The sequence below is a fragment of the Cibotium barometz genome, chromosome 17 (genome assembly GCF_041138505.1).
Source record: "Cibotium barometz isolate CiBa-2024 chromosome 17, ASM4113850v1, whole genome shotgun sequence".
NCBI lineage: Eukaryota > Viridiplantae > Streptophyta > Polypodiopsida > Cyatheales > Cibotiaceae > Cibotium > Cibotium barometz.
Genome location: NC_141062.1, coordinates 797,319 through 867,746, shown reverse-complemented (window position 1 = coordinate 867,746; position 70,428 = coordinate 797,319). Strand labels below are relative to the sequence as shown.

General features: G+C 42.1%; 1 protein-coding gene across 1 annotated transcript; it reads right to left on the bottom strand.

The window, feature by feature from the left end:
* Window positions 1-16,065: 16,065 nt before the first annotated feature.
* On the bottom strand, window positions 16,066-39,228 carry LOC147629561 (cysteine-rich receptor-like protein kinase 43). Its single transcript, XM_086811932.1, has 3 exons — window positions 38,830-39,228; window positions 16,709-16,943; window positions 16,066-16,618 (listed from the first exon to the last, which is right to left on the bottom strand). Exons 1-3 carry the CDS (start codon window positions 38,978-38,980, stop codon window positions 16,510-16,512), a joined length of 495 nt encoding a protein of 164 aa, XP_086668058.1. The 5' UTR covers window positions 38,981-39,228; the 3' UTR covers window positions 16,066-16,509.
* Window positions 39,229-70,428: the final 31,200 nt, after the last annotated feature.

The window sequence follows — 70,428 nt, the reverse complement described above, 5'->3', positions numbered from 1 at the left end:
TATTAACATCTCCAAAAGACTCAAAGAGTCTATGAGAGAGAGAGAGGTATATTAACATCTTCAAAAGACCCAAAGGGTCTATGAGACCAAAATGATGTATACAAAGTGTCCATGAGATCTCGTCATGGATGAGACTAAAATGATATATCATTTTGGTCTGAGATCCAAAGGGTCTATGAGACCAAAATTATTATATACAAAATGTCCATGAAATCTCGTCACGGATGAAAAAAAAAAGTAAACTACAGCTAAAAACTGAAAGCTAAGCTCTCAAACTTTGAGATTTGCCATTATTTAAATGCTCATACAAGGGATTGTTTCTATGTATATGAACTGATTTTCATGTGCAACATTCAGATGCCATGATTTCAAAGCTATTTTAAAATTGAGAGTTTACAAGTGCATTTTTTTTAAAGTGTCTCATTTTCATAACTATTTTAGAATCATATTTTTGTTTTTTTATAGATCCTACTATGCCTAGAATAGGGTACAATAAGTGATGGGATATGGGAGAGCTGAATGAAAACAGTCAATCAACCCTATATATCGGGCAAAGGCCTTTCTAGGATGTCCATCATGGGTGAAACAAGAAGGCTAAAGATGTCGATGGTCTAATGTGAGGATGAGGCTACTCGATGGTGCTCCTAAATATGAGGGGTTGTTGGGGTCCAATGAAACAAGGTTGTCTAGCTCTTTGGAGTGTGAGTGGCCAATTTGATGAGCACTGTGGTATAGGCTCCTGTATCCACTTTGGTGGGTTGTGAAGCCTCCTTATCACTCCTCTAGGCTAGAAAAAATTAGTGATGGTAAAGCTAAGAGGAGGGGTGTTGGGGCAAGGATGATTGAGTAGGGACTCTCTGTGTCAATAAGTAGAGTCCAAGGCACCTCTGATCTGGGTACCCACGATTTGAGATAATGCTTCCAAATATCTCTTTGATAATAGACAATGAAACATTTCTCTGATCTATTAGTAGATTGGGCACTAGCAACATAGTTCTTCTTTAACAAAACTCCCATCTCTAACTGAGTGTACATGTATTTTCCTCTCTCAGTATTTGTTCAACTCTACCAATATCTATCCTCAGTCTATGGGATGATATCCTAAGCTAGCCAATGGCTATCCTCATAGAATGAGGCATGAAGAAATCGAGATAACCTGGTCTATGTATTAAACCATCTACTATGTATCTCAGGAAATGGTCTCTATAGTACTACATCTTGGTAGACAATGGGCCTATGGTGTGATCCAAGTGTTACATGAGAGAGAGAGAGAGAGAGAGAGAGAGAGAGAGAGAGAGAGAAATAAGGTTTTTTTAACGTCGTAGGAACAATCCCAAGAGACCAAGTATGATCTATCCGACAGGAGTGAGATTCAAAGACAAGACGTGTTGAATAACAACTCCATGAGCTAACCAATCTACTACACTTGAGAGAGAGAGAGAGAGAGAGAGAGAGAGAGAGAGTAATATTAATGTCTTCAAAATACCCAACAGATTTATGAGATCAAAAGTAGTACAACAAGTCCATGAAAATACTTAAAAACTTAGAAATGACTAGTTGCCTATCTTTCTCAGCATTATAAAAATCATGTGGATACATGTGAGTATAGGAAAAGGTAGAGATCATGTTAGTATGAGTCAAATTGATAGCATTGAGAGGAAAGACATCCTCCTCATTCATCCAAAATATCTAAAATAGAGGGGTCTATAATTGCAAAGAGGGTGAATGTGTGTCAACCTCTTTGCAAAGAGGTTGACCGTGTGTTAACTACTACTTTGAGGGGAATCCTTATGTCATTGTAGAATCTCCCTAATGTAAGTAGTAGTTGATCGTGTGTCAACGACTACTTAGAGGGGAATCCTCATGTCATTGAAGAATCTCCCTCATGCATGTGTCAACTATGACTTAGGGGGGAATCCTTTTATCATTGAAGAATCTCCCTGATGTAAAGTTTTCATCCAACTTTTGATGCACTATAGATGGTGGGCTCTTTGCAAGATGACTCCAAGCATCGTTGCAAGGCCTTGGCCTCACATTAGTACTACCATAAATATCTAACAAACCCCTTTGTAGTATAAATGAGGTTTACAGAGATTGAAAATTAGTCTCTAAAAGAGATGAGTCCAAAATCTTTGCAGAAGGTCTCAAAATTTTCATGTGATAAGGCTTTTGTCATGTGTACTACAATAGATTGATCTCACATACATGGAGCAAGCAGCTAAACATACCTTTAGATACTTACAAGGCACTCAAGACCTTGGATTATTCTATGCTAAGAGGGGTGATTTAAAATTGCAAGACTTTTCTGATTCTGATTGGGGAAGTGATTATGTTACATGACATTCCATATCTAGAAACTGCTTCTTTCTTGGCAACTCATGTATCTCTTGGCTAAGCAAGAAGTAACCAACTATGGCAACCTCGTCCTTTGAAGTTGAATACAGAGTAATATTCACTATAATAGTTGAATGTTTATGGTTGAGAAGATTGATGGAGGATCTTTGTGTCCCTTTAGACACCCCTAATACAATTCTCACTGATAGTCAAAGTGCAATGGCAAGTAGCCAGGAATCCTATCCTTCATGTCAAGCCCAAGCAAATTAAAATGCACAACCACTATGTTAAAGAGAAACTGCCAATTTTTAGTACATAGGTAATACATGAACTCTGAAAGCTATGACACACCAAACTGCTACCTTATGAGTTTCACAAATATATAAGGCATCCAACAATAGCTTGATCATCATAAGTGATTAATTTGAATAGCTCTTCGGGATCTTGCAGACTGAGCTTTATACCAGGTTCTATTGGTATAGAGATTGATTTGTAACTTTCTATATTGAACCTTTTAAGTAGTGCCTTGATGTACTTGAATTGCTTAATGACTATACTATCATCTTTTTGTATAAATTGCATACTCAAGTAGTAGTATAAAAGACCAAGATTAGAAATCTCAAAATTTGAGGCAAGGTCAACCTTGAAAGTTGTAATCAAATCCTCAATGGTTCATGTCAATAGCGTGTAATCAACATAGAGAATGACAACAAGAAAATCTTGCTTGTCCTTTTTGACATAAAAGTGATTTCTGTAGGATTATTTTGAAATCTTTGTCCCATCGAATAAGCATGAATCTTCTCGTACCAAGCCCTAGGGATTTGTTTCAAACCATATAAAGCTTTCTTAAGCTTGCATAACTTCTGTTCTTGACCGGGTTGGGCAAATCTAGCTGGTTGACTCACTTGAACTTCTTTTACCAAGTGGAAGATTCACTAAATCCCAAGTACCATTTTTCTTAATGGCTTGAATTTCATCCTACATGGCTTTAACCCTATTTAGATCTTCTTGAGCCTCTTCAAAATACTGAAGTTCATCTACATCATGTAGAGAATAAAGAAATGAAAACTAATTAATATGTGCTGAAGAGAGTTTTAACACCAAATCTAGTTCTATTTTGCAAAGGAGAAGACAATCTGATATCCTTCAAGGTGCTTCTAACCTATGTAGACATAAGCCTAGGCTCATTGATTGTTGCCGATATTTCAAAATTTAGTGCATCTTCCAGAGTAGAAGATGGTAAATTAGTTTCTTGAGAATTCTCTCCTTGCAACAACAAATGAGGATCAATAGTAGGCAAAATTTATTGAGTATCAATACACTAGCACTGGAAAAACAAACCATCAAACATGTTCGGGGAATCAACATAAATATGTTTATTGAATTCCATCATAGGATAGATAGAATCCTCAATAAAAGAACATCCTACTGACAATAATAGTCAAAGGATTATAGAGATAGTAGCCATTGCTTTCTGTACTATAGCCAATAAAAATGCACTTCATAATCTTATTATCAAACTTAGTCCAGATCTAAGATGGCACATGTGCATATGCCAAATAACCAAAACATGCATGTGTTCAACCTTAGTTTTTTGGATGAATTAAGCTTCATAAGAAGTGATGGTTTTCAAAGCTTTAGCAGGACACCTTTTCAACACATACATAGCACAAAAAACTACTTCCATCCAAAACTTATGTGGAAGCTGTTGATCTTCAACCATGCATTTATCCATCTCTATGAGAGTCTCGTTTCTTCTCTCATCAATACGATTTTTTTTTTGTGATATATAAGGAGACGCACATTCATGCTTAATGCCTTCTTGTGCCAAAAAGTCTTTGAAAGCATTAAACAAATATTTATCCCCTCTGTCCGTACGGAGGGTTTGGATTTTAAAGCCAGTTTCATTCCCAACCACAAAAAGAAAGTGTTGAAAAGGAGAAAATACCTTTTATTTTTCTTTCATGGAGTAGGACCAGTGAAATTTGTTGTAATCATCAATGAAGGTTACAAAGTAAAGATTTCCTCTAAAAAATGGAGTGCACATTAGATCTCACACATCATTGTGTTTGAGCTATAGCTCTATCTGTTCCATTCTTTAGAGAAGATTAGTAGGAGAGTTTGCCAAGGATACATCCTTAACAAACATACTTGGGTCCCATGTTTTTTCAGAATTATTAATCCACTAATTGATGTATGGCCACACCTAGCATGCCTCAGCTGGCCATCTTTCATTGCATGTGAAGCGTCTACCAGTAGACAAGCATCATCACACTTGTCATACATGTCCAATTAAATGTACAAACCTTAGCTTAGAGTTCCAGTAAGCACAATTTTCTTGTCTTATTCTCTATTAGGGATAATGCATTTATTATCAGCAAATTCAACATTAAGACCCCCCTTGCTAGAGTAGGCACTGAAAGCAGCTTCTTCTTTTTACCTAGAAAAAAAAAGTACATTTTGAAGATAAAGATCCTTACCACTAGTAGAAGTAAGGCAAATCTCACCAATACCTTTAACTAGATAGGAGGTATTGGTGGCACATATAACAATGTGATCATCACGCACATATTCCATATTATTGACTAAACTTCTTTGAGAAGTGATGTACTTAGAAGCTCTATGTCAAAATACCAACTATCTGAAGCAGTTGCATTAAGACATTATGGTTAAGATTAAAGCTGCAAATAGCCATAAGTGAGAAGTCTTCAAGGACAACATTCATAGAGTCCTCTTTCTTGGAATAGTAAAAAAAAAACCAAAAATAAGATGCTAAAGTAGTAAAAAGACACGATATCCAAGTTGTTCGTATGCAGAGAAGTTACCTTTCCAATTTTGTCACTTTACTTTCTAGTCAATTCATCCATTTCCTTATTCTCTACCTTTCTCAACTCTTCCTTAGATAAAGAAGACTCATTGGTTATAACTTCTTATGTAAATCTTTGAAGAACTGAACCTATGGAAACCACATTATGCTCTCACCAACACAAAATATCCAATTCATAGACACTTGATACTCGTTGCTTATGTCCTTGTCTTATTGTAAATGAAAATGTCTTAAATGCTAAAGTTACACATGTTAAAACATCTTATTAAACATTAAATAACTTACATTATATACCAATCTGCCTAAGTATCTTTGTGTCAATGGAAACCAAGGCTCAGTTGCCTTTGTGTACTTCTTCTGAATTTTTACAAAATGAGCTTGACATCCTCATTGTTGGGGAACTCTTTCAAATAATCTTCTGGATTTGCCAAAAAATGTTGGCTGTATTCAAGCACTTCTTGTGTAGGGCAGAGCCTCTCACTTGGGGCCTCACCGGATATCCGGACAAGATTCATCCCTCAAAGAGGTGGCGACCAATGCATGCATGTTAAGGCTACATCAATCCATAAACACCAACACTTTAAAAGTTTTTCATCAATACTTCAATCAAAACATAAAAAGTTCTTCATCAATACTTTAATCAACATAAAAAAGTAAGTACTCTCAAGTTTAAACAACAAAGAAAAAGGTAAGGACTTACAAGTTCATTCTTTGTAAGCCATGAAAGAAGCTCAATCTTGCTAACTCGTGAAGGATCAATAATGGTGGATAATACTCGGACATGCTTGTGTCTTTTGTTAGCAAATCTTTCCCATATTGCCTCCATCCATGCCACTATTCTGTGGGGTTTCCCTCCCATACATAAAACATACGCCCTACAAGAATCTGAAGATTAGGCTGGGTTGCTATCACTTCCTCAAAATCCCTATTCATGTCATGCCGTATAGGATCCCATCTTGCCATAATGTCCTCACTAACTAAAGCTTCACCTCTGTCACATATTAACACTGAAATAATGAAGACACATTTTTCTAACACATAACCCTCTCTCCCAAAAGAGATCTTCAAACCAAAAATATCATCTCTCAAGCCTCTGACTTTAGCATATGGAATCATCTGACAAAGCGGAATTGAAGGACATTCGAAGCAACTCAATATTCTGACCTTCTTGAGGATGTCTTCACCTTGGAACATGGAAATGCTATTCTCATCCTTGACTGTATCTTCTTTCAATATCTTTGGACAGCAGTATTTGCAAGCTTGCCTCTTGCTCATTTAAACGCTCCTATTTTTTATTGTTCTCTGTGGCATCATCTTCTCCCATGCCCACATCAACCCTTTCATTATTTTCGAGCCTTCCATGTTATCCTCCTGAGAATTTGAAATCAAATCTACCATGCTTGATCTTGGCCCTCTTCTACCCCTTCTATCTCTCCCTCTCTATGAAGACTCAGCAACACATTTGCTCCAAAAAAACACCATGATAATCTAATCAATTAGCAAAACATAGAGGCTTCAATGTCAAAAGGAGAGGGTTCCCATGGTATGTTAATTTTATTCGTTTTTAGCAAAAATACAGCAGAGCTCCATCAAAATGTAAAAAAGAAAGGGTTTATCAAAAAGGAAAAACAAAGTCTCTTCGATAGCCCGTGTCGGCACGGTCCATATTGGCAATGTAATTTTATTTTACTTTTTAATTTTTTATTTTTGTTGTTGTTGTTGGTATCTTAGTTTCAAAAGGCACATACAACCAGATGGGATAACTGTTGATATCCAAGTGCTGTAAGCGCCGGTGCGGGTTACGCAAGCTATAGGTGTTATTGAATAAAATTGTGAAGTAGCTCTCTTTAAAAAATTATTGAGTCACGCAGGCAACAAACCAAACAAAGCAACACATGTTTTCTCTCAGCGGCATGGAATGGGCGGGAACTTACGAGCGTACTAGGCTTGAGCTATGCAATAATTTCAAATCAAGCGTACTAGGCTTGAGCGGCATGGAATGGGGGGAAGTTACAAGCGTACTAGGCTTGAGCTATGCAATAATTTCAAATCGAATGAAATGGGCACGGAATGCCTTTATTCATAAAAATCTCTCTCTCATGAAATATTTCAAATTGACTGCAAGTTAGAAAGTATTGAGTAATACAAGTACCGCAGGCTAAACTACATTTTCTCAATAGCATGGAGAGCTCTACAAGTAGTCAGTCCACTTCCACCACTTGACCTTCCCTCGTCTATAGCAAAAAGCAATGGAATGCTGGGGTTCATGAAAGAGCTTTTCCAAGGGTTTAAACCTTGGGCAAGTAAAGGGTTTGGGGTGGTGGACAACCCAAAAAAAAATGGATTGGGTACCCAAACTGTTTTGTTTAGATAACCACTACTAAAAATTTAAAGTGTAAAATTTATTTTGATTAGATTACCACTATTAAAAATTTAATATGTAAAACTTCTCTTTTCTCTCTCTCACTCTCTGTTTGTGTCTGTGCGTGTGTCTCTTTCTCTTTCTATTAATTTACCTCTCTCTGTCTCCTTCTCTTCACTTGGTTCATCACCCTCTCTTCCCTCCTCTTCAAAGAATAAATTTCTTGGTGAGAAGCCTTTCAAATTTTGTGGTGAGAAGCCTTTCAAATTTCCTAAATTTTATTTATTTACTTACATCTACATCCCATCTCTCTAAGAATAAATTGGGCTATCATGATGATTAAAGGGCCATCGCTCTAAGAATAAATTAGGCCATCATGATGATTTAAAAAAATAGTACTCAAATGCCATCACTCAAAGAATAAATTGGAACATCTAAGAATAAATTGGACCGTACAAGAGTTGCTTTTCTTGAATACAAACCCAATTACACTTGTTTTCTAAAATGTTGTGTGTTGCTCGTCTGGAAAGTTCTTTGTATGTGCTTATATCCTCAATTTCTTCATGTTGTTGTTGGCATTTTAGGAGTAGAATGGTTCATGCTTGAGATCTATTTGGTTCTTTTGCTTTTCTCTCTGTGTCCATATCAAACACTCACTAACGCCTTGTTGTGTCATAATATATGTTCCTACCAGAAGAACAAAACTTGTCCTTTGTTCTGATCATCGATATTGCGAGGTATCCATTTTGGACCTACAAGAGCATTTTAAAATCAGAGAAATCCAGACATTCTCAATGTATCAATTGACACTAGGTGGGGAGAAAGTAAAGATTGAGATGCAAACTCTCAAATTCTCAGAAGAAGGACATGTTCTAGATGCATATATGCATTCTTTTTACAAACTCCTCCTTGCATCAGGTCATGTTGTCTCTTCGATCATTATGGATGATGATGTGGCTATGGATGAACAAAAACCAATGAGCAATGAGGAGAAGAGAAAAATTACACGTGAGTTTGACATGATTAAAGTTCTCCCACTTTATTTGTAGCTTGCATGCTGCATTTGGCAATGTGCAAGATAGACGAGTAGTGCAAGAGTTCCCATCTCTACATAGGATGGTTATATTTCCTTTGAGCTTTCACCGTGCTTAAGGGACTCCTCACACAATGGTGGGGATGGAACAAAAAAATAATGACCATATTTGGGTAGATTATGTATCAGGTAGCTTTGACTGCTTTCCAGGTATTGTGTGATTGAGTAGATGCATACGTCATTTACGGTGCTACAATTTGGATTGCCCTAACTTATCATGATGTTCTGTTGTGAATGAAATACATTGGTTGGGAAAGGCAAGAAAGGTGCCCCTGGTGGGGGAGGTGAAGGATGAATTTGGATCTTTGGTGTGTTCTCATTGTCCTCTACCACTAGAATGTGTGAAACATTGCCCTGTAGTTATGTATTACTACATACCAAGAGATCATGTGAATTGCAGTAGATGTGCTATTCACTTCGGTCACCATGACCATACATTTGTAGATGGTTCACCTAGAGTACAAAAAAGAGTTGTCGAAGAAAAGGTAATGACCCATGTAAGAGCTACTCCTTATGCGCGCGACACCGAAGCATGTTGAGATTGTTGTGGCCCAAGACATGGTATTGCATTTGTTGCTTAAAGAATCACAGAATGCATGTGGTGAGTTCAGTGACAAGGAGATGAGTGAGCTATTGAAAATGGTTACTTCGTTTTCTGATAAGAAAAGAATCCAAATATGTTTAGAAGAGGCAAGAAAAGACTCCACTTATGGGGCCAAGGGGCTGGAGGCAATTCTAGATCTTAAGAACAGAATCAAGTACCCATTCATTCATAGTATTTTGTTCCTGGGTTAGTTGGATACAAAACTTCAACCTCATGTTTTCAAGATATCAACACTTGGATCGGGAAGTGACTTGGATTTGGTGAATATGATGAGACCTAGAGAAAATTTGTAAGAAATGTGGGTACAATTTGACCATGTGCATAGAGTACAAGGTTGGTCCACAATGGTTGATCATGTCTATGATCCATACCTCCATGAATTATTGAAAATTTCTACTTGTGAGTTCAAAGTTGAGGATAGATATGCCCAAATAGAATTTTGGAAGATGTTGAATGCCATTGTGAAGAAGTGTGGATATGAAGTCCCTCAGTTCAGAGGATTTATGAGATAGATGAGGCTAGTCCAAATTGGATTGCAGTACGCAAAGTATACTTCAAAGGGAAAGAAATGACTGCCGATAAGGAGCGGTCATGTTCATTTCATTGGGAGCAGAGTGTGATACAACACATGAAAAAATGTATTGGGTCTTCTTCTCATGAGACGAACACAAGGTTCTTTGTAGAAAATGGAAAAACGCAACCACGGAGATAGCTATGAAGAATTGTATTCAAGACTTGCAGTAATGGTGGAGAAAGGAACATGCCTTTAAGAGTGAGTTGCCATCCTTGGAGACATGGATTGCATGGTGGGAAGTGTGTGCATTCCATTGGAGTGCCTGGTTTTTAAAGCAAGAAGATGATGGGCCTTTTTTGAAGTAAGAAGATGATGGGCCTTTTTTCCCTACCACTAATTTGGCAGAGAGCACTCTAGTATGAGAGCACTCTAGTATGAGAGCGGTTGTTGGGTATAGGAAGCACCTGACATTATTTGAGGCCACAGTCATTGCCCTCTCATGAAGATGATCCTTCAAATTGCACACTATAATTCCCATCTCACTGGTGGGTATACAAGAACAAGCCTAGGGTTGGAAGAAATCATGGAACGCTTTTACTCTAAGAAGAGTGGTGCCTCCTCTAGTAAGAAATTGGCAGACTTGACAAACTCGACCATGGAGGAGGCTGGTTTTAACAGTCTAGAATACAACATGTTCACCATGAACAAAGAAGTGTCCGACGAAAGTGAAATATATGGACCAACCCAAGTGCTATACTAGAAAATGATAGTTGTAGACTAGAATATGTGATAATGACTGTGAACCAGAGAAAGGCAACATGTAGCATGGAGAGGACTCTCAATCTGTGGCTAGAGAAAGACAATTGAATCAGAGCTTCTGGGCCATTTGTTGAATTGAGCCGCAGAGTAAAGCTACATATTTTGGGCTTCTGGAAGAGACTGGTGGGCGATGTTGTGCTTTTATTAACCCCATGGGTGGGTCTAACCAGGAGGGAGTGCCAACCCCTTGTTTTTGGGGACGTTGCATTTACCCTGATGGTATCAGAGAGGGCTTTATTTAGTTCTATAGTTCCAGTAACACACACTCTTGGAAAGTAGACACTACTATATGTCATTGGGCCACCAGGGCCTGCTCCTGGGGTTTGGCATGTGGCCTAGGGAACTAACCTAAGTATTGATGAAATAGTAAGTTTGCAGTCTACAGGATTTATATTAGAGATGTGTAGTTGTCCCGATGGCTCTGATAGCTACTGGGGGGCCACTACTATCGCACCAAGAGTAACTTGGATGCTACTACTCATGATTTCATATATCAATAAGCACTCACAAAAGTTGAATTGTGTTCGACTCCTTCTAAAACTCAAACAAGCTTGGTCCCTTTCAGCCTTCACCAAGTTATATCTCTCGATCCATTTCTCCATAGCATGTGAGTTTAAGATGCAAAATTTATTGACCTTCTCATGCAATACTACATCCATTGTTCTCACAAGGCCTTTCCCTTGTGGCTCTTCCCTAACTAGTCAATCATCTTCTTCTTGTGTCCATAATCTTGGCATATTGGGATGAGACGTACTGAGAAATTCAGTTATATATACAAGTGATTCTTGAACAAGCCATCCCGCTGCCATACTACCTTTAGGACGAGCTTTTTGACGAACAAATCCTTTAAGTGTCTTCATAAATCTCTCCATAAATCTCTCCAAGGAAAACAGCCATTGGCTATGGACAAACCTAGCCACAGTAACTTCATTAACCACATAAACTAGCAAGTGCAATCGAATGGTTAAAATACTTGTTGGAAAGTATTTCTCAGCCATTGTAACAGCCTCGATGGAGTTTAACCGTGCTGCTTGCAATGTGTCTCTACTAATCTCTTTCCTTGATATCCAATGTACCACTGCACCAATTTTATAAATTGTTGCTCTAATGTCATCATTGAGGCAATCCTTGATGGTGGCTATAGGAAGCACGAATTGCAAGAATTTGTGCCAATCATGACTCTTCAAGCCACTAAGCTCATCGTCCTTTGTAAATGCTCCCTTCAAGCAATGCATGCATCCTGTAGGGGTACGAAACTCACTAATGCACTTCTTTACACGCCGACGCCATTGCTCATCCTTTGTCATGACCCAAGGTGCTTGGTAGCTTCACCTTGGGTCATCGTCCTTTGTAAATGCTCCCTAAGCTCATCGTTCTTTTTAAATGCTCCCTTCAAGCAATGCATGCATCCTGTAGGGGTACGAAACTCACTAATGCACTTCTTTACACACCGTTGCTCATCCTTTGTCATGACCCAAGGTGCTTTTGGTAGCTTCACCTTTCCATCTGCTCTATTTTGGGCCCATAAGTGGTGCATGCATTGAACCTCTTGTAAATCATCTCATTGTGCCTTGCTCTCCTTTGCTCTTGTGATGGTTTTCCAAAGCACCTCGGCTATATTCTTGAAAATGTGCATTGGGTCAAGAAGATGGTTCACTAGAAGGTCATTCCAGTATGGAAGTTGATGAAAAATGGATAGACGCTTCATTCCTGGAGGTGTACAGGTTGGATCTAGCTCCCATAAGGTCCTCCAATCACTGCTCTTCCATATGCAAGGAGACCTCCCTAGAAATCCCTCACGCAAAGGATGGTCCACTGGGAGATACTTCTTGTGGCCCTCGTATACTATCTTCTTCATAGACTTTGAGTATCGAGCCTCAAGTTGCGGCCCACATAATGGACATCCATTATATACCGACACTGAAAGCCCTGTAAAATATCAAAAAAGATTGTAGCAGGTAAGTTTGGATGACAATCATGACTTAACATAATATGTTAACAAGCTATAGTATTACCTAAGCACTCTTCATAGCCAGGCCAATCATGCATAGTCTACATAAGTATTCCTCTCAATGTTAGCGCACGTTGTCCAAACCTCTTGGAAATAGCATGAACTTCAATGCCCTCCCATAGAACACGAAGCTCCTCAACTAAAGGGACTAAATACACATCCATGTTCTTTACCTTGTACTTTCCAGGAAGTATCAAAGATAAAAAAAAAATGCTCTTTTTTTATCGCTAGCCATGGTGGAAGATTATGGTTAACTAGACAAATTGGCCATGTACTCCCATGATGAACTTCGTAGACCAAATGGATTCACTCTATCCATCGCTAGTCCGAGTCGAATATGGCGAGCCTCATCTTGAAAGGCTACCCACTTCTCTTCAATGTGCTTCCATACAGGGGAATCTGCGGGCACACGCATAACACCATCCGTGGACCTAGTGTTACGGTGCCAAGTCATAAATCCTGCAATGGATTTGCACTTGAACATTGTTTTAATCCGAGGGATGATGGGAAAGTGTCGTAAAACTATTGCTAGTACCCTTTCTCCTTGCACATCTTGTCTATATCTTGATGTACCACAATGTGGACATTGTACTGCGTTGTTATATTCTTGTCGATAAAGAATACAATCATTTGGACAAGCATGGTGTGTGTTGAAGTCCATGCCAATCGAGTGCAACATTGCTTTTGCTCGACTATGGTCCACTGGCATCTCATTATCTTCTAGCAATATTTGATGTTTCAATAAGCTGTTACACAAAATAGTCAGGCTAAGAAAATGCAAATAAAGGTACATAACTCACTAATTGCATATGATATTATCACTTACGCGCAAAAAGTTTTGATACGCTCGTATCAGACCATCCAAAAATTGATTGCAAGTTCAATATGGATAGGCAAGCGCGTAAAACAGACACATGTACTCCACGATATAGTGAAAGACGAGCAAGCTTGTGTAGCTGTTTCTCTTCTTGGGAAGCGTATTCCACACGACATCGTGTGTTTTCTTCTACCCCTTCGTGTTCCAAACCTCGATCTTCTGTTCCATCGTGTAAGGCATTTATCATGTCATCCATGTCATGTTCTAGTATTTGCTCCGAATCCACCTCAAGTTCCTCGGGTTGTTGGATCACCTCGTTTGTGGCTACTATTGTTGGTCTCCATCGTCCCCCCTCGTGCCGTGCGGTGCCGTCATGCCCCGCAGCCCCCCCTCCGGGGCCGTGCCGTCATGCCCGCAAGGTCTAATGATCTGTTTGCAGAGTGAAATCAACCCCAACCAGATAGTGTTTTCATGTAGAAAGTGCATGAATTACAGCCCAACATCTCTTTCTCATAGGCTATCACATGTCCTTCCTACATGAGAACTATCCCAATGGCGTTCCCACATGCATCACACCGGACAGCAAAAGCCTTTCGGAGATCTGGTAGTACCAATATGGGATCCGAAGTAAGCTTTTCTTTAAGCTTCTTAAAGGCTGCAATTTCTCGATTAGCCCATCGAAACGCAATTCCCTTCTTTGTCAAAGCATGAAGGGGCAAAGCAATCTCAGCAAAATACCGTATTTACCGCCTGTGATAGGAACACAATCCCAAAAAGCTATGTACATCATGCACGGTCTTTAAATCTAGCCATTGAGAATTGCTTCTACTTTCGAAGGATCCATACGGACTTCATCTTTAGACACAATGTGCTTCAAGAAGTGTATTTCTTCCAAGAAGAACTCACTCTTCTTGCCATTTATGACCAACCTATGCTTCCAGAGTTCTTCAAACACTGTGGCCAAATGCTCCCTATGCTCCTCTGAGCGTGAATGCGCAATCATGTCATCAAAGAATGTACCCACAAACGCTCTATGAGACTGGAAAATCCTATCCATAATCATGTTAAAGGTGGCGGGAGCATTTGTGAAGCCAAAGGGCATGACCAAGAACTCATATAGCCCAAAGGTGGTTCGAAATGCTGTCTTATGCACATCCTCGGGTCTAATGCTGATGATACCCGCTTTTCAAGTGTACTCGACTAAAGACTGTGGAGCCCTGTAAGCGGTCGAATATGTCATCGATTCTCGGAATAGGAAATCGATTCTTGATGGTGTTCTTGTTTAGCGCCCTATAATCTATACACCTGCACCAAGAACCATCTTTCTTTTGCACTAAGAGCATAGGTGAGCGAAAGGGTGATGAGCTTGGCTGAATCAACCCCTTTTTCAACAACTCCTGTACCTGGCTCATAATTTCCTCTTGTTGGTCTACACTAACACGGTACGGCTGTCTATGTGGTGGGGTACTGAAACCGACCTTTGGTAAAAACCAAAGTGCGGTAGACTAGCAGTCACCCAAACATAGTTGTAATCCAGCAAATAAGAGTCAAGACAGATAAAAAGGGAGCTAGAGTGCTCCTACACAAAAAAGAACATTGACACCTGTTGGCCCCAAAGCTTGGCGTCCCTTTCCGTATTTCTTTATTCAAATTCAATGGAAGAGTTCAATTGAATACATCATGGGCTTATACATGTGCATGTCCAAACTGCCAGTCCTCTGGACCTCTCTGTGCTTAAAACACCACACTGTTTTGCACCTCTACTCTGCCAATAAAGTACATCCACGAGGCCCTGATTGGCCCATGGACATAGCCAAAAACACAGCCATACATAAGCCCGTAGACTCTTCCAAAACAGCCCAAAAGCTTGCCTTGTTTCCACCCTCTGAACTGCCAAACTCTTCCTCTCACAAAGGGCCAGAGGTGCACCTCCGAGACAGTCACGAGCCAGCGAAAAGAGAGACTGTCATACCCTATTCAATCCTGTGTATTTATGCAATTCTGCACCTCCGTCTCGCACCGTTTTCCACGGGAGAAATGGAGAGAAGAAAGGCTTGCTTGGCTGTGTGTCGCCTTCCACAGGAGAGAGAGAGAGAGAGAGAGAGAGCACGTCTAACTGTTGTCCGCAGCCACCTGCAAGAGACCTTGCTGACCAGTCTGCCTCTTGCAGTCCAGCCCGTCTCTTGCAGTCGTACCTGCTCGCCTGTTTTTCCACCAAAGAGAGAAGCATGTGTCTGCTCTGCCCGCCGGACTAGCTTGTCAGCCTTTCCACGCATCCAGTTGCAGTCAACGACTACTCCAAAAAGAGAGTCCCCGCAAGTAATAGTGTAAACTCCCCATGGGTTATGAAAGGGACTTTAATACTTTAATAATTCATAATGTCACCCTTGCCCCACGTGTGAACATTCAATAAATATCCTGCACACTTGTGTCCTGCATACTGACCACCATGCCCATACGCTTGTACAAATTCATAGGGTCGTGACATACCCCCCTCTTGAAAAATCGCAAGCGTCCTCGATTCCATTCTGGTGATACAGTAAGACATCCAAAGTGGAACCATACTGATAACGAAGGCTGCCCAATACAGTAAGATATCAGCCATGTGATCCAACTAAAAATGAAAAGTACAAAATGGCAAGATCAACGTCATAATCTCTCTGAGCCATGCATATGTAGCTACGTTCATTGCAAGCCAATGGTGTAGTAATAGTCCAAGTTGTATACCACTATGAACCATACATAACCCCAATATCCAATGTGACTAGTACACGTATATCATAGAAGTCCCATAAGCAGATGTACTATCAACTGTCAGTACCTTTGGGTGAGACAAAAGCTACACCAAGCGACCTCTAGATGACATCTGAGCCTGTTTGTATCAAGGGAGCGGAGGTGCTACCCCCCTCTTGAGCATCAGGCAATGCTCCAGACCTATGCTCTACTGAACCTGAATGAGCCAAGCAAGAGTCGGCTCCAACTCAAAGGCATCAAGATAAAGTTGCAAAACCTGTGGTGAATATGCTAAGTCACCCTCCTCCATCCACTTCGCATCCATGGTGAATAGTTCTTGAACTTCACAAGATAGTGACGGGAAACTTTACCTCGTACCTTTCTTTCCTTATGTGCTAGTTTTTCCTTCCACTAACGACCTCAAGGACGACCATGCCAAAGCTATACACATCAGCTTTTACTGTAAGCTGTCCACGAAATGCATACTCCGGTGCCATGTAGCCCCTGCAAATATAGGTTTGCATAGAATCGTATAACCAGTCAAAATAAACCTACAATTGACTCAGTGATGTTAATGCATGCCAAAGAGCTTACCAAGTTCCTGCAACACGTGTAGTGACATGACTCGTATCCTCAACGAAAAGTTTAGCTAGTCCAAAGTCAGCGATTTTAGGCTGGAACTTGTTGTCAAGAAGAATATTGCTTGCTTTGATATCTCTATGAATTATTCGAGCTTGAGATTCTTCATGAAGGTAGGCGAGACCCCGAGCTACTCCGACAATGATATTGAACCGAGTTGGCCAGTCAAGAACCATGCTTTCACAAGGCTCTATAAAATCCACAAACATCAACCAAAACAAGCTTCAAGGACAAATTTTCAAAAAGGTAGATAGGTTTCAACCCCTCTTTCCTCAAGACTGAATCTCCACCCTCCACATGTTTTAATTTCCACCCTCATCCACTTGTTTTTCATCTTGGTCCTCCAGGAAATTTTTATCTCATCCACACACTTGATTTTTATCTCCATCCAACATTTATATTATACGGAGTCTTATACCTGTAGTTTATCCTTGTTAATAATCTCCACCCTTCATGTGTTGTTTATGTCCACTTACAAGTGGCAAAGATTTCAGCTATCCACTTGTGAACATCTCACACATCCAATCTTCCAGAGCTAAAAAGTCAAAATCAATGACTCAAATGGACATGCAGTAAGAGCAAAGATGGAAAAGATTGAAACACGACCTAGTGCAAGCCTAGGCTGTGCTGGTAAGAAAAGAAGACATCCACTCATGAACAGATTACAAGCCTCCATAGAGGTAAGACCCACCACCCTACATGTTTGCCAGGTCTCGGAGAAAGACCACATCCACGGGGATGGGGAAGAGAGCCAAACTTGGCGTCTACAGTGCCAGAACATCCTGCATGCGCCTCAGGAAAAAAAGCGCCTCGGCTCCAGGAGAGCTGTGCAACGCTGTTGCATAATCTCCGAATCTCCCCATCAGTGTTCCCACCAGCCTGGATGGTGTGGTGGATCTGTCCAAATAGAGCGGATGGCCTCTGCCAAGGATATGACAGGCTGCTTTGCTGCTCTGATCAGTGTGGGTCAAAAGAGTCCATGAGGCCGTTGGCACCTCAGTGGCAGTGATGGCTGTAATCCAGTAGTGTGAAACTCTCAATGCATGACCCCACACCATCCTCCTCGAAGAGCAGCACTGGCCCTGCATCCAGCCCAGGCTATTGTGCACCAACTAGGAAAACGAACCGCACCTTTGACCATTGTGAAAATGCAAAGAATACACGACCAAATCTGCTGTGCCTGCAGGCAGTCCCAAAGGCAATGTTGCTGGAACTCCTGAGGGTGCCACATCTGCCAAAAGGTGGCGGAGCCATAGACACGAGAGACATTATGAGGCTTTTTTCATTTCAAAATTTCTAAGGTTTTGTCTCGACTCTTTCACCCAATTAAAAAAAACCAAAAAGTTGCGAAAAAACATACAAAAATGCCTTTTTCCCAGGAAAAGAGACTTCTATTAAGTACGAAAAAAATATACAAGTGGGTGATTTCAAACCAAACAAGGTGGAAATCTCACCAATCCAGTACCTTGTGCTAGCAACAAGGTCCCATATGAGTGGGAGTGAAAAAGATGCCATAATCCCACTCTCTCATAAATTGGCCGTGCTTTCTCTTCACATCCTGGATTTTGGCCCTAGAGGCCATGAGTGTGTGGATGATATCACTCCAAATCTAGAAAATGCACTGTGACTCAGAAACCAAATTGCCATCAATGGACTCAGTGCATCTGGCCTTCCAAATGTTCCTGGCTGTAGTATTGGCAATAATCTCCCATGCACTGTCCAGCCTCTGTGCTAGGGGGGATGTATCCTGAATCTGGCATGTCTTGAAGATGGCACTGCTGAGCAATACCATCCATTCTCTACAGAGAAAAAGACTGGTGCATCATCCTCCCCGGACTGGGGAGGCCCATAACCTGAAGAGGTGCATCTGTCTCGCAGAGAAAAATCGAAACCACGAGTGATGAAGGCCTTCCAAGAAGGTCCCTATGATGCAATGGTTGGGTATGGCAACATCAATCTGCACAATCCTCTGACTAGTGCCCCTCAAATGATGCTTTTAAGGCTCTTCCAATCCAGCACTGTGGGGAAGAGAGTCTCCTAGCCAGCCCACTTAATATGCATTACTGCCCCAAGAGGTCTACCATAATCAATCCAAGATTAAGTCATTCCACACAATGGGTTGTCTATTAGCTGCCTCAGCTGACTACGGAGGTATGTGAACAAAGAACTCCTCATGCAATCCCAAGCCCGAAGAAGGGATCTAACCAAGCGGCACGATGGGAGCGGATGCTCTAAAACGCGGGCTGTATATCCAGTCACCTCCCCTAACCGGAGTACACCTCGTAACCTGATCCATAAGAAATTCTTTCCATGGCCTATAACAATCATCTTACAAAGCAATGCCTTACATTGCACCTCTGGGTCTAGGATGTACAACCCCCCCGCTTGCTTGGGTAGGACAATGCTTTCCCCAAGCAACTTGGCCCCTCATGTGTACTGTGCCATCTAATCCTGAGCAAAGAAAATTCCGAATGAGGCAATGTAACTGGCCAATGCATCCCCTATTAAGAACCCAACAAGAAGTGATAAATGAAGCATTGGCCAGCAACACACTTGGTTAATGACCAAGGCTCTAGATGCCAAATCAAGCTTCTTGCTACACCAATGCTGAAGTTTGCTTTTAATGCTCATGTGAGTAGGCGCAAAAGTGTTGTGTTGGGGAGATGTCAATGCCAACTTGGCAGCCAAGGTATCTAGCAGTTCATCCTCTCTCAAGTGAACCCCACATCCAAACCCCAATCTGCCTGCAGAGAATCACTGATCCAAAATCCCCCAGTCTTGTGCCAATTAATGGTGGCTCTTGCTACCAAACAAAACACCTCCTAGGCTTTCCACAAGAGGCACAAAGACATGCATGTGAGGCCTTCAAAAACATCACGGTGTCATCTGTTAGCTCCAAGTCCAATAACTCTTCCTCTGTATGTAGAGGCAAACTGAGGCCCGAGACCCCTGGGGTAGCTTGAATGAACCTCGTCATAGCCTCCACTACTATGAGGTATGGTCAAGGAGCTAGGGGGCATCCTGGCCGAACCAAGAGGCATATTTGAAAATGCTCACCATGTCCCCTGCATACTAAAACTGTGCTATGGGCCTCCCTATACAAGCATGAGACTCCTCTAATCATGTCCTGGGAAAACCCCATACGTGCCATTGTGCCTTCCAAGAAGTCCCAATGGTGAGCATTATAAGGAGCATAAGAAACGGACCATCAAGTAGTAAGAGGGAAACTTGGTATAGGGTCCAGGTGTGCTAGGAGTATTCACTTGAGGGGAGGTGTTGAAATATACAAGTGAATAGGGTGTGTGCGGGAACAAGCCCTTGGCTAGAGGCTGTAAAAGAGAATCTGTAAATGTGAGAGAACCTGTGAAAAGGTGAGAAGAATCTACTAGGAGAGAATAAAGGGTAGCATGAGAAGATTTAGGAAGTGTGGAGATATTTTGGGAGAGGTGGAGAGAATCAAGCAAAAGAGGTGGAGTGAATCAAGAAGAAATCAGTGGGATTAGATGCTTGGATGTAAACTCTATAAATTGAGGCATTGGCCTAATGAGAACTTGCTGGTTTTTGATTATCCATGCCTACATTAAGCTATTAGTTAATTACTCACTAATCATGTCTTAATTATCATCTAATCACTTTGTTAATGATGTTGATTCTAGCATTTGATCCACCATAGCTCATCACATTGCTGTAATTTTAACATCAAAGAACGAGGCAAAGATGTAATGAAATCCATTATGATACTTTCCCAATGTTCATTTGGTACTTGAAGTGGTTGTAGAAGACCAGTTGGAGCTTGTCATTGGCTTTCATTTGCTAACAAGAGAAACACGTTGTAACAAACTTTATAACATTTTGCTTCATTTGAGGCCAATAATAAGAAGCTGTCAGCAAAACCGATATGTCTTGTTAATACCAGGGTGAGCTGCATAAGGAACCTCACAATGTTCCTTCACAAACTTTATAACATTTTGCTTCATTTGAGGCCAATAATAAGAAGCTGTCAGCAAACCGATATGTCTTGTTGATACCAGGGTGAGCTGCATAAGGAACCTCACAATGTTCCTTCACCAAGATTTTACGCATACTTGTGTTATGAGGAACACAGATGCGATCCTGATAATATATATATATACCTAGATGAATCCAGGAACATGCCCAAATTCACCAAAATAAGAAGGACTAGACTGTGGAGTCGTAATCATTCGAAAAGCATTTGCAAAATCTCGATCGTCTGCATAATGATCCACAAAAGTTACTGGAATGTCGACTTGGACTGTAGAAATTGCCATTGTTGAGGCCTGAGGCATTCTGCTAAGAGCATCGGCCACCACATTAGAAAGACCAGGAACATATTCAATAGTCATATGGAAGTTTGCCAAATACTCCACCCCTGCCTTGTCGTGCATTCATAACCGGTTGTGTTAAAATATACTTCAAGGAATGATGATCTGTCTTCACAACATAATCTGCTCCTAAAAGATAATGTTTCCAAGTTCGATAAGCATGGACAATTGCCAAGAACTCCTTATCATACACTGGGTAACGTGTTTGAATTGTTGAATGCCTATGACTGTCAAAGGCGATGTCTCGGCCTTGTTGCATGAGAACTGTGCCAGTTGCAATATCAGAAGCATCCGTCATGACTTCAAAAGGAAGATTGGGATCTGCGATTGCCATTACTAGGGTTGTTGTTAAAGCAACCTTTAACTTATCAAAGGCGTGAGAAGCATCATATGCCATCGGAAAGCAGGTGCTGATTTTAAAACCTCTGTCAAAGGTGCTGCAATTTCTAAAAACTTAAAGACCTTCGTATGATAAAAATTGGCAAGACACAAGAACGATCTGACATCATGAATATCTTGCAGTGTCGGCCAATCCTGAATAACTTGTATCTTCTTAGGATCAACGGAATGCCATCAGCTGAAATGATGTGTCCAAGGTACTCCAGTGATGTCTTGAAAAATTCATTTTTCTCTAGATTGACAAAAAGCGCATTCTCGTAAAACCTGAAAAACTTGATGCAAGTGCTTTTTGTGCTCATCGATTGAAGCACTAATCGTCTGGATAAATAATCACGAACTTGTCCAAAAATGGTCAAAAAAGGCCATTCATGAGACTCATAAAAGTTGCGGGAACATTGGTTAACCCGAAAGGCATGACCAAATACTCATAATGTCCGTACTTCATGCGGAAGGCAGTCTTGTGTTCATCACCTTCATGAATCTGATGATATCCTGACTTTAGATCAATCTTGGAAAATACCTTGGCGTGAAGCAACTGATCAAAGAATTCATCAATCCGAGGAAGAGGATATTTATTCTCAATAGTGAGTTTGTTGAGGGCACGATAATCAATGCAAAGTCACATTGACTTATCTTTCTTTTTTACGAGCAAACTGGTGCACCAAAAGGACTCTTACTATTGGGACGAATATGACCTTTGTCCAAGAGGTCCATTAACTGGCATTGAATTTCTTGGGATTCTATAGAAGAGACTCGATATGGAGCATGAGTCCGTGGAATTGCCAGGAAGTAAATCAATTGAATGATCTACTAGGCGTCGAGAAGGTAAAACTAGGGGTAGTTCCGTAGGAAACAGATCTAAATGTGGGGCAAAGGAGGGTTGGGCCAAATATGCCACCTTGGAATTTTGGTCAGGCACCATCTCCTTTGTAGAATAAACCATTAAGAGTGTCGAAGAACGACCGGCCTTTTGAACCCACCGCTTTGCCTATAGTGCGGACAAGGTTGGTGTGGAGGGTTGATCGCGAGCACCTCGGAGATTTATGTCCCTACCATCTTTGACAAACTGTAAGGTGTGGCTGCGAAAACTGATGAGCGGATCATACTGATGTAGCCGTTGCTAACCCAAGATCGTATCGTATCGAGATGAAGGCATAACCTCAAATTCCATCTTATCGCAATATTGGTGAATGCAGAAGGAAAGTCAAGGAGCCATAGTGTTGCAATTAAAACCCGATCCGTTTGCCAACTCGATCTCATAAGTGTGGGGGCTGCGAATAGTGTGTATCTTCAATAGTTGCACCATCGTGGTAGCCACAAAATTTTGAGAACAGCCGCTATCAATTAGAACTGTGATGATAGGATAGTCGGAAATTGAGCCAGGCAATGTCAACACTTAAGTGGACACGGAGGCTGGAATTTTAGAGGCATCTTGTGTTTTTGCCACTGAAGTAATTACGCAAGCTTGTGCATGTTGGGATATAACCATAACATGTTTGCCTTTAGAATTATCTGAAGGCTAAACCTGAGACTTGTCTTCCGAGGTCCACATTGGAGTTCTGCCGAATACTGGAATGTTTAGGGTACTCAAACCAACGGTGGCTTCATGAACAAATGGTGCATAGGCCTGTCTTCTGTTGGCCTATAGAGGAAGACTGCTTTGGGTTGTGGGTTTGGTCGCATCCAGAGTCTCATCCACGGTCTGATCCGCGTGGTTGATAAGACTGTTGGTGCCATGGGCCGGTCTGGGGATGACCCATCTTGTTGTCGAGGCTTCTGGAATGACTGCTTGCTGAGAATTGGGTTGAGGTTAAGAACCGCCAAATGAAGATTTGGAACCCTCACGAAAAAATTTACCATTTCCGAGAGTAGAAGAGACTGGGCAACCTTGTGATGAAGATCCCCGAGGAGTGAATGTGACATCGGCTATGCGTTCGGCATAGCGAATTGCAACTGCTAGATCAACTAGATCGTATTTGTGAAGGTCCATGCGCAACGTGGGGGTAAGTCCCTCGACAAAAGCATGTAGCTTGGCTTATGGGGACAATGTTGAAATCTCCAGTACCAAGCTAGTAAAATGCGAGATATAAGAGGCCAATGAGCCGGTTTGGGTCAAATGGCATACGCATGATCGTGCTTAAAAATCCACATTGGCAGGTATGACTTGTTTACGGATGACACGCTCGAATTTCTCCCATGCTGACGGTCTTCCCATGAGACAGTCATCGTTGCCACCATAAAAATGCATTGTCTTTCAGCAAAGATGCAGCGAAGGTAATTTTTTTTGCATCTATGAGGTCCATGGAGTCAAAGTACAAGCAGAGTTTGTACAACCCTTGGTCAAGGATTTGCTTATTGCAATGACCAGAAAAGGACTCAGGGGGTTTAATGTCTAATTTCTTAGTTTTTGATGCTTGTAATAAACGATAAATAACCTTTAAGTCATCGGCTTCCACCTCTAGGAGTAAAATGTCAGCGTCTGGAACTGGTCCGTCGATTGAAGCCGTCGAACTTGCAGGTTGACTCATGTCTAGACTACATCTGCTGCATCTGCGATGTGAGAGTCTCCAAAGTCTTCTGGAATTGACTCTGCATAGCTGCTATCTAGGTCTGCATCTCTTGCTGCCATCGAGTAAGAACGGGCTCGTCTTCCAGGATCGGTTCATCTGCCATGGTAGGAGATGGGCCTTGGTTGCTCTGCTGCAACCCTTGTTGGCACTGATGTGCCCTAGTAAGAACCATCTATTGTAACACAGCTCCGATCACGATGTTACTCATATCGGTGATTACTAAAACAGCTCGTCCCACGAGGCAAGCGGTAGGCAAGGCGCTTCTGACAAAGCCACCTTGAGATTCTTGAATGCCTCCAATGCTCGTGGAGTCATTCAGATCCCCTACCTCATAGTCACAAGGGACGGGGGACGATGACGGGGGACGGGGGCGGGGACGGCCATAAGTAGGGAACAGGGAGGACGGGGGAGGGAACGGCACTCAAAAAATACTTTTTTTTTAATTTTTCTACTCTACACTTTGGAAGTACATTAAAATGAGCACAAATTTACACTAAAATGGTAAGCTTTTGAGCCATATTAATAATTAAGTAGATACAAAATGAGTCATGACTCAAGAGTCAGGACTAAGCCTTAAGGAGGCAGAATACATGGACGGACTCAAATGAGTCAATGACAAAAAAGTGCTGTGAAGACTAGAGGCTAGAGGCTAGAGCTAAGTAGTAAGGCCCATGAATCATGATCCATGAATGATCATCCACGTGAAGTGCTCGCCTCATGGCAGCTTGTGCCAAAGAAGCATCAAGCTCATCCTCAGTCTCATCCTCACTGGCATGATCATCCACGTGAAGTGCTCGCCTCATGGCAGCTTGTGCCAAAGAAGCATCAAGCTCATCCTCAGTCTCATCCTCACTGGCATGCTGCTCTTGCACCTCATCCTCTTGTTGCTCTTCTTGTTGACTCATCTCCCACTCGATGAAGGAATCTGCCTTCTTGGTCACGCTCTTGCAAAGCATTCGCAAGTTCGCGCTGACGAAGACAAGGTCATTGGCACGCTCTACCCCGAGTCGGTTCCTCTTCCTAGAGGCAATGTGGCTGTAGGTACTCCAAAGTTGCTCCAAGCAAGAGGAGCTGACAGCCTCGCTAAGTATGCGGATGGCAAGCTGCTGCAACTCCGGTCCATCCAAACCAAAGTCCTCCCACCATAGAGCAGCACCAACTTTGGAGCAGTCAACCTCTGCATCATGACAGCCATAGGAGCCATGAAATGACCTGTACATCGAAAGCTGGTCCCTGATCTTGCGCCTAACCGATGCATCAGGCACAAGATGATCCAAGATGATCCTCCATCCACCAGCGCTCACCTCCCAGTTGCTCTCCTGCTTGTTGCCTTGGAATTCTGGGTCCACCACAGAAGCTGTTGCATGCAATGGAGAGTAGTAGGAAGTCCACCTTCCTAGACACAAGGCATGGATCTCCTCGTATCTGTCTTCGTCAGGCACGAAGTCGTTCAACTTCTCTATCATGCGATCCATGGCCTCGTAGACCTTGCCTATGCATGGTTGCATAGCGTCTACAATCCTCAATAGGTGGACTATGGGCCTCACCATAGCATCTGTGGTCTTCACACACTCCCACCAAGAGGCGTCATCCACCCGTAGCCTACACTCTTGGTGGCCAGTGTTTATATGGGACTCTTGGCCAGTGTTTATATGGGACTCTTGCATGGTGACAAACTCGTCGCTAAGGAAAAGGCCCCTCAAAGCACCGCTACAATCCTTCAACCGGCCCAACATGAGAAAGTTGTAGGCAAACTGGGTGTCGGAATATTTGAGGAGAGAGAGACAGGACCTCTTGTTGAACTCATGCCGAAGTCTTTGGTGGTTGAGGACAAAGGAGACCATGGTGTTGGCCTCCTCAATGAGCGGGCTGATCCATGGTAACGCCCCGATGTCCTTGAGGAGGTTGTTTAGGCAATGAGCCATACAAAAGGACATTGTGACATGTCCATACATACCTTGAGAATAGCTCCCGCCGCCCTATTGGAAGGCTCCCCATCCGCAACAAAGCCCACTACATGCTCGGGGCCAACTATCTCCATGGTGGTAGTGTTAGAAGTTATCTCCTGTCTATATTTATACACCAGGGCCTCTGTTGTGGGTGTGCCCGCCCTGTATAGGCGTTTTATCATTTTTCCTCACTCCCCGTATTTTTTTCCTATTTTTCTTCATTTTTTCAGTGGTGTGGATGGATGCCAGATGTTGGCAGGAGCTTCTGGTGGCTGGCCGACTGTCCATTCAGCCAAGCGTGGAGTATTTACTCCTGGCCGACTGCCCAATCAGCAAGCGTGGAGTATTTACTGCTGGCCGACTTGCTTTATGCAATCGTGGAGGTGTTTACTACTGGCCGACTGCTTCATGCAGTCGTGGAGAGCCACCAGCGCTGGCCGACTGCATGCATAGGGCATATAAATAGGCCCCATGCCCCCCACCACTTATTCATTCAGTATTTTACGGGATCTTGTGTATAGAGAAGAGTTTACACACCTATTTCTCTATGTCTCTTGTGCTGTCTATTTTCTGCATTCTAATTGCTCTTGTCAACCCAAGTTTGGTTATCATTTCCGCTGCATATTCTGACATAGTATCAGAGCCCTAGGCTCGTGATAGATCTTGGGAGTTTTCTGAGCAAGAGGGGGATCGTTAGGTTGCTGATCGGTGGACTGTTGTGGACTGTTCGGGAAGAGAAGTTGCAAGAGGAAGGCGGGCTAAGCTGCTGGATAGCCATTTGCAGGTTTTAGAGTTTTTTTTCCCCACCCACCCACCCTTTTCAGTTTAATCCCCGCGATGGCAGATTTACTAGAGATGGCTAAGAAGCACGTGAAGATTCGGACTCTCCCCAATTTCCCAGTGGACCGTCAGTTGGACGGGTCCAATTACGACATCTAGAAGGTCATGATGGAGTCTGTGCTGCAGTCATATGACCTTGTTGATTTCATCATCATCGGGGTTCCACGGCCGGAAGCAGAGGAAGGGGAGTTACTGTCGATGAGGAAGGACCGAGAGGCACAGGCACACATGTGGGATCATGTCAACACCAAGGTCCGATCATTTATTTTCCTCAACTGCACACCACAAGTGATCAATCATGTAAAGCACATGACGCTGGCGAGAGGCATATGGGAGCACTTGGCTTCTCTTTATAACAGGGTATCACCCATGAAACGGATCTCCTTGGAAGTGCAGATGCGGGTTATGAACCCTGCAAAGTCATTGACGATGCGGGAACACATTAACAAGTTGCAGGCCCTTCAGCAGGAAGTCCTCCAAGCTAGGAAAGAGATATCATCTGAAGACATGGCCATCACTTTGCTGTCCCACTTGCCTACTCAGTATTCTGCTTTCTACTCCTCGTTGATTACGAGTGGCAAGCTCAGCACCATTACCTGGGAGGAGCTTGTGCCAATGGTCTTGGACCAGGAGGAACGTTTCACGAACCCTCCTCACAACGGCGGTTCGGAGGCCTTAACTGGCCAACGTTTGAAAGGCCGGAATAACAACAAGGGCAAAGGGAGAAGTCTTCTGAGAAGAAGCCTGGCTCAGAATGAGAGAAGCTGAAGGCCGAAAGATTCTGCAATGATTGTGGCAAGAAAGACCACTATTGGAGAAAGTGTCCTACGCAGACAGGAAAGAGTGCTGATTCCTCAGCCTCAGCTGCAAAGACTCCGGCATTTGTGCACTTAGAGATGATGGATTCCGACGCTTCATCACCTTCGAGTGAGGAGGCAGTTGGCTTCACCGCAAAGGATACCCGGGAATGGATTCTTGATAGTGGTGCTTCCAGGCACATGACTCCATCCCGTGACTTCTTTCTGGATCTGAAACGACAGTCAGGTCGCATCTTTATTTGGCGACAACTCCACTATTCCGATACATAGTGAGGGCTGGTGGATGGAGATTATTCTCGAACGGAAAGGGGGGCAAGCATGCGTCCCGTGTTCTTTATGTCCCTCCTTTGGGTTTTCATCTTCTGTCAGTGCATGAAGTATGCAAGACTGGCTTTCGGGTGGAATTTGAGGAGCATTCAGTTGCTCTACGGGACCATAAGACTGGCCAGGTTGTTTGGGAAGGCGGTGTGGAGAATGGTATCTACAAGCTCTCTGCACTCTCCTCGTTGACAGGTTCTCAGGTCGGAGATTTGTGGCACTTTTGTTTTGGCCACTTAAATGTGGATGCATTGAGGCGAGCTTTTCGAGCAGACCAAATGGTGGTTGGCTTGCCAGATGTTGGTAGTAGGCAAGGGCACTGCAGTTCTTGCATATGTGGTAAGCAGCACAGGGAATCCTTTCCGAAGCAGGCTTCTAGGCGGGCTTTGAAACCATTGGAGTTGATTCACACTGACTTGTGTGGACCTCAGCAAACACCATCTTTGGGAGGATCTCTCTACTTTATGCTGCTTGTTGATGATTGTACTAGATTCACGTGGGTCTACTTTCTTTCCCAGAAGGACCAAGCTTTTGCACGGTTCAAGGATTGGCACGTGATGGTGGAGAAAGAGTCTCGATTTCAAGTCAAGACTCTCAGTGCTGATAAAGGAGGCGAATTCTCCTCGACTGTATTTCTCAGATTTTGTGTAGATCATGGCATACAGGATCGCCTTCGGAGAATGGAGTTGTCGAACGCAAGAACAGGACTTTGGTGGAGATGGCGAGGACCATGCTGGAGCATCGTGATCTTCCTCGTCCACTTTGGGGAGAGGCTGTGGCAACGGCTGTCCATACCCTCAACCGATCTCCGACGACTTCAGTACCCCATATGACTCCATTTGAGGCATACTTTGGTAGGAAACCTGATGTCTCGCACTTCCATGTCTTTGGGAGTGACATGTATGTACATATTCCGAAGAAGCAGAGGGGGAAGCTTGACTCCAAGTCTCGCAAGCTTGTATTTGTGGGGTATAATTCTCTTTCCAAGGGATATTGTATGATCCAGACAAGAACGAGATTGTTGTCAGTCGCGATGTGGTTTTTGACGAGCATGTTCCATCGAGGAGCCGCCACTTCTTGGAGATCCAGAGGAGTTTGATGATGATTCCCAGACCATCATTCTGGTTGATCAACCTCAGTCAGTACAAGAGGTTGAGCCCGCAGCTAGAGTAGAGCCCCCGCGACCACAGGAGGCTCCACGATCTGTTCAAGTACCTAGGTGGTTGTTAGACACCCTTCGGGAGTCAGGTGTCACGGAGTTACCCTCCGAGTGGACCACAGAGGACGGCCCTCGAAGATCACACAGAGTCTGAGATAAAAGCAATACAGCGGAGCATCTTCAGGTGAACTATGCTTTGATGTCTCGTATTATGTGGGACAAAGAGCCCACTTCCGTAAAGGAAGCCCTTTCACAGGATACTTGGAGGAAAGCCATGCAGGTGGAACTTGATGCCATCAAGAAGAACAACACTTGGGAGTTGGTACCGAGACCGTCGAAGCGGTCAGTCATTGGTGTCAAATGGGTCTTTAAGACCAAATATGCGTCTAATGGGTCGGTGGACAAACACAAAGCCAGACTTGTGGCTAAAGGTTATGCTAAGCCGGCCAGGCATCGACTACGAGGATACCTTTGCACCGACATCACGGATGTCCACGATTCGGACTGTTCTTGCCCTTGCCCGTGTATCAAATGGATGTAAAATCTGCGTTCCTTAATGGTGACCTGCAGGAGGAGGTGTATGTTGAGCAGCCTCCACACTTTATTGTTCCAAGATCTGAAGGGATGGTTTACAGGTTACGTAAGGCCTTGTATGGTCGTAAAGTAGGCTCCCAGGGCTTGGAATCAGAAGATTGATTCCTTCTTTGTTCAGATTGGATTTCAAAGATCGGTTGCAGATCCAAACCTGTCTCTTTCGGGAATGCGGCATGGTCACGATTATCATCCTTTATGTGGATGATCTCATTCTCACTGGCGGTCATGTGGAGCACATTGGAGTGACGAAGGCTGCCCTGTCAAAGGAGTTTGAGATGACCAACTTAGGATTACTCCACTTCTTTTTGGGATTGGAGATCTGGAAGACCCAGTGGGGGTTTTTCGTCTCTCAGCAGCGGTATGTTCATGAGTTGCTTGAGGCCTTTGGGATGGAGAACTGCAAGCCTGTTACTTCGCCGATGGACCCGAACACAAAGTTAACCATTACTGATCCTTATGAGCCAGTTGATGCCTTGGGTTGGTTCATTGATCTGGTGCTGAACACCAGATTGGACTTGAGCTTCTCCGTGTGGGGCTGTTGAGCTCTTTTATGCAAATGCCATTAAAGTCTCATTGGGACGCAGGATTTCGGATCTTGCGGTATCTGCAGAGTACGAAGGATCTAGGACTCTTTTACACAAGAGGGGATGGAGTCAGGGCTCCAAGGTTGGAGTGACTCAGATTGGGGAGGAGATCCAAACACGAGGAGATCTACTTCAAGATACAGTTTTACCCTCGGCTCAGGAGCAGTTTCTTGGAGCAGCAAGAGGCAGCCAACTATTGCCCTCTCTTTGACAGAGGCAGAGTACCGAGCTGCTTGTGGTGCTGTTTGTGAGGTTGTGTGGCTGCGAAGGCTGCTAGGCGAGATTGGGTTTCCACAGAAGGAACCCACAGTCATACAGTGCGATAACCAGAGTTGTATAGCTATTGCTCGGAACCCGGGCTTCCATGCCCGGACCAAGCACATAGAGATACAGTATCACTTTGTACGTGAGAAGATCTTGGCTGGTGGCATCTTGCTACTTTATTGTTCGACGGAGGACAATGCGGCGGACCTCTTCACGAAGTCTCTACCTCAGGCTATGCTCAGGCGGCACTCCAGCTCCCTTGGGTTGATTTCATAGCCAGGAGCTAAGAAGGGGTGTTATAAGTCATCTCTTGTCTATATTTATACACCAGGGCCTCTGTTGTGGGTGTGCCTGCCCTGTATAGGTGTTTTATCATTTTTCCTCACTCCCCGTATTTTTTTCCTATTTTTCTCCATTTTTTCGGTGGTGTGGATGGATGCCAGATGTTGGCAGGAGCTTCTGGTGGCTGGCCAACTGTCCATTCAGCAGTCGTGTGGCTGGCCGACTGCCCAATCAGCAAGCGTGGAGTATTTACAGCTGGCCGACTTGCTTTATGCAGTCGTGGAGGTGTTTACTGCTAGCCGACTGCTTCATGCAGTCGTGGAGAGCCACCAGCGCTGGCCGACTCCATGCATGGGGCATATAAATAGGCCCCATGTCCCCCACCACTTATTCATTCAGTATTTTGTGAAATCTTGTGTATAGAGAAGAGTTTACACACCTATTTCTCTGTGTCTCTTGTGCTATCTATTTTCTGCATTCTACTTGCTCTTGTCAACCCAAGTTTGGTTATCATTTCCGCTGCATATTCTGACATGGTAGCCCACTCTGCCGCAAGCACATCCGCGCTCTTCCCAGTACCGGATGCATCATGAGATGAGATGAAGTACATCTCTCTGCTAGAATATGCAACCACGCCGTGAATACTCCTCTTGCGGGTGTCACTCCATCCATCCACAATGAGGGAGACTCCGTTCCTCTCCCATTGCCGCTTTGTGTTGTCGGCCCCGCTTGCTCTACAATGCGCTTCTCCTTCTCGAGCAATGTAGTGCACAAGCTCTCGGATGAGGGGGGCGTATAGGTTGAGCCATACTCCCCAATCTTCTTAACCATGACCTTGAAGTATTCCGACCTATTCAAGAAAGTAATTTACTAATGAGAAGGGAACTAGGATGTTGAAAACATTAATGATGAATTGGCAATGATCGATTGCACTTACCTAGCCGCTTGTTGAAAGGCAATGTGGTCGTGGAAGAAGAAGCGGGCCACCGCCATATCCACCTCCTCCTTCAACTTGGGGTTCCAATTCTCCCCAAGTGTAGATTGTCATCATGGGCCACGTAATGGTTGAGAGGCCGTGGAGATGGAGGGTGCCGACGTTGTGGATGGAGTAACATTCCGACTTGATGGTGAAGGTGATGGTGTGATGATCCCGATCCACCACATGACTCCGTTGTAGAGGCTTGAGTTTCTCTCCCCATCGTCACGGGATCTACGGCCACTCATGGTGTCCTTGTCGCTTCGACCGCCTCGTAGAGACGCTAAGCTTGTCAAGAAGTTCCCGTCTCTTCTCGGGCGTGACATTCGTGCAAAACCTCACCTCATGCCCACTCTCATGCAAGAGGTGGGCTCGCACTTTGTCGGCGCCACCCGTTCGCCGGTACGGGCAAAGCTTGCATACCCATGGCTGAGAACCGCCTCCGTGAGCGGATGGGGTGTAGTTAACCTCCTCCCACCATGTCCATCCCGTTGTCCTTCTACGGGAAGCCCCGACACGTGAGGAGGATGCCATGGTTGAAGATGGCTCAACTCTGAGCCTTGAGGAATGAGAGAGAGAGAGAGAGAGGCCTAGAGCCTAGAGGCTTGGAAGTTGGAAGACTCAAGACTCAAGAGGCTTGAGGGAGAAAGAAAGAAAGAAAGAAAGATTTTATTAACGTCTTCCAAAAGACCGAACTCGGCCTATGAGACAAATCGGTGTACCTGTATGGGGTATCCTCTGTCATCCCAACAAAATGAAAAAGTACTGAACTAAAAAAAAAGCTGAATCTAGGTGTGCAATAAGTACAATGAGCGGGGCGGGGGGGGATGGAGCTCTACTACTAGGAGAATGCAAAGCTATATGCATGGAGTATACAATCATGATATGCAACCTAGCTAGCTCCATCCTGTACCATAGTGGGGGTATAAAATGGCATACATCAATGAAGGGGGTGTCCACAGCTCCCTGAAGAGCATGCCTGGGTGTGCTCGCGAGCTAGTCGCTCCGCACCCTCTCTGTGAAACTGAGCTCTGATCTCTGTCATCTCTCTCTGATATAGGCGTGGTGTCCGAAAGCCAGGTGTCCTCTGTCTCCTGCGGGCTCTGAGTGTCTCTGCTCTCTGGAGAGTAATGCCGTGTAGGGACTGGGAGTGGGATGGATCTCTAAAAAAATGTAGTAATCTGTGTCTGTCGTCCCCCCTCTGGAGCTGTCTGAGCCTGTAATGATGTCTCTCTGTGGCGCTGTATGTCTAGACTGAATCTCCCCAGTATGCGCTGGTCTACTACCTCAAAGATTTGGTGTAGGGAATGTGGCTCTCTGAATAAAATGGGATATCTCTCTCTGATGGCTGTATATGCTCTGCATCTGCATACATAATGAGAGGAGAGAGAGAGAGAGAGAGAGAGAGAGAGAGAGAGAGAGAGTCTAGATAGTAGGGCGGTGGCCCGCGGGCCTTGTGTGAGAGGCTTGGAACTTGGAAGTTGGAAGTTGGAAGCTAGAAGAAGCTTGAAAGCTTGAAAGTTGTGTGTGCTTGTAGCCTTGTAGAGGCTTGTTCTTATATAGATAGGCAAGAGAGAGGCAATCCTCAAGGGCAAGAGAGAGAGAGAGAGGGCCAAGCCTCAAAGGCTCAAGGGCCAAGGCCCAAGGCCAAGGCCCAAGCCATAAACGGCCAAGCGGTGACTACAACGGCTAGAAACGGCGACTGCAACAGCTAGAAACGACGAGTGCAATGACAGAAAAACACGCAACAGCTCCTTGCCGTCCCCCCCCGGTGTCCCTGTTCCTGGGGCGTCCCCGTCCTCGTCCCCTGTGAGTGACGCTTCTTAGGGGATGTCCGTCCGTCCCCGTCCCGTTTCGGCATCCTCCGTTCCAAGCACTCGTCTCTTCTGTCCCCTGTGACTATGCCCTACCTTCTAGCCTTGACACCCTTTAGCAGATCGATGAGATCCACTGAGAGGTCAAAGAATCTGTCTATGTGAGTGGATTATGCCTAGCATATACCCACAAAGGATCAGATGTCGTATGCGGTCTGTGGTATCTCCCAATTGACAATCTCGGCCACGGCCAGATCAAGTCCCTCAGCATTGATTATGTATCCAAGGTGTGTGAAAATATGCCAAGAATGGCATTTAACCAACTCAAAAAGGGTATTTTTTAGATATTTTATGTCTTGTGGTGCTGGCCGACAACCTTATCTGGGCCGACTAGAGCCCAACATATATATATATATATATAGAGCACAGTATTATTGACCACTTGCGTACACAGTTCTGAGCGCACCATTCAGCTCACTTTGTCACTAGATGTTGATTCTCCTTACTTAGATCAAGACCACATGATAAATGGGACTTCTTACTCATTGGAGAACCCCGTTCGAGGTCTTACATTGGGAGTCGACCAGCCTGTCTACACCTACTAGCCCTCTACACCTTTGACATCACGACCTTTCTCTCGGAACTTCGCTTCTAGAGGGGGATAAATGCCTTCTGCCAGTGTGCTAGTGTGGGACCCTGGTATCCTTTGCCTTCAACTCATCTTCATTCATGGTCCCTTTTTGGCTTGAGAGGGGATGTGTGAACCCAAAAAAGATACTTTTTAGATATTTTATGCCGTGCTGATGGCTGACAGCCTTATCTAGGCCGACCAACAGCCCAACATATATATATAGAGCACACTATTATTGACCACTTGCGTACACAGTTCTGAGCGCACCATTCAGCTCTTGCACACACCAGATTGAGAGCAGTTTCAGGGCGCACCTTAGCAGAGTCATCAGCGCACATCACCTTCCATTCTGAGCGCCACATCTCCTGCAAATTACTTGGCAGTGCCCAGTTCTCTGCTGTGTGTACCTGCACCTTGTTAATCGCCTACAGCTCTGATCCCTATACATGAAGCACACCTCAGGAAGGATAGTAGCCCATTCTCTGCTCATTCGAAATCGACTTGGGGCAACAGCCCTCTCTACTCATCCATCACCTAACGACATCGGGACAGCAGCCCTCTCTACTCTTGTAACGGCAGCACACCATCTGCCCGGGACAACAGCCCTCTCTGCTCTATAAATCTATGTTTCTCTTGCAGTCCACTCATCTGCAAATTTGCGTTTGTTTGCATCACCTCACCTTCGGAGAGCCATTGCCTCACATTGACACGTGCCTTCGACACCTAGATCGAGCTACCTGCTTCGACTCCATCTTCGCATCTAGATTACCACACCGGAGCCTCACACTGAGGCCTCTTGTACTAGATTACATTCATCATTTTACATACACTCATTCATTCATTTCATGTTGTGTTGATTTGCTATGATCTCTCGCACATTTGGTCCTTTCATCCTTTTGCCCTCACACAAGGTAGTGAACCTCGAACAAATAGAATTCTGACTTCCTCTCATTGATGTAGAGCTCGTTGCTTTCCAGCAACTTTAAGACTTTCTTCACATCAATGTCGTGCTACTCAACCGTAGCTGAAAATACCAGTATGTCGTCCAAAAATATGAACACACACAGTCCAATTAAGTCCTTGAAAACCCACATCACATGTGGTTGAATGTGTGGCTGGGGCATTCCTCAAGCCAAAAGGCATGACCACAAATTCATAGTGAGCCCATTCTGTATGAAAGGCTATCTTGGGAATGTCCCTCTCAACAATCCTCACCTCGTGATAGGTACCCACTCTTCAAATCGAGGTTCGAGAACTCCTTGGTCTCATTCAGCCTCTCGAGAATGTAATCTATTCGAGACATCCGGAACCTACTCTTAATAGTCAGCTTATTGAGTGCATGCGACACACAATCGGGAAGACCCATATTTCTTCCTGACGAACAGGATTGGGGTTGCAAATGGCAACACACTAGGGCGTATGAAGCCAGGTTGCAACAGTTCTTGGAGTTGGCAGTCCAACTTCGGTGCCATTGCCTTGGACAAACGGTATGGAAACTTGCTCGAGGGATCTGAGCCTAGAAGGAGGTCTATCTTGTGGTCCTTCGATCTAGACGAGCGAATCTAGGAAGGGAGATTGTCCTGAAGGAAAATCTTCTAGAACTTTTCATGGAGAACTAGTACTTCTCTGAAGCCCGGGCCACCATTTGGGCAGTCTGGATATAAATCATCGCACATTGTGCGCCTTTCCTGATTTCTCGTTTAGTTTGCAAATCACTTATGAGAGGAAAGTCTAGGATTCCTAGCTCACATTTAATGGTCACTAGGGCTTTGGACACATTCCAGCTAATCCGAAAAGTGTGCCTACCCCAATCAATATCTAGCTGAAACTTGTGCAACCATTGAATTCCCAAATTATGTCTACTCCTACAAGAGGGGCAACCATAAAATCTCGCACAAACTCAATGCCGTGAATCACCAATTTAGCACCTTGAGCTTCAAACTTGATGCTTGTTGTCATTCCTGTGCTAAATCCCTCAACCTTTTTGTCCACCGAAGTCAGGACAAAACAGGCTCGCCGAGCGGCCTGTTCTGTGACCACATCCTCCATGTTGCCGTTATCAAAAAAGATGACTCTAGCCACCTATGTAGTCAAAGGTCTTGAGCAATTCGTTGCGCTCATACTCCTGGTCATAGGTGCCTTTCTGCTTATCTTCGAGCTCCCAATTAACGATTGCACCAACCGAAGAACTAGGGATAGTCGATGGAGTCTGTGTGGGAGCTAGGCTCACCACGGAAGCCGTGGAGGCTAAGGTGGTCATCTGTGGAGTGGTAGTCTTCTTTGGATAATCCTTATAAGTGCGTCCTTTTGTGTGACAAAAGAAACACCTACCCTCCTCGCTGTACTGAGCTGTCTCCTCAGCACTTAGTTTCCCACCGGTCTTGCCTGCCTGAGCTTTTTGGTGTGGAGTAAGCTTGGGCGCATTGGTCAAGTTCTTGGATCCAAAGGCTCCCGTGCTCTGTCCCGAGAAAGACCCCATCTGGTTCTGGCCTTTCTCCCCCCGAGGTGGGTGTCTTGGGAGTGGAAGGCTAGAAAGTCTTGGGCTTTCTGCCGTTGTACTTCATTTCAACACTCTACGCAAGCGAGAGTGCATCTTCGAAGGTGGCTAGCCTAAACATACGCACTTCCCACTAGATTTGCATGTCAAGGCCATAAAGAAACTGCCCTTTTCTTACCCTGATTAGATATGCCCAATTGCAAACATAAGTTTGAAATCTTATTGGCAAACTGTGGGACTGGTTGCACCCCCCTAAACTCGTCTTCTAGTCGCTTAAGGTAATGGGCATTAGAAACCCCCACTTAAGATCAAGGACAAACTCGTCCCAAACATAAGCCGCCATACCTAATCTGGTGTGGGCATGAGCCCACTAGGTCCACCAAGAAATGGCCTCACCTTCTAAATACAAATTGGCCAAGATCACTCTCTCAGTATCATTCTTTCTAATTGCAACAAAATAAGCTTTAAATTAATGCAACCAAGAATAAAGGGTTGTGGGATCGAAAAACTGGTCTCCCATCTGTCCTTCTCTAGTTTGATGAGGAACTAAGTTGGATGAGATAGAGATAGCACTGCTTCATGTGCAGCACAATGCACACCTGACCTTGGATGTGTAGAATGAAACCCTAGTGGACTCGTCCCAGACTGGGCTCACATGGGACCAGTTTCCACTCCAAATCCTACACCTTTTTGCTCAAATATGTCCACGTGGAATCCAAGTGCAGGATGCACATGACAAGTGAGTACTTTTTTGTTGTTTTATGAACACACTATGATCTACACACAATGTTGGTATGTATGTAGATCGAGAGGGTGTTGAAAATGTGATCAAGATACATGTGTTTTATGGTCACATATAAATCTTTGTGGTAGATTACATCAAATTATAGGCTAAGGTCTAAGGTTCACATAAATATGGTTACTATGTGGTACCATGGTCAAGTAGGTCAACCCAAGCATTCATGGAACCCCTATTTGGTGGAGGGAACATGGAGTGGGCAAGGCAACTTCCTTGTAAACATCCTTGCCCTTGTGTTGTTGGTGTTGTGTCCCTTGAAGCTAGCGCCATTGCCTAATGGGAGTAAAGTTCTACAGTAGGCAACAAGCTCGTGTCACTGCCGATTGCTCCACCTGTGTGTGGGCCAACAATATTGTCTGCTCCATCAAAGTGCAGATCAAAGCTGCCAACTGATCCCCGGAAGCCATGATGGAACCGAAAAACTTGGAAATCAGCAGGATACCCAAAACTAACTCTTCCCATACCCTGATTATGCTCTCCTCATTCTATGGGCTCCTCCCTTATTAGGCACACAACACATGCAAGATGCTGGAACAAAAATTGCAGATATCATAGGCTCTGATAGCAACTGCAGAGTGCGTACGAAGTGTGAACAGAGATTCTCAATGCAGCAGAAGTCTAACAAGCACACAATCATACACAAATATTCCTACGCTAAACTTGTATTATATGCAATTTAAGTATCAACACTCTGATCTCAGCCCTAGTTGCACAAGATCCTGCTGGACAAATGCAAAGACTGGCTGCAGGTCCTTCTCTCTGCCCTTCTAACAGCCTGTGGACAGCAGCATGCAAGTGAAACTCACCATCTAAACGTGCAGCAAATTCCCTGCCAGCTGATGTGAAAAAAGCAAGTAGCATTCCAACATGGAATGTCGCCTCCCAAAGCCCATGACAGCACATAATGGTGTTGGGGACCCATTCTACAGTTGGGCTCCTGTCGCCGCAGTTCACCCAACTAGCAGAATGGGTGCCCTTCCACGGTCCACCCATTCTGTCCTCCAGTTAGCTTATTGAGAGCTCGTGTATCGTTCTATTGCAGTTTTAAATGTGAAGGACTGAGGAACTACTTAGAGCATTTAATATTGTAAGATTAAGCTTAGGTGTACTTGTTTGAATGGAGATAAACGGAGGAGGATCAGTAGAAAGGTGGAGGAGGTTCCAGCGACCCGCTCAAAGGCCGATAAAGCACATCGAATTCTCAACCAACAAAGAAATAATGTATGGTAAGCAGCTTACGATCGACCGGGTCCGTGATGGCTTCAGAGTGTGTTGGTCGAAAGCTACTGCATGCGATGAGCACCGATATAAGAAGAAGAGCCGCAGAAGATGATGATGATGATGATGATGATGGCGGCATGGTGAGATGGCTTCCCATGTCGGGAAGCATGGAAGCCCGTGCTAATAGCTCATTCTGAGCGGAGACTGCGGAGTCCCTTCAAAGAATTGATGATGATGACAACGACGATGACGAGCCCATATCGGAAAGCATGCAATTCAATGCTAGTGGTAGAGTCCCGAGCGAGAGCGAGAGAGAGAGAGAGAGAGAGAGAGAGAGAGACTACAGGAGACTCCACCGGCGAAGAAGCCAGTGCTAGTAGCCGAGTCCCTTGAACCTTCAAAGAAGAGATAAGAGAGAGAGAGAGAGAGTTCTGAGTCCTGACTTGGTAGCAGAGAAGAGATCAAAGACGTGGGCGGCTGGGCAAAAGTGGGTGAATGATGAGTCATGCTTGTCGTTTGTGCCTGGCGGTCCATTGAACATTCTTTCACGAACCACTCTCATGAAGTCGCCTTATCCTGTTTTTTTTTAATGATTCTTTTTTTCAGCAAAAGGGACTTCTATTAAGTATGAAAAAATGTACAAGAGGGAGATCTCAAACCAAACAAGGTGGAAATCTCAACCAATCTGGTACGTTGTGCTGAACAAGGAACCATCTAAGTGGGGTGAAAAAGATGCCATAATCCCCTCTCTCATAAATTGGCCACACTTTCTCCTCCGAAGCCTTTAAACATGGCTGGTGGATTCTGGTCCAAGTGGCTATGAGAGTGTGAATGATATCACTCATAATCCGGCAAATATACTGTGACTCATAAACCAAATTGCCCTCAATAGCCTCAGTGCATCTAGTGTTCCAAATGTGACAGGCTGTAGTACTGTCAACCTCTGTGTTGGGGAGACGTATCCTAACTTCGGCATTTCATGTAGACAACACTGCAGAGCTCCCTGACTGATCATAATGACCAAATGCATGACGTTCCCTTGTACATGAGGTGTGGGCCTGACTATGTCAACCAAATGATAGCATCAAAAGAAATGTAAGCATCATTCCAAGGAGATGTGCTATCGGAGTCCAAATCAATCCAACACTCCCATAAGCAACGGTAAACCATCTTTGAAGCTCCTACACATCTCAGGCATACTGTGCTAACACCAACAACAAACCGATACAAGTCATAGGTTATGGACTAGATATATATAACAAACGAATGAGAGAAAGCACACCAAATCTGACTCACACTCACAAAGAAATATAAATCCATGAACAACCCCTTATGGGTTAAAGTTCATAGTGCTTATCATGTGTCATGTGTTATTCATGTTGCATGATATGCATAATGACATGACATGTCATTATTTACATGACATGTATCATGTAAACTTGGGGGCTTTCTTCTGCACAAGATTTCTTTATGGAGCACCTTATCAAAGAGGAGCAACACCTTCAACATACAAGTACAAGTTAAATGTTTAATGTTTTAGGATTTTGACTATGTGCACATGTACGGCCACATCATCTTTTGCAAAGTGCTTTAACACATGAAATAGAAGAACAAGATAGAGGGAAACCATAGCATATTTTGTTGAACAAGACAGTGTGCAATTTTCTTGAGAGTTGATGAAAGGGAGAAGGCATTACACCACGTATATCACATAGAGTTGAAAGGGTGGAGGCATTACGCCATGTATATCACAAACATGACAACACTTGAAAGATAGCAAGAAGAAAAGCTGGTTGGTGGCAAGAACACCAAGAAAAGAAAGCTAAATAAAGGAGGATATATGTGTCCTCTTGTAAGAACACCAAGAAGAGAAAGCCAAATAAAGGAGGATATATGTGTCCCTATAAAAGTGCCACAACCTCCTCGAAATGTCAGGCGTGATACCACGACCTCCTCGAAATGTCAGGCGTGATACCATAAGCCTCCCAATGAGGTCTACGAGTAGGGACACTCTGAATGTGTTTCTCTACTTTTCATTGGGTTGATAGCATCCCTACACACCCATTCACCGGGGTCCCAATGCTAATAGGGCAATCACCATACAACCAAAGGCTTCAAGTATATGTGATTATCCGTGGGGCAGGATCAATATAAAAGAAATTCCCTACTCTGCCAACTCTCATAGGACGCATCATTGGGCCCTTAGTGAAATCCTGCACATCGCATCTCTCCAAAAACCAGCCATCTTTTATAGAGGAAAAGACTGGTGAATAGTGCGGAAGCCCATAACCTAAAGAGGTACACATGTCCCAAAGAAAACTCCAAACCACTAGTGATGAGGCCCTTCCAAGAATCTCTCTATGATCCAGTGGCTGGGTATGGTAGCATCAATCTACACAACCTCTGACTAGTGCCCCTTAATGTTGTGTAAGCACCCCTCTCTGATCCTCTGTAGTAAGGCTTTGAAGCATCTTCCAATCCAGCACTGTGGGGAAGAGAGTCTCCCAGCCAGCTCAATAAATATGTGTAGCTACCCCAAGAGGTATACCATACTCATCCAAGATCAAGTCATTCCACATAATGGGTTGTCTATTAGCCTCCTCAGCTAACCACGGAGGTATGTGGACCAAGAACCTCCTCATGCAATGCCAAGCCCGAAGAAGGGATCTAACCAAGGGGGAGGATGGGGGTCGATGCTCTGCCTTTGAGAAGATAAAAAACCAAAGTTGTATATCCAGTCACCTCCCCTAACTGGAGTACACTTTGTAACCTACTAAATGAGAAATTATTTCCATGGCTCAATGCCAAGAAGAAATCCTCTACAATCATCTTACAAAGCAATGCCTTCCACTGCACCTCTGAGTCTATGATGTTCCATCCCCTCTCTTGCTTGTGTAGGATAGTGGTTTCCCAAGCAACTATGGCCCTAGTGTGTACAGTAGCATCTAAACCTGACCAAAGTAAGTTCTGAATGAGATGACGTAATTGGCTAATACATTCCCTACAAAGAACCCAACAAGAAGTGATAAACCAAGCAGTGGCGAGTAGCACTTGGTTAACCACCAAGGCTCGAGATGCCAAATCAAGCTTCTTGCTACTCCAATGCTAAAGTTTGCTTTTAATGCTCATGAGCATAAGCACAAAGTGTTGTGTTGGATGTCAATGCCAACTTGGTAGCCCAAGCATCTGTCAGTGTATCAACTCTCAATCCAAGTGAAACCCACATCTGAACCCCAATCTGTGTGTAGAGAATCATGGATCCGAAATTCCACAGACTTGTGCCAATTAATGGTGGTTCATGCTACCAAACAGAAAACCTCCAAGGCTATCCGAAAGGCACAAAGACATACATCTAAGGCCTCCAAAAGCATTGTAGTATCATTTTCCAGCTCCAAGTCTAATAAATCTTCCTCTATGCGAAGAGGCAATCGAGACTCTTGGGGTAGCCTAGATAAACTTGCTCATAGCCTTGGCTACTATCAAGTATAGTAAGGGAGCTAGGGAGCATCCCTGCTACATTGAGCGGGAAATATGAAACGTCCATATGTACCAAAATTATGCTATGGGCCTCCCTATACAACCATCAAACCCATCTTATCTAGTCCTGGGGAAACCCCATGTATGCCATCGTGCCTTCCAAGAAGTCCCAATCCACTCTATCATATGCTTTTTCAAAGTCCAACTTGAGGATGGCAAGGGGTTGTCGGCTAGATTTAGCACACTCCACAGCTTCCCAAAATGAGAAGATGTTATCAAATATAATCCTTCCTTGGAGAATCTCATTTTTGTGTGTCGTGAATAACCCTTTGAAGAACACGTTGTAGCCTCATACTCAATACCTTAGCTAATATACTCAAGTAAATGGGCCTCCAATGCTTGATGTTCTTCTTATCCCCACCTTTTGGGATAAGGTGGATAATCCTTCTTCGAGAAACCCATTTTTTGTGTGTCAAGAATAACCCTTTGAAGAATAGGTTGTAGCCTCATACTCAATGCCTTCACTAAGATTTTATATGCTGATCTAAGTACATTGATGGACCCCGCTGCTTGGTCCCCCATCTTTTGAGATAAGATGATAAGACCATCCACTAAGATTTTATATGCAAATCCAAGTAAAGTGATGGCGTGGATGTTGGTCCCCCACCTTTTGAGATAAGGTGATAAGACCATCCGTGAGAAAGGGGGACATCATACCTGTATGCCGCATTGCTCTGTATGTTGGATATGATAGTTCAGCTATGAAGATTGATCAAAACATACTCAAGGTGGATCAAAGCTTGTACAAAACATTATGAACATGAGGGACAAAAACTGGTATATGCAAAAAATTACTTTGAGATTAACACAAGATGACAAGTGCTAATTATGATTAAGCATGAACCAAACTTACATAATCACTTGATCACGACTTGTACCTTATTTAGAGACTCCTCTACCCTATTTTTAGTTGCATGAATTGCATGAACCATATGCACCAAACCATTTGTAGGCTTTACACCAACCACTGACCACTAGCCTAACAACAACACATTAAATTGGACTAAGGAGTTGGAATTACATTTATCCAACAATCCCCCCTTAAGACCAACTTCTTACAATAACATGAACAAGTCTAACATACCTCCTTGACACAATGAGTAAGAGTCCCCCCTTAACAACAACATAGGGTGGTGTACTCTCCTCTACAACTTGTCAAGTTGGAACAACATAAGTCTTGACTCAACCACATAATTTAAAAAGCATAATCATCGTCTACATCTTTTATACTAAGACTAGAACAAATATTTGTTTCTTTCTGTTGGTTGATTTCTTCAACCACATGTGCCTTTGCTATCTTTTGATCTTTTTGGTAGTACTTTGAGGATGGATGATTCGTCTTTCCACAATACTCACAAGGACATTTGGAGAAACAATCCTTAGTAAGATGATTTGTACGACCACAAATAGTACACTTCTTCTTTGTCGATGTCGAAGTAATAGCATATGTCAAGTTGGAACAACATAAGTCTTGACTCAACCACATAATTTAAAAAGCATAATCATCATCTACATCTTTTATACTAAGACTAGAACAAAGATTTGTTTCTTCTTGTTGGTTGACTTCTTCAACCACATGTGCCTTTGCTAGCTTTTGATCTTTTTGGTAGCACTTTGAGGATGGATGATTCGTCTTTCCACAATACTCACAAAAGGATGTTTGGAGAAACAATCCTTAGTAAGATGATTTGTACGACCACAAATAGGACGCTTCTTCTTTGCCGATGTCGAAGTAATAGCATATGCATAAGGATCTATCACATCCTTTGTAATCTTCTTGTCTTCTTCCTGCAAAGAATTTATGATACTTTCCAAGGAAGGGACTGGCTCCTTCTCTTTAAGTACCGTCACAATTTGCCTAAAGTTTGAAGGTAAGCTTTTAAGCAAAATAGCAATAGCATCCTCTTCAAGAACAGGAGACTTAACATAAACCAATTGTGTCATTAAGCTCTTTAACCTGTTAATCATAGCTATTAAATTTTTATTACTCTCCATGGTTAAATCAAAGAGTTTCATCTTCAAACTGATCTTGGAATGCTTTGCCTTTGCACCAAAAGTACGTTCTAGTAATTCCCAAGCTTCCATAGCTGACTCAACATTATCAATATAATGAATAAAATCGTCTTCTAAAGCAGTAATGATAATACCAAGTGCTTGCTCATCTTTTGCTTGAAGTGCAGCCGTTGTAGCTCTTGTAACTACAACAAAAATACCTGCTTTATCTTCAGTAAGTGGCTTGACCGTACTCCACAGATTTTTCTTCATGAGGTAGCCCTTCACCTTGATTTGCCAGGTATGAAACCCAGTTTCGTTGAATTTGTCGGGGAATTTGGAGCTCATGATGATGCAATATGATGCTTGATGTTGATAACTTGCTCATATAGATGATTTAAGCCCAAATAATAATAATATCATCAATATAGATCAAAATAATAATCACCATGTTGTTGGAGCAAAAGAGGCAGAAAAAGGCGACTGGAAAACAGCTCTGTAAAGCAGCTCCTGTGGACCAATTGCTTCAAGATTTGGTATGTTGAATCCTCACATGATAGACTTGAAGCACCTAAGAGGAATTAGCCGAATTCGTAGAGACGATGCGCCGAATGAACTGGATTAGCAGAAAACGGCCTGTTTTGATGGCGATGGCAAATTCGTGAAGATGCGATCAAATTGACCTTCGAGCTGCGTTTTAGGGCAAGCGTGGGAGAAAAGCAAGAGGCTTATATCAAAATTTTAAGGTATCATCACCTCAGATGCAAGCATGAAGGCAATCTACAGCATGCTGTCCAAAACAGGCTATGGTGATTAAGAGAGATTAGGATTGTTTCTAACTGAGCATCTTCAATCTATTTTAGCCTTTCTGCTACTAAACTTTGGCAGTTGCTTAGCTACTGATTTACATGTTCTAGTACTTTTGCCGGTGGCTAGTCAACATATGATCAATTTCCTCCTTCTTTGCTTGGATTACCTCATTTAAAGCTTTTAATTTGTCAACCTATGCTCTGGTTAGCTGCTCTCTTTCAGTTTGAAGACTGACCACCTTTTGTTCTGTTATAATAATGGCTTCTTTTAACTTAGTAATTTGCTCTTTAAATCCATCTTCCTTGGATGTGAACGTGTTCTGGGCATCCTGAAGCTGCTTTGTAAGTTGGGCTTATTTCTCTCTTGCTTGTGCTACTTCCGTTTGAAGTTGTTCTTTGGCTTGGTCAACCATTGCTTGTTGGAGCTCTATGTTTTCTTTGATCTTCTGAACAATTTAGGAGATGATTAGGGGTACAAGCAAGCACTAAGCCGCATTAATGCAGTGTAGCCACCCACAACTAGACGTGTCCCACTACACTACCTACAGCACTATAAATGGACATAGTTGGCACAAGCTAAGGCATGCAATTCTTGTTAGCATATATTCCCTATACTCTCAGTATGCCCTCCATCCAAAGGCTATTCAGATCACCATATAAGGTCTATACTAGAGTGCACGGGTGGACAACACCATCATATTGTATCTATCTCTTGTTTGATATAATCGGAATTTTAAAATTCACTCCATTCTCTCTATTATTGCATTGTCTAGTGTACTTTCTTTTGCTGTATCTTTTTTTGCTATGCCATATTCTTTTAGGAAAGCCATTGGGGTAGTTTTAATGCAAGGGGGATGCTCGGTTATATTTGAAAGCAAAAATCTTGACCATGCCCAACGTAACTACTACGCTTATGAGCGAGAGTTACTTGCATTAGTTCTTGCTCTTAAAAAGTGGTGACATTATTTATATGGTGCTACTTTTAAGGTCCATATGGACCATGAAAGTCTAAAATGTCTTTCTAGTCAAAATGAGTTGAAAGGTAGAAAAGCAAGGTGGGTAAAGATCCTATGAGAGTTTGACCTTCAACTTTGTTACCAAAGAGGTAAATTTAACATAGTAGCAGAAGGGCTAAGCCACATGCCAATGGTGAACCAATTTAGCTTCATCATATTCAAGAACAAGTTCTTGGATTGAATACATGGTTTGTGTGAGCATAACCCATCTGTTTGGCTTGCTATATGCGTGCAAACTTGCCAGCCATTGCCTTCCTTATCAAAAAGGAGTGCTAATCCAAAGCGATTAGCCAAGGTTTCTAAGTTCTAGTCCGAAGAGACTAGATGGGTCTCTTGGGTTATGTATCAAGACAAAGATCTTGAGAGTGGACTCTTCAACCCCATTTGACATTATTTCAAATGGGGTTGATATTGTTTGTCAAAAGGAAAGGTTTAGGAACTTCTCTATTGAATATGTGGGTACTTTACAAAGATAGAGTTTGTGTACCATCCATTAGTGACTTTCCGTGCCAAATTCTTATTGAAAATCATGATAGTCCAAGTGTGATCACCCTGGGGTACAAAAGACCTATGCACTAGTTAAAAGACAATTCTTTAGCCTAGTTTATTCAAGGACGTCCAAGACTTCATGCTAAAATGCAAGAAGTGCAGTCAATAAGCATGAGCATCTCAAAGTAGGAGGCTTGCTCCACCCATTGGATATTCCCAAAGGAAAATGGAAGCCATACATCAACAAGACTCACTACAAGGGAATGGTTGGTTACGGGCGACTATTATAAGTGCCGGTATAAGCAGTGGTAAATCAAAGGGAAAATGTCATTTTACGGCCCCTGGTATGTGCACTGGTATCTACGATGGTAATGAAAAAATAATAATTTTTAAAATTTATCTAAATATTTCAAGAAAAATTCACTAGTTATATTTACAAATGCAAAGTTCACTTATTACATTTATAATCAAAGTTACTAATTCATAGATCATCATTTGTTCTATCATCCTCGGCTAGATCCATGGCCCCAAAAAGGTCAATTTTAAGAAATGTTTAGATATCCTCTTCAATGTCACCAAAAGAGTGTTGAACCATTTGGTCACAATGGCTTGCTCTTCTGTAGGATCAAGGTCATCTATGTGCGCCTTGTCGGATGTACCTGGCTCTCCATCAGAACTTGATGAGTACATTTCTTCCATATGCTCTTGAATCTATCCCTCAAGCCACATAGGTTCCGCAACTAATATACTTAAGGCAATTGGCTCTTGGATTTCAACATCAACTCTATTATTTGGCTCTTGAGTTTCAATAACATCAACTCCATCATTATGACTCTATGGTTCTTCTTCTAGTTACTCGCTTTCTAAAATTTGTTTGCTATGAGGAACAACTTGGACTACAAACACCCACCTTGGATTCTTTTGATCTGCTTTAAAGATGACTTGCTCACAATGTTCTAGCAGGACAAATGTACCCCTCTGGTCAGTCTAACTTGGGCAAACCCACTCTTGTCCTTCCTTACAGTTGTATTTGGTTCATTTGTTTATGACCTTTACATCAAAAATAAACATGTGAAAGCATCTAAAAGCAACTTTCATGATGTTTTTAATAGTTCCACAATAATCAAGCATGCCAACTTCTGCATTCAAGTCACTTGTACTTAACTGGCTTTCTTGCATGAAGTTAGCTTTGACGCTGCTATCAAAAGTTATTCTTTTATGATCTATTCGTTCCACTAAAAAATGACCCCCGTGTGACCAAAGTGCACCATATTTACGATACTACAAGCACAACAAGAATCAACATGCAAGGTGATGCATGATAAATAAACTCTTTTTTAATTAATGAGATAGTAGTCAAGGAGAACGATTACGTACATGCCAATCACAACCTTTTGCAAGCTCCAAGCTGCTCCTCCTTTGTGATAGTCTCACCGTTGTACTTTGCTTTTGTGAAACTACCAAAATACGAACGTGAGAAACCTGAAGGCTGTTAAAATATTGAATACTAGCATGTGCAGGTTGGCTATGGTGGCTCAAAGACTAATTCAAGGTTAAAACACATGATGAGTTAAAAATAGTAGAAGGGTTGTGTACACATAAGAGAGACAACAATATTGGAAAAAGTAGTTTATTGATTACTTCATAGGCAAGTTTTCTTTTATAGATTCCATACAACTCAATACCACCTAGTGGTTTCATCAAAACAAGTGGTTTAACACAAAACTAGGTGCTAGAGAAGCTTCACCCCCACAAGCCATGTGATTTGGTCCCTTTCACATGGACATGGTCCGTTTGGCCCCATTCTTCTAGCGATGTGTTTGGTGCATATTTCAACACCCCCCTTCAAACAAATAATCATTACAATGGTATTGATGACCTTTAATGACTCACCATAACTTATGCTTACCTAACATACATGTTAGATATGGTTTCCCTCTTACTATTATTGCTCACCATGACCATACAAGTTTAGGATGACAATTTAAGCTTGAGGCTAGTAGTTGGGCTAGAAGTTTAATGGCTGATTTACAAGACTTATGTAAAGTTGGGCATTAAGAGTTTGGGGCTAGGCCCAAGATATAATCTAGAAGAGATGGTCACTTTGCATTATTGTGTGAGGGCTTCATGATGCCCCTTGTTGTTCTCCTTTGGTTCTTCATGCTATTCTTCTTGGTCTCCATACTCTTCATGCATAATGTAGGACTTTTGAGCCTTCTTTTGAAAGAAACAATATTTCTCAATGTGTCTAGGTTTGTGACTAAAATCACAAATTATTGAAGAGTTCTACTTAGCCTTCCCCTTGTAGCCTTTGTTTGATGTGTAGTGTTTGATGTGTAGAGAGCCACTTCATTTGATAAAGTGTTGGACAAGGTGTCTTCTTTTGCTTTGACCTTCAGCTTCTTCTCTTCCTCTAAAAGAGAAGCTTCAACATAAACTAGCTTTATGATATGCATGTTGGTTAAAGTTGTCACAATTAAAGAGAATGTGGGGGAGAGAGAGAGCTTGAGTTCCTTGCAAGCAAACATACACACACACACAAGAGAGTGCAAGACACAAGAGACATGGATGGCTGAATTTTTCTCTCTCTCCTTCTCTTCTCTACACGTGCATACAAAATGCCAGTCCTACCCTGAAGCCATAGAACTTAAGGAGAAGTTAAGACAACTATTAGATTAGGGATTCGTCAGACCCAGTGTCTCACCTTGGGGTGTGCCCGTTCTCTTTCAAAAGAAGAAAGATGGAACGTTAAGACTCTGTATTGACTATAGAGCACTGAATCAATCAACAATTAAGAATAAGTATCCTATTCCTAGGATTGATGGACTTCTGGATCGGTTAAGTGGTACCCAAATGTTTACAAAGATAGATCTCAAATTCGGGTCCTACCAGATCAGAATCAAGGAGCAGGACATCCCAAAGACAGCATTCAATACTCGCTATGGGCATTATGAGTTCATAGTCATGCCGTTTGGATTTGACTAATGTCCCAGCGATATTCAATCGTCTTATGCAGGATATTCTTAGTAGAGAATACTTGGATGATTTTGTTCTTGTCTTCTTTGACGATATCTTAGTATACTCAAAGAATGCTGCAGATCATGAAGATCATGTGCGCAAGGTCCTAGAAATCCTAAGGAAACACCAACTCTTTGCAAAGAAGAGCAAGTGTTCTTTCTCTGTTGACCAGGTGGAATCCTTGGGATTCACAATTTCAAAGGATGGGATTTCTCGTGACCCTGCAAAGATCCAAGTAGTAGTTGAATGGCCAGAACCCAAGTCAGTAAAGGAAGTCAAAGGATTCCTAGGGTTAACCGGATGGTATAGGATCTTTATACCTAGGTATGCTCAGATAGCATCCCCTTTAACTAACCTTCTCAAGAAAAGTACACTTTTTTAGTGGACTGCAATGTGTCAGAGTGCCTTTGACAAGCTGAAGAGACAGCCTTAGTAACCATTCCTGTCCTTAAATGGCCAAATTTTACCAAGCCCTTTAAGGTAGTTACTGATGCCAGTGGATTTGCCTTAGGCAGTGCTCTAATGCAGGAAGGTCATGCAGTGGCCTATGAATCCAGAAAACTCAGAACACATGAGAGGAATTATGCTGTCCATGACTTGGAGTTACTCTCAATAGTGTATGCTTTGAAGTTGTGGAGACATTATCTCTTGGGACAAAGGTTCATCTTCATGACAGATCATCAAAGTCTAAAGTGGATCTTCACCCAAAGGGATCTCAACATGCGTCAAAGGAGATGGATGTAGACATTGCAGGAATTTGATTTTGAAATAAAGTATCGGTCGGGGAAAGAAAATGTGGTTACAGGTATGCTCAGTTGAAAAGCCTCCTTGCTTGCAATTACAGTGGTTTCAAATCCATTGATCAATGAAGCAAAGGAGAAAATCATGTAGGACAAATTCTTTGCCCCTATTGCTACCCTTTCGGTGCAAGAAAGCAAAACTCCTCAGGAAATAAGTCAAGTTCTTGGGTACAAACTGGATGAAGGATGCATGTATTATAATAATTGGCTATGTATCCCCAATGATGAGGGAATAAAGGGAAGAATTTTGAGAGAAGCCCATGATAGCTTGATAGCTGGACATCTAGGGTTTATAAAAACCTATATGTCTGTGAAGAAAAGCTTCTTCTAGCCAGGACTCAAAAAGGATGTACTTGATCATGTGCGGAAATGCTTGATGTGCAAAGAGTCAAGGCAGAAAGAGTCAAGATGCCAGGGAGAAACTGCAGCCTCTAGACATTCCACAGATGAAGTGGGAATGCATCAGTATGGACTTTGTCACTGGATTACCTTCAGTGCAATCAGGTTACAACTCCATTTTTGTGGTAGTTGACAGCTAACCAAAGTTGCCCATCTGATTCCAGTGAAAGAAACATATTCTGCAGTGGATGTTGCCAGAGTTTTCCTTAAGGAGATCTTCAGATTGCATGGTTTACCCTAGGAGGATAGTAAGTGACAGAGATCGCAAATCCACATCAAAATTTTGGACTGCGTTCTTTGAAGTAGTAGGAACTTTCTTGGATCTCAGCACAGCCTATCACCTCGCAACGGATGGCTAGACGAAAAGGGTGAATCAAGTAATAGAAGATATCCTTTGCATGGTTTACCCCGGGAGGATAGTAAGTGACAGAGATCGCAAATCCACATCAAAATTTTGGACTGCGTTCTTTGAAGTAGTAGGAACTTTCTTGGATCTCAGCACAGCCTATCACCTCGAAACGGATGGCTAGACGAAAAGGGTGAATCAGATGCAAATGACTTAACCACTCCTTTGATAAGAAGTGGTAAAGTCATTTGCATCTGGTCAAATTTGCTTACAATGCTTCTTATCATCGGAGCATTGGGATGAGTCCTTTCAAAGCTTTGTATGGACAAGATTGCCTTACACCATTGACTTGGTCTGATCCATTGATTAGAGTCAAAATGTCCAGACAAATGCTTGATGACATGGACCAGCAGATGTAATCAATCCGTAAAGATATAAAGGCAGCCCAGGACAGGCAAAAGTAGTATGTAGATAAAAAGAGATCTGAGAGAGAGTTTGAAGAATCAGATATGGTCTTCATTCGAGTACGACCAAAAATAAGTTCCTCATCCTTAGGGAAGTACAAGAAGCTCTCTCCCAAATACTGTGGGCCGTATGCTGTCATAAAGAAAGTGGGCAAACTAGCCTACAAACTTCTTTTGCCTCCCCATCTCAAGGTACATGATGTATTCCATGTCAGCTTGCTTAAGAAATATGTACCTAGCCCGAGTCACGTGCTTGATGATGAGCAATTGATCTCTCCGACGCAAGGCTAGATGGTACTCCAACCTGAGGAAATCCTTGATGTTTGGGAGAAGATTCTCAGGAGCAAAGTCCTCAGAGAATTTTTAGTAAAGTGGAAGTTCTTCCCTCTAGAAGACGCCACCTGGGAGAAAGAAGAAGAGTTGGCGAAGGATTACCCCCACTTTGCGAGATGAGGTCATCTCGCATTTTTCAAGTGGGAAAGGATGTAAGATTCCTCCTCAGGAGGCTGAATATTGAATAAGCCTCTACTTCAATCCCTTGCAATCATTCTATGTTTCTGAATACAAGAAAATATAATTTTTCCTTGTTTTGCCTAGTGAGAAAAAAATTTCTAGAGAGTGGTAAATCAAAATTGGGATATTTTTGGATAAATAAGTTCTACAAATATCAAAAAAATGTTTCCCTGAAACAGAAAATCAAAATAGATTTTCCAAGGTGCAATTGGAATTAATTAAAATTGATTCAGAAGACAGCCTAAGGGTCCAGATTTTCAAATTTTTTTTATTATGGTCCAATTAAGGTTCCTATGGACCAATAAGATTAATCCAAGTGTTGGGACAAGATAAATCCAAAGAAAAAAAGAAAATACCCAAAAATGAGTAAATGCCCATATAAGATGAAGAGTTGACCAAGTACAAGGTTTATTAGTTAAAAATTATGAAGTATTAATTAAAAAATGAGATATTTTGGAGTAATCATTCATTTTTGACACATGTGTAAGGAAAAGGGAGACCTTCAAGGAGGTGCCTACTTCACATGCTTGGATGAGTTTAAAACTCAAAAATAATAGGATATTTTTATCTCTCCTCTCTCCTGGATCAAACCAAATAAAAAAGGGAGCCAAACTGGTCCAAAACTTGTCCAAATTCAATCAAACTGAAACTGAAAAATTCTAGAACTCAGTTGGACTCAGTTAGTGGCCTCCCTCTCTTATAAATAGACCCTCATTCCTTTGTATTATTATTTGTGAACTAAACTATACCGGTATTACTCTAAACTAAGCTTAATTTCTATTATCCTCTAAAAACCTCTACAAAATTGAAGAGATTGGAGCTTCTCTCTCTCTCCAATCTTCCTTGGTGACTCCTACAACATACCAAACCAATTGATTGGTTGGGGGCCTCTACTGTGATCAAAGAATCAAGTAAATTAGAAGGTAAAGTGTGGATTATTGTCTTTTTCTTATTAAAACTCCAAATGCTTCTCTTCTCAACCCCTCTCAAGCTGAAGAAGCTTTAATTTGAATGGCTTTTGATTACTATTGAAGTTCTTTTATGAATTGTAATAAAGAAACACATAAATTTCCATTTTTTTATGCTTAATTTTAATGGTTTTTAAGCATTTCTCTCTCTCCCCCCCCAAAGAAAGGTCATTCCTATGACATATTCTCAATCCAAATGAAGCTTCTCATGAAGCATTTCTCTAATCCAAAAATAATTTCTATGCTTGTCTAATTGGAGGCCAAAATAATAGCTTTTAATACTTTTATAATATTTATTTTATAGAGAAATTATGAATCAATCCATAATTGGATAATGATCCAATTAGTGGTCATTCTAATCATATCAATAATATTAAACTTCATTCTTTCAATTAAATTGAGAATTATCAGTAATAGCAGCGGAGCTATGGCAAAATTTTTGTAAAATTTACACATAAAACATTTTCATTCATAATATGAAAAGAGGACTTCCTACCATATTCTAGGAATTATCATCCTAGATTAATTGAATGATTCTCATTGTAATTATGGAGAAATTGATTTTTATGTTTATGCATAATTAGTAAATTAAAAAAAAGAGAAATTTCTAGTAATTTATTTTTATGATAAAAGAGTTTAAATCCCCATGACATTGGAAATCCATGTATTCCAATGATTTAGAGAAAAGAATTGGACTGCTAAAATAATGTATATTTTATGATTTTAGTTAAATTTATCTTTTTGTATAGATAAATTTTTATGATGAAAGAGGAATTCCCACCATATTGGAATCCAATTAATTAAATGAAGAAAGTGTAATTCCTAATGCAAAGGAATTAATGGAGATTTTTATTTAAATTTTAAGAAAAAAATTTAGTTTAATTTATCTTTTTGCATAGATAAGTTTAAATGATAAAAGAGGAATTCCCACTATGTTGGAATTCAAATGTTTAGATGAGAAAAGTGGAATTTTTAGCTTAAAGGAATTAATGGTTATTTTTATGTAATTTTAAGAAGAATTTTAATAGATTCAATTTATGGAAAAGTGGAATTCCCATGATAATTGGATTGCACTCATTGAAATGAGAAAAAGAAGGATTTCAAGTTTATTCAAACAAATAGGTATTGATATTTTAGTTAAAAGATGAATTTCCATGATATTTGAGAAAAGATAGATTTGAATTAAATTCTAATATCAAAAGATGAATTTCCATCATAATTCTACCTAATGAATTAAGGTTGAGAATTTATGTGGGAAAAAGAATATCTTGGATATTTGAATTGGTAAAATCAGTAAATGGATATTTACCCAAAAACTAGATGATTAGTTGAAAAGAATCTTGGTAGAACTAAACTGAATGAATTTAGTTAGAGTACGTGAGGTCGGACAGTAAACCTAATTGTCCTTCTCTCGAATTGAATTAGACAAAAAACTTCGTGACCAATTCCAGTTACTAAATCCAAAGAATAGACTACCGGAACTAATCTAGTTTTTCCCTGACCAATCTCACCAAGAATCTAGTTGGATAAATGGATAAAATGACGAGTAGATTACCCTCATGAGAGATCAAGGATCCTCATTATGAAACTAAGAATTATTGGGAAAAGGGTCTTTGGAACCGATCTCAAACTAGAATCTCACTTGCATTGGAAACTCTATATTTCATTCAAAGGATTGTTTTACACCAAAATGCTGGTGGAGGAAGCATTTGGCTTATGTTTTTCTAAGAAGAGGTTCATTGGAACAGCTGGCGGCGGGGAGTCATCAAGGGACGTCGCCCGTGCGGCAAAGCCTGCCGAGGTCTTGACAAGCCTCGCGGTACGGTCAAAATGGTGCGCTTTTGATACGATGGACGAGGAACAACAAAGCGATCCCTAAGTGAAGTGCTAGGACACCTAACGAGGATCCTAGAGGGTTCTGACCAGGAGATGCATGGGCTCGCGGTTGCTAGGACACCCAAGCGTACATCGAGGAAGATATCTGATGTGAACAAAAAGGAAAGGTTTTTGGGAACAAAAATTTGATACTGGATCTCGTTGGTTGGCCAGCTGGTCTTCAATGGAGAGTTCAGAGGATGCATTTTTGTAATACAATGGACTTGGAATTTTGGAAAATGATGATCGAAAATATTATGATTTTATTCAAGGATTGTCTTAAAGCCAGTCAAATCTATTATAAATGGCAATTTCATATTGGGTGTGTACATGGTATGCCTATTTGATTTTTGTATGAATCACCAGCTAGGGGGCCTGGGAACTCTTTTCCTCGGTACCCGGGCAAAAACCCAATCAAATCTTTATAAAGGAATCCCACCAATTCAGTGGTCAGGTGGTTGGCTAACCCATGGGCCGGATGGGGCTAGGCTGGATCAGAGGATTCCTGAGAAACAACTAGATACGATTAGTTACGTTAATTAGTTTAAATCCTGAGAAGACTTGTTCTATGGGAGGGGATCATTGGCTGTGCCTTGGAAATGAGGAAAAAAGCGGTGATTCCATGGACCAAATGTAAGTCTCTTCTTGATCTGACCATGGGACTTCAGGTTCAATCAGATCAGTTTAATTTAGTCAAGACATGACTCGTTAGAGTAATCTCTTAGTTAAAAGATTTTTCCCCTACCTGGAGGAATCACCCATGCCTTCCGGGCGAGGGGAGTCTTCTGGGCCCGCCGGTCTCGGAGGGACCGCCCCCCGGGCTAGCCTCTTGTCCCAGATGTCCATGGGCGAGGCCCCGAGTGTGCAGGACCCCCGCCCCACATGGGAGGCCGACGTCGCTTCTGCCGGCAAGAGCCCCGGAGAGCGGGGCGGGGACCTCACAACTGTGGAATTTATGTACTGAGAATCCATCTAGCCAAATCCAAGTGTGTCTTCCTAGGGGCGTGCATAAACTAACTCACAAGTATAACAACATAACTCAAGTCTGGCCTAGTAATGGTCATGTAGATCAAGCTACCCACTATGTGCTTATGTATAGTGGGGTCCTCCCCTGTATCTGTGGAAAGCTTTGTGTTCTACTCCAATGGCACTGAAATAGTCTTATAGCCTCTTATGCCATACTTAGACAACATGTCCAAGCCATATTGCCTCTATAATAACAAAATGTCATGAGGTGATCTCACCACCTCTATGCCCAAGAAATATCGTAGCTCACCCAAATCCTTCATCTCAAACTTTTTCTTCAAAAGCCTCTTGACATCATGTATGTCAACATCACTATCATCATTGATAATCAAGTCATCCACATAGATGACTAATAGCATGATCCCTCTATCTGTCTTTTTCACATAAAGTGAAAAATCTACATTCGATATCTGAAATCCAATGGTAACAAGATACTCCCCGATCTTGTTTGACCATGCTCTGGGTGCCTATTTTAGGCCATACAAGGCTTTGCATAACCTGCACACAAAATCTAGGTGTGCATCACTCTCATAACCTGTTGGCTGCATCATGTAGACTTATTCTTGCAAATCACCATGCAAGAAGGCATTCTTTATATCCATCTGATGATGTAAAGGCCAACCCTTTTCTGTAGCCATCGCAATGACAGCTCTCACGGTTGCCATTCTTGAAATTGAGCTAAATGTCTTTTCATATTCAATGCCATAAGTCTGTGCATAGCCATTGGCCACCAATCTTGCCTTATACATGCTCACTGAAACATCAGTGTTATGCTTAACTTTATAAACCCACTTACATCCAATCGCCTTATTTTCCTTAGGCAAAGGCTCTTTTTCTTAGGTAAAGCCACTAACTCCCATGTTGCATTTGTATCCAATGCTGCCATCTCCTCATTCGTGGCATCTTCCCATTTCTTATCTCCAAGTGCTCGCTCAAAACAAGTGGGCTCCAATTCTTGTATTTCTTTAACCATGTAAGCATAATGATGGGTTGTATATCCATCATATCTCAACCTGTCAACAGGGTACCTAACCCTCATAGACCTGCGTGCACCTGGATCACTACCACGTGCACCTGGATCACCCATTTCTTATCTCCAAGTGCTCGCTCAAAACAAGTGGGCTCCAATTCTTGTATTTCTTTAACCATGTAAGCATAATGATGGGTTGTATATCCATCATATCTCAACCTGTCAACAGGGTACCTAACCCTCATAGACCTGCGTGCACCTGGATCACTACCACATGTCCTCAAAACAACCCTCGTTCTCCTTACACCAGGAGTAACCACAGATGGAATGCCAAGCTCCTCATCAAGGCTCTACTCAAAGCCATTAGAGTCACCATCCACATATGAGTGACCTGCTAATAGATCAGGCACAGAAGGTTGATCTACCTTTTCCTTCCCTTTGCGTGATACATGAGTGACCTACCTGACCATGGAGTAACATTAGATCCACTTCTAGAGGACTCTCTAGGTCCACTAAACACCTATGATTGCTGCTCTACATGTGGTGCAGCATCAGTACTTCTTACAGCTGCATCTTCTATTGCCTTCACTACGGATGCATACCACCTTCTCATCTCGTCAAAAGACATCTCTGCTTACTTGCATCTCACAAGTGGTAGGGTTATAACATCTATAACATTTTTGCTCCATAGCATAACCAATAAAGATGCATTTCTCTGCCTTTGGATCCAACTTTGTTCTCACTTCATCTCAGGAACATGCACATATGCAATACACCCAAACACTTTCAAATGAGACACATCTGGTCTTATGCCTTTAAACTTTTATTCAAGTGTCATACCATGAACAGTTGTAGTGGGTGTCCTGTTCATAATGTACATAGTAGTTGTTACTACTTCTGCCCACAAATAATGTGGCATATTCTTTTCAGCCACCATCAAGGCACGTACCACTTCTGCAATGTGCATGTTTTTTCTTTCCACAACACCATTCTAACGGAGTGTACCTGCATGTAAATTGTCTCTTGATTCCTTGCTTGCTCAGGAAATCGCTGAACTCATTGGAGAAATATTCTCCCCCAACATTTGATCTCAGGCATTTTATTTGCATGCCTTTTTCCTTCTCGACCAAGGCTTTAAATCTCTAAAAGTCAGCAAAACATTTTATTTGCATGCCTTTTTCCTTCTCGACCAAGGCTTTAAATCTCTAAAAGTCAGCAAAACAAACATCTCACTTTTCTCCTTCATGAAGTAAACCCACACTTTCCTAATGAGGTCATCAATGAATGTAACATATAGTACCTGTAACCTACAATTGTTGCAGTCTTGGTTGGTTCCCATACATCTGAATGTATGACATCTAATGGCCTTGCATTGATATGCTTTTCATGTGGGAAAGCATATTTGTCCTGCTTACCAAGCTGGCATGCTTCACATACTTTGTGCATACCATCAAACTTAAACTTTGGCAAACCTGTAACAATATTTTGAGCCTACATAGACTTCAGTCATTGTACATTCACATGACTAATGCACTTATGCCATATGTCAATATCTAGAACATGTTCCATACACAAACATGGTTGCCTTTACTTCAGGCATGTTCACATCCAAAGTAAACATCCTGTAATTTCTGTTACCCTTTGCAACCAAGCAACACTAATTTTTGAAGTCTTTTCACAAAACATCCTTGAGGATTAAAACTCACTTACAAACCCTACTCAACCATCTATCCAATAAAAACTAGGTTCTTTGTATTTTTTGGAACATGAAGTACATTAACAACTTCATTTTGCCATCCTACATAGACAATGGAAATTTACCAACATACACAGTATCATCACCTGTTTCTACATAGCTTGGTTTTTCCATTTTCTACACATCTTTAAATCACTCAGCATGACTGTGTTGAGATATCGAGCTCATCTAGTGAGGTGGTGGACACTGATGACCCGCCTGGGGGATAGGCCCCACACTTACACCACTGGCATGGTTGGTGAAATCATGGGTGATATGCAGCGAGCTCATCTAGTGAGGCGGTGGACACTAATGACCCGCCTGGGGGATACGCCCCACACTTACACCACTGGCATGGTTGGTGAGATCATGGGTGATATGTGGGCAGTGGGATGACAGGCTATGTGACAGCCATTCTGGAGACTGGCATAGTTATAGCTCCAGCTCATTTAGTTGGGTTCACACTATAGAGAACCCTAGTATGTATTTGGTTGAGTACCTTTCATATGGTGTGTACTCTTATCTTTGTATATGGTGTGTACTCTTATCTTTGTATATGGTGTGTTGAGTGTTGAGTGAAGAAGAAGAAGATTTTCAGCCTCTCACCTTGTGTGTTCTCTATTAGGCTTTTGTGAGTGTGTGTGTACTTGCAAGAGCTCAAGCTCTCTTCTCCCCTGCATCTTTTTATGGTATCAGAGCCTGGTTCATACTAAGGTCTGAGCTGCAAGCAAGAGAAGCACAGGAAGCGGTATGAGGGTAAGAGCTTCAACTATTCTTCCCTATTTGTGTTGGCGACTACACCCTTGTCGGGAGCTCTACGGGAGGCACCGGCAAACGATCTCTGATTGAGGAGCTTTCTTCACGGGAGTAAAGCTATAGGGCAACTATAAAGTCCTATCGGACCAAATATTTCGGGCCGAAAATGCGTTTCGAGCACGTCAAGACCTTCGTTTTTCAGAAAGCAGGTGATTTCGAGTACTGTGGGTAAGTCATCGATTCTCTGCAGAACTCTATTTTAAGAACTGCAAGAAGACAGATTGGCTGTGCAGACACTGTGTGTGCTACAAGGAGGTCAACAGTTGCCACCATTGGGTGTATGTATGCACATTGAGGTCACTGGTTGTGACATTTGAGTGTACTGTCACTGGCTGTGACATTTGAGTGTACTACAGTACCGCTGCTGCTGTAGAAAATACAGTAGTTTGTGCAGGACAAACCAGAGTGTTGTTTCTGGTAAATTTGTGTGTCTGGCAAGATGTCAAATGATGGCATAAACCAGATTGTTGCTGAGAATCTTGATAAGAACAACTTCCATGCTTGGAGGTTCAGGTTGACGAATTTCCTGATGGGAAAGGGTTATTGGGACTACATAGAAGGTGAGCATGAAGAGGCACCGGAGATACCGGAGATCAATCTGACTGCTCTGCAGATGTGAAAGAGTTCAAGAATTGGAACCAAGGAGCCAAAAAAGTTATGTATTGGCTCTCTATCAGTATACAGGACACCATGATTGGGCACATACAGGATGCCAAGTCCCCCAAGGAGGTGTGGGTCACCTTGGTAAAACTCTATGAAACAAATACCAAGGCACGCAAGATACAGTTGAAGAATGAACTTCATACTGTGGAGAAAAAGAGTATGTCTGTGAATGACTATGCATTGAAGATAAAGGGTATTGTGGAATCCCTTGCATCTATTGGTGTTTCAGTAGATGATGATGATAAGGTGGAAGTCTTTCTACGTGGTCTCGGGCCACAATACAAGGCATTCAAGATGTCTATTCAGACTCGGGAAAGCATTCCCAATTTCACAGATTTAGTGTCTATGTTGATTATAAAAGAGAAGAGCTTGGGTGAAGACCAACAGTCTTCACAAAACAAAAACAGTTCAAAGCAACAGGCCTTCTACACAAGTTCAGGAAGAGGACGAGGTAGAGGAGGCTGTGGATGCGGTCAAGGAGGTGGCCGAATAGGTAATCAGAATTATGGCCAGCAGCAGCAATAACAACAGTCCCAGAATTCACAACAACAACAACAACATGCAGGTGGAAGAGGCCAATTCAGAGGCAAGGGGAGTCAAAGAGGTCGTGAAAATTGGCAAAGGCAGTATAATGATACGCGTGGATGCTTTTATTGTAGCCTGGACATGTGCAGGCAAATTGTTATAAGAAGAAAGCTGACATGCAAAATGGGAAATTGTAGCAAAACAACTATGCATCCTTGCGCAGAAACAATGAGGATAATGAAAGGGTGGTTGCAAGATCAGGGTGCCCAGTTTTGTCCACTCAGGCACCCTGTAAATAGTAAAAAAACAAGCATTTATTTACCTTTAGTGGCTAATCTCTCCTAGTAAATGAAGGAATTTTGTTTCAAGTTCTTTTGTTGAAACATCATATTCAAAGTTGGAAATATAGTTGCATAATTTGATTAAGCATTAGATAGTCAAAAGTCCTCATTTTCTTAGGTACAAAGTCAATGTATACACCATGTCCCAAATTTGAACTGATTCCATAAAATGCTAATATCTTTTACATATAAACTCATATGAGATTCCCACTTTGTACCTTAGATCTTCACATAATATGGAGCTTAACTTGATTTTTTGAGAAAATTTTAAGATATTTGTCTATTTTCTTTAAATATTTCAAGGTCTTTAAAGTGTTATAATATACGCCACTTTTTGTACCCACAATAGCTACCACTTAAAATCCTCAATCTTGTAGATCAAAAGAGTGGGTAGATACCGAGACATTAGTAGAATGTGGTGGTTAGGAAAAATTGCAAATCTAATGGTTGGATTTTTAATGATCTCTTTTTTAAAATTCTTCCAGACTATCAGAAGGCCTGCAAATATTAATAATCTAATTAGTAAAATTGCATTTTTGATGTGAATCATCTAAAACCTATAGGGACTAGTGGACTTGTAATGGTGCATCTATGGAAAAATAAATTGGACCACTCTATGTATGGAAAGATCATTTGTTTATCATTTCATCATATTTTTGATTAATTTTGATTAATTAGACTAATTTATATTAATTTAAGTTATATTGGGTTAATTTAAGGGCAAGCCTTCTCATTTTAAGTACCTTGCCCCCCAAAAATTTTCTCTCCAAGCATTGTCCCAATCCAGCATAAACTGGATAAAACTGGACACCCTGATCTTGCAACAACCCGAAAGGTTGTTTGTTATGCAGCATGTCGTTAATGCCATATCTGAAAATGTAGCAGCACATAAAGATGATGTATGGTACGTTGATTCAGGTGCTTCAAACCACATGACAAGTCATGGGGAGTGGTTCAAGGAGATGAAAAACCTTGAAAGACCAGGTTTTGTGGAAACAGGGGATGGCACTGCTCATCCGATTGCCCATGTTGGAGATGTGCCATTGTCTATGCAGGACGGCAAAGTGAAGTACCTTGCAGATGTACTTCATGTTCCGAACATAACAAAGAATCTGGTTTTAGTTGACCAGATGATTAAGCAGGGTTTGCAGGTTCGGTTTAACCTTGATGGTTGTTATGTTGATGAAGACTTTAAAGACAAGTGCAGGTTGGCTGCAAAAGGCAACAGAGTGGGCAGAATGTTTACATTGAATGTAAACATGCATGAAGTGAGTGCTGCGATGTTTGCAAATGGTTCAGGAATTGTTGCAGACACAAAAATTTGGCATAAAAGAATTGGACATGTGAATGTGCAGAGAATGAAGTCCATGCAGACAAAAGGGATTGTGACAGGGCTGCCAAAGTTTAAAGTTGAAGGTATGCAGAAAATATGTGAAGCATGCCAATTTGGAAAGCAAACAAAGCATGCATTTTCATGTAACAGAAATGTGAGCAGAAATGCACTAGATGTTGTGCATTCAGATGTATGGGGTCCTATTAAGACCATGTCTATGGGAGGCTGCAGGTACTATGTGACATTTATTGATGACCACACAAGAAAAGTGTGGGGGTATACTTCATGAAGGAGAAGGGTGAGGTGTTCACTCACTTTCAGAATTTCAGAGTTATGGTTGAAAAGCAAACAGGGAAATATGTAAAGTGCCTAAGGTCAGATGGAGGGGGAGAGTACTTCTCCAATGAGTTCTCTGAATTTTTGAAGAAAAATGGCATTCGAAGATAGTTTACATGCAGATACACTCCACAGCAAAATGGAGTTGCTGAGTAAAAAAACAGGCACATTGCTGAGATTGCGCAAGCATTGATGGAAGAGAAGAATATGCCGCATAGCTATTGGGCTGAGGCTGTTTCTATAGCAGTTTACATCATGAACAGGACTCCAACTGTAGCCATACATGATGTAACTCTAGAGGAGAGGTTTACTGGCAGAAAACTTGATTTGTCTCATCTAAAAGTCTTTGGATGCATTGCATATGTGCATATGCCAGATGAGCTGAGAACTAAGATGGATCCAAAAGCTGAAAAATGTGTGTTTATTGGATATTCCCTTGAGCAAAAGGGATACAGGTGTTATAACCTTGCTACACGTGAGCTGAGGGTAAGCAGGGATGTTGTTTTTGATGATGAGATGAGTAGCTGGTATGCTGCTGAAAAAGAAGCTGTTGGGGCTTATGTGAGTGGAAATGTGGTTGCACAGAATGCAAGTCAGCAATCACAGTCTTTGAGTGGACTAGGAGAGTCCTCATCGAGTGAACTAGGAGAGTCCTCATCGAGTGGTTTAGTTGATAGACCATGGAGTGGCAGGCTGCGTCATAATACCAATCCTGCAAATGGGATTAGTACATCACGTAAAGGCAAAGAGAAAGTGGTTGAGCCCCCTTGTATGCTTGACATTTCTGCAGGGCATTCTCATGTTGATGGAGAGTCTAGTGGCTCAGAGATGAGCCTTGATGAGGAGCTTGGGATCCCAGCTATGAGAACACCTGGTGTAAAGAAGGCTATGGAATTCATGAATGCAAAGCTGCGAAGATCTGTGAGAGTGAAGAACCCTTGCAGAGGTTTACCTATGATGGTTATGTGGCACATCACTATGCATACATGGCAAAGGTTGTGCAGGTTGTAGAGCCCACATGCATTGATGAGGCTATTGGAAATGTGTGTTGGGAGAAAGCTATGGATGAGGAGATGGATGCACTATATGGAAATGAGACTTGGGATTTAGTGCAATTGCCTGAAGGCAAGAAAGCCATTGGATGCAAGTGGGTGTACAAAGTAAAACATAACAGTGATGGAACCATAAGCAGGTACAAGGCTAGATTGGTAGCCAAAGGATATGCGCAGACATATGGCATTGATTATGAGGAAACTTTCAGCCCGGTTACCAAGATGGCAACAGTGAGAGTTGTGATAGCACTGGCTGGGTCAAAGAAATGGTCTTTACATCAGATGGATGTAACGAATGCATTCTTGCATGGGGATTTGCAGGAAGAGGTGTATATGTTGCAACCACCCGGTTATGAGGATGTGAGTCACCCTGAGCATGTTTGCAGGTTGAAGAAAGCCTTGTATGGCTTAAAACAAGCACCAAGAGCATGGTCTGACAAGATTTTTGAATATCTTGTCACTATTGGCTTTCATGTAGCCAACGCAGATTTCTCGCTGTATGTGAGACACAGTCATAGAGGGGTTGTGCTTGTTGTCATCTATGTAGACTTGGGACCATGATGCAGAGATCTTTGATGTAAAGATCTTGCTTAGACAAAAGTTTGAGATGAAGGATCTGGGGGAGCTCAGATATTTCTCGGGCATTGAGGTGATTAGGACAGTATGGCTTGGACATGTTGTCCAAGTATGGTATAAAAGGCTGTAAGCCTATCTCAGTGCCATTGGATCAGAATGGCAAGTTGAGTGCAGATTCAGGAGAGATTGTGGAGGATCCTACTATGTATAAGTGCATAGTAGGAAGCTTGATCTACATGACGATCACCAAGCCAGATTTGAGCTATGCTGTTGGGTTCATGAGTCAGTTTATGCAGGTTCCTCGGAAGTTGCAGTTGGATGCATTGAGACGCATACTGAGGTATGTGAGGTCTACTTTGCATTGTGGACTATTTTATGAAACTGGGACAGAGATATGTGTACATGGGTGCACAGATGCTGATTGGGCTGGTAGTATCACAGATAGAAGATCTACTAGTGGCTTCATGTTTTCTTTGGGGAGTGTTGTTGTGACTTGGAGCAGCAAGAAGCAGCCTACGGTTGCTCTATCCAGTACAGAGGCTGAGTACAGAGGTGCTGCTATGGCAGCATGTGAGGTAGCTTGGTTGAGAAAGCTACTTGTAGATTTGGGTCACTGGATAGACAAGTTGTCATTTTTTGTGACAACATTAGCAGTATACAGTTGGCCAGGAACCCAGTTTTTCATGCTCGCACAAAGCATATAGAGGTCCACTATCATTTTGTCAGAGAGAAGGTCTTGGCAAGAGACGTTGACCTTGTGTATGTCAGCACACAGGATTAGGTAGCTGACATCTTCACCAAAGCATTGGGTACAGAGAAGCTCTACAGATTCAGGGCTTTGCTTGGCGTACATGAGATAGACTTGAGCTCGAGGGGGAGTGTTGAGATATCAAGCTCATCTAGTGAGGCGGTGGACATTGATGACCCGCTTGGGGGATAGGCCCCACACTTACACCATTGGCATGGTTGGTGAGATCATGGGTGATATGCGGGCAGTGGGATGACAGGCTGTGTAACAGCCATTCTGGAGACTGGCATAGTTATAGCGCCAGCTCATTTAGTTGGGTTCACACTATAGAGAACCCTAGTATGTATTTGGTTGAGTACCTTTCATATGGTGTGTACTCTTATCTTTGTATATGGTGTGTTGAATGTTGAGTGAAGAAGAAGAAGATTTTCAGCCTCTCACCTTGTGTGTTCTCTATTAGGGTTTTGTGAGTGTGTGTGTACTTGCAAAAGCTCAAGCTCTCTTCTCCCCTGCATCTTTTCAGACTGCTCATGTGGTTAGAGGCACCAGAATCCACACATCATGTATCTTGAGATCTTGACACATCTCATGTTATGGAACTGAGCATGTGTTGCATCACAAATAGTTGCTCACTTCTATCACATCACCTCCCTGTTTACTAAATGATGCATAGTTGCCTTGCTACAACTTTCCACTTTTAATGTCATTCTGCTTTTTATAGCAGTCCTTTGCCATGTGCCTTGGTTTTCCACAATAATATCACTCTATGCTATTTGCATTCTAATTTCTTTGCCAACTACCTCAACCTCTTTAGCTCCCCCTGCCTCTAGACTGGCTTCTTCCACCTGTGTATGATTGCTATTGTGAATCATTGGATTATTATTGTCTAGAATTCTGATTTCCTTATTGGCCACCAGCTTGGCCTCAACCCCACGACCTCCACCTCTGCCTCTACCTGAATTGGAGTAGAAGGCCTATTCTGATGTGCTCTTGCTTTGTCAAGAAGAGTCCTCACCTAAAGACTTTTGTTCTATGATCAGCATAGACACCAAGTCCCGAAAGATGGGAACATTCTCCCTGACTACAATGAAGGTCTTGAATGGCTTGTACTCTTTGCCAAACCCATTCAAACAAACGCTTACCAAGTCATCATCTTCCACGATACATTAATAGACCCAAGGGATTCAACAATGCCCTTAATGTTTAAAGCATACTCATTGATTGATATGCTTTTCTTTTCCACAGTATACAAGGGCTCTCTCTTGAGCCTCTAGGAGAAGCTATCTGAAAGCAAGCTAGTCTCTAAGGGACATGGCAAGTCCAATTATCTTCAATGCTCCCCATGATACATGAGGTATGCCCCCTCCCCCCTCCCCCCAACATGTGTCCATTGGGTAAACAGATCAGGGACTACTGAAGATGCTCCTCTAAGGCTACCGGAGCTAACTACTGAAGAGCCAACATGAGGTGATTCCAAGCTTGGAGTAGGTTGGCTAAAAATTTGTCCTCAAAAGCTCATGGCTAAAACTGTGAGCTCACATATGTATGAAGATCCATCTGGTGCTCTGCACGGCCAGGGCCCCCAGGCTTGGATTATGGGTTGAAATCCAAGTGGCCAAGAGGAAGTCCTTCCAAGGCTCACACCTGGAAGAAGTCATGTAAACAATCAACTTATCCACAAGTCATGGCTTTGAATGAAGGGTCAATGATGCCCAGGCCTCCTCTGCACCTAGCAGGCCTCAGATAACAGGAAGTTTAGGATGTTGTACCTAGCCAATGCATGCTTTGGGAAAAGGCCCAACAAGACATAATGTACCATGGTGGCAAGAATGTCGTCCTAGTTTGCCACCCACCACCATTCGACCGGCTAAGGAGAGCCTTGCAGAGCTCTAGTAAAAAAATCTTCTTTTGTATACTCAGAAGAAGAGGGGTGAGTTGTCGCTCTGAGAGATATTGATGTCCACATGGCATCCCAGATATAGTGGATCAGAGTGCCCTTTGGGATCCACTGGAAATCCTCGAAGGGATGCCAACGAAGGGATGCCAAGTCGAGGTGGGTGTAGAGCCTACCCAAAAACCACAAGACTTGTGCCAGTTGATCTGCACTCTTGATATGTAACAAAAGATCTCGATCGCCTCTGTGAATATCTAGAGATTCTCCACATCTATGAAAAGGTATGTTTTTATGTCATCTGCAAACTCTGAGTCCAACAACTCCTCCATGAGTATGGATGTAATCCCTTGAGCCCCATCTGCTAAAAGCTGATAGAAAACTTCTCATGGCCTCAGCTGTGAGATCCCTCTGCCCCCTCCGCGCACCGAACTCCTGTAGCTGACAGCGGAAGCAACCCCCTCGTGCGCGAGGTAGGGTTTCTCACACGGGGCCTCGCCCTCGAATGTCCGGACACGAGACTCTAAGGCTGGTGGTCACTCCGAAAACCGAAACCGGGAAAAATTTCCCATGCCCGGAAAGTAGGGACGATTCCACCTTTTTGAATTTTTCTTAACGAGTTTTATAATGAGATCACTTCTAAACTATCCTTCACCTGAATAAACCAGATAGAAGGAAACTATCACTGATATAATTTGATCATCTGAGTAATTTTCAACGCTTTTTTCTTGATCAAGATCAGGCACAGCCGTTGATCCACTCAATTGAGAAATTTATCAAGGAAATTAACTAGCTAATCGAATCCTAGCGTAATCCTAAGATTTTTCAATTTGATTATTAAAACTCCACTGATTCTAGCCTAACCCCATCCGGCCTATGGGTTAGCCACCACCCTGCCACTAGAATCGGTGGAACCAAACAAGTACTCACCCACCCATAATTGAAACGCCTTTCTTAACTTTAGCTTTAGAAAACAGATATGCACACACTCCTCTTTAAAACTAAAAAAAAAACAATCCATTGACAAAACAATTTACTGGTTACACATGTCATACTTCAAAATTTCCATTGAGTCTTTGTTTCTCACAAAACAGTATCACTCTGGACTCTCCATTGAGACCAGCCAGTCAACAATGAGATCCAGTAACAAATTACAATAAGTTTCTCGTCATCATACATATATATCTTCCCATGACATATGCATGGGTGTCCTCGGCACCGCGAGCCCGTGCATCACCCGGTCAGAACCCTCCAAGATCCTCCTTAGGTGTCCTGGCACTTCACTTAGAGACCGCTTCGTTGGTCCTCCTCCATCGTACCGGAAGTACACCATTTTAACCATACCGAGGCTGGTCAAGACCTCGGCAGATTTTGCCGCGTGAGCTATCCCTCGAACACTCCCCGCTAGCTGTTGCAACCGAACTTCCCTTAGATAAACATAAATGCCAAATGCTCCCTCCAGCATTCTGGCGTAAGATAGTCCCTTTAAGAAAACAGGGTTTCTATGCAAGTTTTCAGTTTTGGTTTTGTTTTGAATACCATGAATAAATCTTAAATCCGTATCGGACCAATATTTCTAGATCCAGATCTGAATTCCAGACAGAATTTCTCAAATTCTGATAACTTGATCCTCAGATCAAAATCAAAAGTCTTAACTTAGTTTCAGATTCGGTGGGTGTTTTGAGTTTTCCTGAACTGATCACATCGTCATTGACGAAGGGATTAGGTCTTGGTCAATAGTCTGAATCAGAGTTTGGGTGGTCTGGAAAGGTTCTTCCTAAACTATCTTTCTTGAAGGTACTATTTCAATTTCTCTTTTTCTAAGTTTCGTAATATTTGCTTACAAATTTCTAAAACATGGATTTCTTAACAGGAATAAAATAATCGTTTATCTCGATCTCCTACTTTGATAGTTTAATTGAATTTTCTCATTACCATCTTAGTGAATATGAAATGGTAGAATTTTCTCTCACATATTATCTACCTATTCATTTTTCTAATTTTTATGAAAATTAAATAGAGGATTAAGGAGAATCCTTATTTAATTATAAAGATTCTATATGCATCTAATTATGCATAAAATCCGATTCTGATAAAAGTCACACTTTTATCATCATAAAAATCATTTATGATGAAAATCACTCTTTTAATAAAAAAATATCTTTTATGTATCCATTTATGTATAAAAACCATTTATGATGAAAATCACACTTTTAATATAAAAAATTATCTTTTATGCAACCATTTATGCATAAAAATCATTTATGATTAAAATCACACTTTTAATATAAAAATATCTTTTATGCTTGCATACTTTTATGCATGAAAATTAAAAATGATAAAAGTAACACTTTTATAATTTAAAAAAAATATTTTATGCATACTTTTATGCATGAATTTCAATTATGATAAAAGTAACACTTTTATAATGAAATAAATTTCTTTTATGCATACTTCTATGCATGAATTTCAAATATGATAAAAGTAACACTTTTATAATAAAAAAATAATCTTTTATGCATACTTTTATGCATGAAAATTAAAAATGATAAAAGTAACACTTTTATAATAAAAACATAATCTTTTATGCATAAAAATCCATTTTGATGAAAGTAACACATTCATAATAAAAGAAAATTATTCCTTTATGCATAAAATCTATTTTGATGAAAGTAATACTTTCATAATAAAAAGAAAATTTTTCATTTATACATAAAAATCTATTTTGATGAAAGTAACACTTTCATAATAAGAGAAAATTATTCCTTTGTGCATAAAAATCTATTTTGATGAAAGTAACACTTTCATAATAAAAGAAAATTATTCCTTTATGCATAAAAATAAGCTGACATCTTCTAGCCATTGAGATCTATGCCGTAAATTCCTCCCAATACCATTGGCCATGTCTATAACAAGCGTGTCATCGGGTTTTACACCCCCTATCCCTTCGATTCAACCGAGGTTTTCTCCTTGCCTAACATTCCCGCAAAAATCCTATAAGTACCAACCCTTTCCTGGATGCCCACACCTTGGACATACTGACTAGTCTAGGAAGGGGGTGGCCCAGGACTCACTGAGTCTCTTCCAACAAGAGCACTCACATATACGGCCTCAGTGATTTATACAGAAATATGGCCGTATAAATTTCCAAAATTATGGGCAAATATGACAAAAAAAACTCTATTCAATTCATTCAAATGTTTGAACAGAGATGTGAAGCCTTTGGAAATCCCAACTGCCCCACTAAGGTACATGCATTGAACTTATGCTTAGAGGGAAAAGCTAGTCGATGGTTCATCGCATTGATGCCAGCGCGATCAAGACCAACTTCAAACTTTTGAAATGAGCCTTTATACATGGCTTTTCCGGACAAGGTGAT

What these genes read in the sequence shown, in the direction of transcription:
- LOC147629561 (XM_086811932.1), bottom strand. Translation starts at nt 38,980, where the DNA reads ATGCTTCCCGACATGGGAAGCCATCTCACCATGCCGCCATCATCATCA. An exon ending in CATCACGGACCCGGTCGATC is followed by an intron (nt 16,944 to 38,829) that starts GTAAGCTGCTTA and finishes TGGATTTTATAG; the next exon opens with AGCCTTGTGAAAGCATGGTT. An exon ending in ACACGTGTTGCAGGAACTTG is followed by an intron (nt 16,619 to 16,708) that starts GTAAGCTCTTTG and finishes CTATATTTGCAG; the next exon opens with GGGCTACATGGCACCGGAGT.